The sequence below is a fragment of the Capricornis sumatraensis genome, chromosome 14 (genome assembly GCF_032405125.1).
Source record: "Capricornis sumatraensis isolate serow.1 chromosome 14, serow.2, whole genome shotgun sequence".
Lineage (NCBI taxonomy): Eukaryota > Metazoa > Chordata > Mammalia > Artiodactyla > Bovidae > Capricornis > Capricornis sumatraensis.
Window position 1 is genome coordinate 68655213 of NC_091082.1, and position 60948 is coordinate 68716160.

Sequence of the window (60948 nt, forward strand, 5' to 3'; positions counted from 1 at the left end):
GACCTTCCCGGCCCACCACAGCCTCTTCCTGTCCCTGTACTTTCCTTGGACTCCCAGATCTCAGACTGCAGTGCCCTGAAACCTGTCTCTAGTCACTGGAAGTATTGGAAGACGTGGGCATCTGGGCTCTGAGTTGTCCTGCTAATTTCACAGTGCATGAGGCAAGCATCTTTATAACAGAAGCTGCTGGCTACCTCTTTCTCTAAGAGCCCCTCAGGCTAGGACAGGGGCTCAGGGAGGTTGGTGCAGGTTCCTACCTGGCCTGTGCCCAGGGTCTTGGGCCTCTTTCCCATCCTTCCCCTATTCCCATCTACCCCTCCTAGCAGAATTGGGTGAAGCCCACAAAGAGAACCTTTGGGGAGGAAAGCTGAGGAAAGGGGCAGGACCCCGAAGATTAGCTGATGTGGCTTCAGGTGAGGCAGGAAAACTGGGGGGCACAGATGGATCCCTGGATTCAGGCAATCCTGTGACCCTCCTTTTTATCTGGCACGCCCTGGGGAGGGAACACTAGAATTCCTTTTTCTTTGCCATCAAAGCCTTGAAAAGAGCAAAGGGTGGGGCCGAGGATGAGGGAGAATGGATGGGTGGCAGGTCAGGGTCAGCTGCAAGGGGGAGATGGCCATTCTTCAGGCACAGCCACCTGCTCAGCCTGCCAGCTCCCTTGTGCAGCTGGGGTCACCTCACCAGAGTGCAGGGCCAGCTCCCATGGGGCTCCACTTGTGGGCATCCTCGGTGCTCATTCACCAGCAAATGCTTATAAGACCCTTATTCAGTGCCAGAAACTGTGCTGAGTGGGGAAAAAAGGGACTGCTCTAGTGTGTGTGTGTGTGTGTGTGTGTGTAGCATAGGCAAGTCAAAATGCTCAGAAACAGAACTGTCCACCAGCAATATAAAAGCCAGCCACGTGAGTAATTTTAAGTTTTCTGATAGCAATGCTAATAGAAGAAAGAAGTGAAATGAATACTTGATTTTATTTAACCCCACATATCCAAAAGACTGGGTTTCCCTGATGGCTTAGTGGGTAAAGATTCTGCCTGCAATGCAGGAGATGCAGGTTTGATCCCTGGTTTGGGAAGATCCCGTGGAGAAAGAAATGGCAACCCACTCCAGTATTCTTGCCTGAAAACTCCCATGGACAGAGGAACCTGGTGAGCTGCACGCCAAGGAGTTGCACAGAGTCAGACACGACTGAGCAACTAAACACAACACACGTCCCAAGGACCCATCATTTCTACATGTGATAAAAGTTTCTAAAATCTTGAGATACTTTACACTGTTTTTGGTATGAAGTCTTAGGAATGCAACATGTAATTGACATTTACAGCGTGTTTTGTTTCCGGCTGGCCACATCTTTCAGCAGCCACATGTGCTAATGGCTTCTGTATTGGGCAGCACTGCCCTAAAGCACTCATACACACCATGGGGTCCAGGGGCCAGCAGCACTGGCATCTCTTGGCAACTTGTTAGAAATGCAGAATCTCTTATCCCAGACTTGCTGAATCAGAATCTGTTCTCAAACAAAATGCCCAGGTGATGGATGCTCACTGTAAATCCAAGGACCCTGGGTGTGCAGGGGAAAGCAGGGTAGAATGAATTTCATAGAGCATTTGCTTTAGGGGCTTTCATATTGGATCTCAACCCCTTCTCAGGGGGAATGATCTGAGTATTATCACTCCTGCGAACACAGGAAAACAGAGGCTGGGAAAGTTCAACTTCTCACAGCCACAGAGCTCAGATGTAGAGTAGACCCAGGGTTTATGTCTTCTATGGAATGCTTCCTTGGTGAGGTCTGGGGGAAATCCTCTACCCCTCACAGTTCTTAGTATTTCTTCCTTGATCATCAAAAATGGCTTCAGTGGGCCTTCCCTGGTGGTCCAGTGGCTGAGACTCCGTGCTCCCTAAGCAGGGGGCCTGGTTCGATCCCTGTGCAGGGAACCAGATCTCATATTCCACAACTAAGACCCTGAGCAAACAAATAAATAAGAACTATTTTTTCAAAAAGTGGCCATAGTCACAGTATGTCTTGCTCCCTCCACTGAGGCACATGAAAAAAACAGGCCCCTTCCCAGTGACCTTGGGCGTGAAAAGAGACGATCAAGCAGTGGGAGAAGTAAACAGTGCCGTGCTCTTTGTCCACATACGCTCACACTGGCGTTTGTGGGGGACTTTCTGTGCGCCAGCCCCTGCGCTAACCATGGAGCCCTTCTGCGACAATGCCGCACTGTCCACATACCAGCCAGTGAGTGGAGGCTCAGAGGAGGTCCCCCTGTAGCAGGCAGCAACACTGAGGTTCATGTGGTTCCAGGGTGGGCAGTGTCTGACCCCCCTGCCTCATGACTTCTCATACGAACCCCACCCCCACCCCAACCTTCCTCCTGTCGCCTCTGCCCCCATCTAGCACATTCACATTTTTTTTTGGTTGTAAGTCAGTTCCTGAGAGGAAACTGCTGAGTTAAGCTCCTCCAGTAAAAACCTTTCGCCAAGATGATGACGGGGTTGTTTTATAGATTAGCCTTGACACCTGCAGCTATTTCCAAATGGAGCCAGGCAGGACTTCCACCCCTCCCCCTCTTGCTCCCCGTTTACAACCTCCTCCCTAGAAGCTGAGACAACAGAGCATCAGGTTAGAGGCTCTGGGACTGGGCCCTGGTACGTAGGGCAGGCAGCCCCATCTTTCTGCGCTGTTTCCTCATTGGTAAAGTGGTCGGATTACGATGGGCTCTACCTACCTTGTGATGCTTAAGTGAGAAGAGGTGTGTAAAGGCTGCTGCTGCTGCTAAGTTGCTTCAGTCATGTCCGACTCTGTGCGACCCCAGAGACAGCAGCCCACCAGGGTCCTCCGTCCCTGGAAGTCTCCAGGCAAGAACACTGGAGTGGGTTGCCATTTCCTTCTTCAAGGCATGAAAGTGAAGTCACTCAGTCATGTCCAACTCTTTGCGACCCCATGGACTACAGCCTACCAGGCTCCTCCTCCCGTGGGATTTTCCAGGCAAGAGTACTGGAGTGGGTTGCCATTGCCTTCTCCGGGAAAGGCTCCTAACCAACCACAAAAGCACTGTGAGATGGGGGTCACTGGCTCATTCTCGGATTCAGGATGCCTCTGGGTGCTGGAGACTGAAGAGGGACAGGGGGAAGGGAGAGAGGGTGTCGGCTTGTGCAACCTCTGGAGTTCAAGTTCTTTTTGTATAAATGAACTTGGTTATTAGGTCAACATTAAAAACAAAGGTCAAGAGAGCAGGATTACAGGTTGTGTGGGCAGATCAGCTTCCGAAGAGAAGATACAGAATCGGGTATCTCAGTGTGCCGTGGAGAGGCTGTTTGGGAAAGCAGGCAGAAGGCACACAACCCACTTATTGGTGACAACCAATTGGTAACAACCACCACAGACATTTGAGTGCCTTCTGTGCATTGAGCGCTGGATTCTGGAGTTTATATGCATTATCTCTAGTCCAACAAGCACCCTAAAATGTAGAGGGGCCATCTCCCCATTTTACAGATGAGAAGGGAAGCTAGGAAGGTTAAGTAACTTGCCCTAGGTGTCAGGTGAGCCCTGATGGTCTAACCCATTGCACCAGAGGCTCTTTTCAGGGATCCCTTCTCCCAGCCACCACCTAGCTGTACCTTCCTGCCCCCTTTGGTTGGTACAAAAGCTGCCTGTTTCCTTAATGGAGTGACAACTTATCATAATATAGTTAAAATTTCACCCAAGGAGTAATTCAGGTACCTTTACCTCAGCTTGTGACCTACTGTTGTGTAAGAGTAGGTTTCCACCTCCAAAGAGGAAAGGAAGCAAACAGTAAGGGGAAAGAAAGCAAAGACCCATGATCATGGGTCTCTCCCTCCCAACTAACATTTTCAAGAAAGAAGAGCTCCCAAGTTCTAGTCTTTACTTGAAAGCATTCCAAAGAGTTTCTTGTCTCTTAGTTTCTCCCATAAATACCGAACAAGAAAAAGGAAAACAGGCAAAATACTATAGAGGGGATACAATGATGATACAGCTTCCTAGTTGCTTCAGGTGACCATCTATGGTCACCATTAATTATTTAGCCACTGAGAAGGCAAAGTAAGGGACCTGCCAAAGGTTACCCCAGTTAGGATGTACACAGTTGGGATTTGAATTCAGGTACTCTGAGCCCAGAACCCAAATGTTTTCTGAACCAGGCTCTGACTCCCTCCCAACACAAGGAAGGCAGATGCAGCCGGGGAACTTAGCTGACACTATTCCACAGGTGCGCTGGGAATCATGGAGCAAGGTAATCTGTCTGCACTTGGCACTCTGGGTCATTGTCTTCCAGGGCCCAGTAAGAAGGTGGCATTCAATGGCTATTTAGTGAATGCATAAATTAAGAAATAATCTAAAATATCCTAGATTTTAAAATAGGAAACAAAAAGAAAAAACTGTGAGATTAGAATGAAACCAGATTCCTCAATTCACTCCCCTGCTCCCCATACACCTAGGCCATGGGGTGTTATGGCTGCACAGGTGGATCTCAGAAGACTGGGCCTTGCTCGGTGATGTATCCTCTTCTACCACCAAGCTATGCCCAGGGGCCTTCAAATGAAAGTTACTTCATGGTGCTGGTAGAAATAGAGCCAGACTACCTACTACCATAACCTGGCCCCACTGCTTACTATCTGTGCAACTTTGGGCAATCACTTGACCACTCTGTGCTGACTCCGTTTTCTCATCTGTAAAATGGGCATAATAATAGTTCCTGCCTCAGTGGATTTGTGAGGGTTAAATGAGTTAATATATACAGAACACTTAAAGTAGTGCTGGTGATATGAGTGTTAGCTATTGTCAATTTCCTTCTTCCTCTACAGATCCCCGTGCCCTTTACTTATTCTGTTTCTCAGCTACTTACTGACTTATAATCTCATTTTGAGAGTTAGATGTCCAAGTACAGGACCATCTCTTTTCCATGTCCCTTAAATTCCTGTGTCAAGGACACAGGGCAGGTTTAAGATGAGCAACAACTGATCAGCATCCCTGGGGGGAGAGATCCCTGGAAGATTCTGGGAAGAGAAAGAGACAAATGACAAAGTGGTGGGCTCATAAAAGAGGCCCGTGACAAATGACTGGGAGGACTGGGTGGACAGATGGAGAAGAGCAAAGGCCCCTGTCCTTTTATTGGAGAACTCCTTGTGGCTCCCTGAACAAGACAGTGGCTCCCTAGGGGCTGGGCTAAGGGTTGGTCTTGCTGGTTTTCTCTGCTGGGATGAGTAATATGGACCAGGGCAGAGGGTCTATATCAATCTAGCCCAGCAGAAAAATGAATGAAAATTGAATTCCCCAAGGAGAATTGGGGAGCTGTTATCCAGACAGAGATAAATCAAAGGATGCCACAGAGACAGGGAGAGCAGGTTTCCAACAGCAGGAGAATAATTAAGGAAACAGTTTCGAAATGCAAATGATAAAAGAGGGTTTGAGAGGAATAAGGACAAGGAGGAGATGATTGGAGATGGGGTGACACGGAGCAGAGGCAGTGAATTGTCCCTCAGCGGGAAAAGAGACGGGGCTTCAGGACTTCTGGCGTCTGAGGGTGAACTCGCCCACCCTGTGAAGTTCCTAAATGCAAGGGTTAAAAGACACACAAGTCTGCTGTGCCCAGTGGAAAGGGCACCAGATTGGGAGTCAAAGGCTGGATTTAATTTCCAGTTGACTCTGTAACTTATTAGCAGTGTGACCTTAGGCAAACCACTTAACTTCTCCGTTTCCTGATAGTCGTACCCAAGCCCTGGCATGATGATGAAGATCAAATGAGATAAAATATGTGGAGAAACTTTGTAAAATGTAAAGTGCTGGACAAATGCAAGCTTTAATCATTTTCTTAAATTGAGTTTCTGGAGAGTCTTCCCTCAGAATTGGATCCACTGACATGATGGGTTTGGTTCCCAGAAATGTAATATGTAAATGTCCAGGAAGTACTGGATACTCTTCCTGACTGTTGACCAACTGCCTCGACAGAACTTTAAGCCTGGGAAAGCCACATGGCCACCAGCCATGAGTGGTGGCTGGTACCCACCCTCCTGCTGGGTATAGCTGAAAGGCACAGGTCTGAGGAGGCTCTGAGAACCATTGCTCCTGGGACGTCACCTGCCAGCTGTGGACAGCCTTCAGTGGGAAAAGCCCTGAGTTAGCACAGGGGTTTAAGTCCAAACACCTCAATGGTTTTCCTGGGCTATTCCAGTAGAGACTGTCTGCTCTCTGTGGGAACTAGTCCTTCTTCCATTCTGTGGGGAGTTGGGGCGGGGAGACTAGCTTAGCCCATTATCCTCAGTGTTTTCACCCTCCAATGCCACTTATGAAATTGTTGTGAATAATAGATGGAATTACACAGGTAGAAGCTCTTATCTTGGTGACGGGCACAGTTTTACACTTTCAGTAAATATTGGTTATTATTATTACCACCACAGGTTATTTATGTTGATGTTATTATTATTGCTGTCTGTAGTGGCAGGCACTAAAAGGTACATTTAAGGGAAGCTTTTTCTTTTTTAAACTGGAGATTCATTATTAGATGGTAAAAGTAAGGGCCCAGGAGGAAACTGAAATACCTTGGCAGATGTAGGTGTTAGTGGAAGACCTTGGGAATGGGATTCAGCTCATACCAGAAGACAAATACCTCTAGAGAAGTATAAGAATGCAAAAAGGGTATTTATTGGTGGAGCTGCTTTGTGGGTACCTATGGGGACACAGAGGGATGTTGGGGGAACTGCTGCTCACAAGTCAAGAATTGACAGCAGAATGGGTCTCCCAGGGCTCTTCTGCCATTGGGTAGAGTTGAAAGTGGCACCCCCTGAACCAGCCCTGGGCACAGGAGAGTCCTCGCCACAGTAATGCTGCCCCAAACCCAGTGACAGGCTAATGACATGTAGTGAGAAGAGGGCAGGACCCAGGCAGGTTCATTCAAGGGGAGCAGGAGCTGCAGAGAGCATTTTTAAAATATAATATTAAATCATAGAAGTAATTACACATATGCTTCACATTTCACTGCAGATAAATATTTTATCTTTCACTAATATTACTGAAAACATATATCAACTTTACAGGAAATCTGGAAAAGAAAAAATTCCGTAAAACACATCTCCCTAATATACTTTTTTTTCTGTAATACACATCTGAATAGCATCCTGATATATTTTCTTCCAGTTTTTCCCCAAAGTTTTTGAAAAACAACTTCTATTAGTCTTTTTCTGCTTTATAAAATAATGTGTTCATTGAGGAAACCAAAAAGAGCAAAAAGAAGAAAATAAAAATTGCAATGTACAGATAACCACTTTCATATTTTAGCATATATTTCTATGCTTGTTTAAAAAATATCCTAAAGTCCATACTGCTTCATATTCTCATTTTTCCCTCACCTCCTAATAAATCTGGAACACTTTTCTACATTATTGTTGTATTTTCAAATGACTATGATATTCCATTTATATACTCTAATAATCCCCTATTGTTGGATATGCAGGTTATCCTCTTTAACTGTTATAAACATATATCATTATAGACATTATTCTTGATTATTTTGTGTGGACAAATTTTCATATGGGTGAGGTCAAATCCATCACACTGTTAGGCTATCAAAGATATTGCCAAAATGCCCTCAGAAGACTGTTCCTCTTTTCATACCCACCAGGAAACTGTTTTCTAATTTTCCTGCACACCCTAGCCAACAATGGGATTACCACTGCTTTTATCTTTGACTAACATTTTTACATACTTATAATCTACAATATTGCATCCTGCTTTTAAAATTGTTAGTATTTCACAAGCATTTCCATGTTGCTAGGTTTCATAGTTTCAATAATTATATAACATTATTTGTCTTTTATTGAATATTTAGGTTGCTTAAGCATCTTCTTGTCTGAAACTTTTTCAGATTTTATTATTTCCGTAGAATAGACACTCAAAAGTGGAATGACATGAGCTAAAGAGTATGAATAGTTTATGGACTTGATACATATTGCCCAATTGCTTTTCGAACGAATTTAAGAGCTTATAAACACATTAGCAATGTTTGTGAGAGAAACAGTCTCCAAGTACCTTCAACAGCAGTGAATTCTACGATTCCTCCTCCCCTTTTTTCACTGAACAGACAGAAAGAGATATATGTACAAGATGTTTTGTTTTGCTTTTCTTTGATTCTTAATGAGGCTAGCATTTCCTCGTGATTGTTTGCTAGCAAAAGTTTTCGTAGAAAACATTTTGGTAAACGCGGAGAATGTCACCTGGTTCTTGGCTTCACTGGAATTGCCTCGCAGGTAGGCAGGGCAAGAGACGATGCCAACCCAGCACCAGGACACACAGAAGTCACTGTGACTTCATTGAAAACAAATTCTAAGCGCTGACAGCCATGCCAGGCTCCCCCACTGTCATGCTTGTCCCTCACCAGTCCTGGTATCCCCTCTTAGTGAGCAACGCCAGGAGAAAAGGCTGGATGGTTGGAGAGAGAGCACCCAGTTCCCCTTCCCACCCGAGCCAGACCCCACTAAGCTGGGATCACACATCTGTCTATGTCTCCGGAACGAAATTCAGGGTGGCGGTGTTGCGAGGGCTGGGATCCGGAGAGTCGCCTATTAGGATAGGATCCTAGGATCCGGAGAGGGTCCTATTGCAGGGGGATGGACTTCTCACGCCTGCAGTCAGGCGGCGTCGAGAATCTGATGAAGCACTCGGCGGAGACCCGTCCCATCGATGGGCCTTCTGTTTTATTTCCTCCAGGACCTCGCGCGGAGAATTGGTGTTTGTGTGCGTCTTGTAAATACCATAAGCAACCCGCGCGCCTTCGCTCGTTAGCCCCGGCGGTGGGTGTGCGCGCTGCCGCCCAGCACGCATGAGGTGGGGAATTGTTCAAAACACCCGCGGTAGCAGCGGGTGAGGCAGGGCGGTCTCGAAGGACTGAGGGCAGGACGAGCGGGTCGGACGCAGGCAGAGCGGCCGGGACGGGGCGGAGGAGGGCCGAAGAGTCCGCCGGGAGCCGCAGGCCGCGGTGTGCGGGGGCGCGCACCCGAGGGCCCGCGCCCCGCTACCTCCGCGCGCGGTCCCTGGCGGCCCTCCACCACCGGCCGCCGCCCGCTGCTGGACTCGCGCGCTGCGGGCTGAGTACGGGCTGTCCCTGGCCCGGCCTCAGCCAGACGCGGGGGAGAGAGAGCAAGGGCTGGGAAGCGCCGGCGGGAAGGGAGTTGGCCGGAGGAGAAGAGGAGGAGGCCGAGGACGAGGAGGATGGAGTCATCTAGTTACGGAGCGCGCTCGATCATCAGGCCGGGAGAAGCCCGGGACCGAGAGCGCGCGGGGGGGTGGGAAGACCCCCGCCGAGCGGCCCGGCCTCCGGAGCGCCTGCCCCGCCCTTTGGTTCCAACGGAAGAGCGGAGAGGACACGAGCCGCCCGCTGGGGCCGGGACCCCCTCGCCCCCGGGGAAACCCACGGAACCCTCGAAGGCCCGGACACCGCCGTCCGGAACACCTGCTGCCGCGGCCGAGCTAGCCGCAGTATTTATACCCAGGGCGCGAGCGCGCACCGCGGGCAGCGGGTGGGGAAGGCCCGTGAGGCCCCGCCCCGCTCCATGCGGTCCCGCCCTCCTGCCTGGCCGGCCTCCCTCGGGGCGCTGGGACCCCCACTCCGGCCTGGGTCCGCCGCTTGCTGCCCGGTGGGGGGCTTGGCTGAAGGGCGGGCCTGCCTGCGGAAAGCGACGTCACGGCCGTTCCTGCAGTGTGAATGAATCAAAATGCCTGGGTGACCGCGGCCTCCCAGGCGGCCGGCACGCCAAGGGTGGAGGGGGAGGGGGAGGGAAGCGGGCGGGGGAGGGAGGAGGGGGAAAAAAAGCCAGAGCTGCAGCAACAGCGTCTCCTCAACCCGGGATGTGCACCAACCCGGGAGAGGGAGATCAAAGGGATTTGAAACAGACCGGGGACTGGCAGGGGGAGGGGGCCGGGCAGCCTGTGGAATCCTGCTGGAGAAACGGAGGGTCCGCTTCCACTGTGACTTCGGCGGTCTGGTTGGGTGTTTTATTATTATTATTATTTTCCAATTTCTGAATCCAGCTTGAGCGAGAGATCTCCGTAGACTGCGACTCGCTGGCTCTCGCTCGGAGATGATGCAGAGCGCAGCTGTCCCCGCGGAGGGGGCTGTCAAGGGGCTCCCGGAGATGCTCGGTGTGCCGATGCAACGTAAGACACCCCCTTTCTCGCTGATTTAATTTGGTGGCCAGACAGCCAGCAGCTTGGGCCGGTTTGGGGCGGGCCGGACGCTGCGCGTAGCCTGTACCGGAGGGGACGGGCGGGGCGAGGGGCAGACGGCCGGGGCGCAGAGGCGGTCACAGGGCAGGGGCACCGGGCAGAGTGTGTGTGAAGGGCCTGGCCCTCGGCTTTGGGGGCCGAAAGTGAACGCCTCCGGGATGGTGCTCGAGGCAACCGAGGGATACCGAACCCTGCATCCCCAGCCCGTGGCTTTTCTAGGAGCGTTGGGGAGAGTGCTGTTTGGGGACGCCAAGGGAACAGGCTGCAAGCCAGGCCAGAGCCCTGAGGTGGTCCCCCCAAATCACTCCCCCGGGGGGGCGGGGAGGGCTACAGTCAAAGCTCGCAGTACCGCTCGTGCAACTTCACCCCAGCTGGCGGAAAGTTGGAGAGCGCGTCCCCCGCCCCCGGGGCTGGCGGCACAGAAGCCCAGGCCCACTCTCTGTCCCCGCGCGCAGGGTGTGCGCGCCTGGTGCGTCCCCAGCCACTGCTGCCCGCAGCGCCCGCCGCCTGCGCCGCCGGGGACTGCCAGCTCCTAGTGAGGAAATCCACTCGCCATATTCTAGCAAGCCGAGGAATGAAGGGAGGGGGAGCACCAGGACGAAGTTCTGAACTCGTACATCCTTGGCGCACGAGAGGCCAGGTTTCGGGATGGCTTGGACTCGGAAGGGAAGAGATTAGAGCGTAAAGGCGCTTTGCTCGCTCTCTCACTTGTCTTTCCTGCGCCCGAAATTAGGAAGGTGGCCGGAGCTCAGAGCCTGTTTATCTTCAGGTGTGTGTGTGTGAGAGAGTACGTGTGTGCGCGCGCGCAGGGATTTTCCAGGTGGGAATCTGTTTCTGACCCTCACTCGCGAAGGGTGAGTCTTCCGTGGAAAATCTGTGCAGAGGCCAGAGCAGGTCCCGTGGCGCCGCGCGAGCCCTGCCCCGCGGGCTCTCAGGTTCCACGGAACGCCCCTGGGCATGGGAGAGAGAAGAACGGCTTCCACCCTCTAGTCGCCGAGCGGTTTCCGCCTGCGACTTCTTCCGTGGAGCGGTAGCTACATCCTTGAGGTTTAAGTAGGGGCCGGCTCATCCACGGATGGTACCGACCTACGAACTAGGGTGCACGAGCGCGCCCTCCTGCGCCCCGGCTCTCCGTGACAAGGTTTCTGCCCCAGCAATACCTCAAAGGTAGGCTGGCGAGTGTGCCCCGACTCCGCGACTTCCTAAGAAGTTTGTGAGAAGGGACCAGAAGAGGATAGCTTCACTCAAATTATTTAGGTTGTTCCTTGACTATCCTACAGTTATTTTTTGTGTCTTTTTCGGTCAATTATTGACAATTCTAAGTCTGCGCTGTGCCTTCGAGAGTTTACTGCTAAGATGTGTCTGTAGAAGGTGTTGGGGGCTCATTGAGTCCTTACTCCCCTCATCCACCAAGGGCGGGGAGGGACGGGGTTGTCAGCCCCCTCACACACACTCACAAACCTTGTCAAATGTGCTCCGGCTTAAGCTGATTGTCACTCTGTGCAAGTGAGGGGAGTGTGAGAGAGGACGAAGGTGTGTGTTTCTCGGGTCCTTTAACTGGGCACAGCTGTGATTTAATAGTTGTGGTCCATAGGTGGCCTGTGTTAGGACTGCAACATAACAGAGTGGGTTTTGCTCTGACAGCCTTTCTCTAGAGGCCTCGCACGCACTCTCAGATGGTCTCACTTTTTGTTTTTCTTACTCAGAGACAACTTTGATTCCATCATCAGGAACTCAATTTCCTAAAATGCCTGGAACTCACCCTCAGAGCGACAGTTCGTCAGGGCTCAGCATCTGGGTTCGAAGTGTGGGAAACTTAAGGAAGGAGAGAAGGGGACTCTCATTCCAGGGTGGTCCAGCGAGGCAAGGCTGAACCCGGAGGGGCTGATCTGTCCTTCCTTTTGTCTTGCCCTGGTTCTGTGGCCTGGGTTGAGGCGGCACTGGCCAAACTTCAGAGCACCAATCCCCTAGGGGATTGGGATCAGTTTTTTTTTTTTTTTCTTTTGGGGATGTGTGTGGATTGTTCCCTCACCCACTGCAGCAGATCTGGCTTCTGGCTATTAAGCTGCTGGTGCTGGGACCTGGGGGTGGAGGGGGGCTGGCCCCCTCTGGCATATATACCCAACCATTCTCTTTCTTGGAATGTAGGACCCAGTAGCCTAAGAATTCCATGTAGAAGTGGACAGGCCCTTAGGCCTCAGGGAGGGAGAGGGGTAATCCTGGGATGTGGGTGTTTAAATCTGGTGTGGGGGTGGGGAGCAGAGAATAGAAAAGCTCTCCAACCGCCCGGGTCCCTCCAGCCCACCAACTGGAAGGCTTACCCATCCTCCCACCACAGCCACCTTCTGCTTCTTCATCCTGAGCCACCACAGATAGAGCACAGGTCTAGAGAGTCCCCCCACCTCAGTGCCTCTGGTGCCCTGGCCTCTAGGGGCATTGTAGGGGCTGGAATCCAGTTTGGTCTTCTGCTTTGAGGGGATGGTTTAGGCGCATTCCCTTCAGGAAAACATTACCAAGTTGTGTATTTCTCTCTCTTGGCGGTCCTCTTCCTTACACCCTATATGCTCCCATACCCCCCAACCCTCCCCCCCGCCACACACACTTCTTGCTCCTGGGTGGCCTGATCGATGGTGCTCCCTGTCCCCCTGCTTCACCGCTTGGAGGTTGCAGAGCAGGTCCCAGCCTCACTCCCACAGCCCCTGGGTCACCCGATAAGGATGCGCCGGGCTCAGGCTTTCTTGGCTTTCTTCATCCCTTTGAGGGGCATAGGCCTGAGCAAGAAGCTTGGAAGAATCTGGAAGGAGGAGGCTGGGAGCAATCCAAGAGCAACTTAGAGTTGCTCTTAGAAATAAAACACCCCGCCCCCCAAAGCTTGGACTGGTTGCCTGGGCAGCGCCCCCTCCCGCCTCAGGTCAGTGTTTTCTAAGGAACTCAAACCCTGGCTCCTTGCTCTGGGTGTCGGGAATGCTCTCCTGTGCAGGAGGCAACACCCTCAGGGTCACATCCAGCACCGGTCGAGTTCTTTGTTTTGTGGGTGCAGGAGGACGGGTTCAGAAAAGGACCTTGTCCTAAGTTGTTGGGTCCTGGCTACTTGGCCCACGATTTAGGGCAGCTCGTTTCTCTTGTTCCTGGCACAGCCTGTCTTTGTCGGGTGGTCCTCGCTGCGTCCCTCAGGGCTGCAAAGGTCAGAGTCCCCACAGCGCCTGACCCTGCGCACCTCTCAGCCTCCTCCGAACCTCTCTTCTCCCCGAATCCAGCGGTTCCCTTCCTGCTGGGCCCTCTTGCTGGCCAAGACATTTAGGAACAACGAGGGACATGGCGGGGTGGGCGGGCGCGTTTTATCATCCCCTTGCCTTCGGTTTTGGCCCATCTCACAAGTAGTCTCCCGGGGCACCGAGGAAAGGAAAACGGACATCCGAGAATGTTGCCTGGAGAGCGGCCCGATCCCGCGGGAGGAAAGACTGATTAGCCCGGTCCAGACTGGCGGTGGTGAATGGGAAGCAGGCCCCGGGCGGAGGTCACCCATCTCTTACTTGTGTCCTAAGAAAATCTATCTTGCAGCTCTCGTGAACCCCGAAGCTGTGGGCAAGGGTGTTTGGTTTTGTATTTGGTAGGATCTGGGCAAAGGACGGCTCAGGACGCCTCCCTAACCCTCTTCCCTTCCGGGTGCTCCTGCGTGGGGTGAATTCTCCCTGCCCTGGTTGGGTCCGACTCCTAGCCCCCAACCTTAAACTCTTGCAGGCTATATCTTAAGGGTGGAGTAAACGCATTTCCCGGCAGGGAGTTCTCTCCAACTCTGGAACAGCGATTTGCTCTTCTTTCCATTCCTGCCTTTTTCGTGGTTCCAAGGGAGGTAAAAAGGAAAAAGAAAAAAAAAAATATATATATATATATACAAAATACAGAGACGTTGATATTTCATCAGATTCCGATACGGATATTCCAACAGCAGCCCCCAACACCTCAAACCTCTTTCCCTGCGTCATAAAAATATAGTCCGGCGCGGGCCAACTTTCACAGGTCAGACTGGTTGGTCCCGCTGGCAGATTTGGTCCTCGCCGGTTGGGGATGCGGACCCTTCCTCCGCTAGGATCCTGTCCCACCGTCCGGCCGGAGCTGCGCACCAGCCAGAGGGAATTTGGAGAAACCCGGGTGAGCGCGGCCGTGCCTCGTTAGGGGTGGCGGGGTGCCGCGGCGCCCGAGGGGCTAGCTTCTCGGGCCGCCTCTGTTCCCATGCCTACATCGGAGAGGCCGGACGGGAGCATGCCTGGGAAGCCGCAGTCTCGGGGCGCTCAGGGAGATGAATTAACGATTTAACCCAGACAGAGAGCAGGCAGGTGGGGCGAGTGAGGGGCGAAGGTCTGCACTGAGCGGCCCCATGCCTGCGTCCAGGGGAGAAGAGAAATCTCGGCTGAGAAGAGGCAGGACCTAACTCGAGTGGTTTCCTCGCTTGGCCGCGATCCATCCTCGCGGAAAAGCAGAGCCAGGAGGGGCCAGGCGGGAGCGGCGTCCTCGGGTCTGGGAGCGCGACCTGGGTGACCTCGCCGCCACCGGGGCAGAGCTCCTCTGCCCCCAGGGCAGGCGCCGGCCTGGGTGGCCCGGGGGAACCCAAGATGAATTGCTTCCAAAAGCGTTTGCCTCGCACCTGGGGGCGGCGCACCGTCCGGAGCGAGCCCGCCGCGTGCCCTGGGTTTTTGAGGGCTCGCCTGTGGGGCAGGTGCGGATAGGGCGGCCCTTCCCGGGGAACCAGCTTCGCCTGCACCGCGTCCACCCGCTCCAAGTGGGAGGTCGCAGCTGCGAAGGGGGCAAAAGAGGGGCGCATTCGGCACCGCGCGGCGCGTTCGGCATTTCTGCGCCTTGGCCCTTTCGCTCCGTCCACCTTCCTCTTCCTAGTTTATTATCCCGATTAGTCTGGGATTGGCCAAGCCTGGAACTAGTTTCCTACTTGTTTGGAGCCGGGCAGACTTTACTCGCCAAGAGCGCGGACGGAGCGCGGGAACTATAAACCCTCTTCTTCCGCATACCCATTTTGCACCAAGAATTTGGGAAAACCGTGTTAATCCCACCCCCACCCCACCCCCCAACGCGGGCAGCACAAGTATTTCTGTGAATTTTTAACCCTTAGAAAGCGATTCTCACATTTAGGGAGCAGCTCCTCCCGCACAGAACCTGGAGGCAGCCAGCGGGTGCCTGTGCCGCGCGCTCCCTTCCCGCATTCCCCTCTGAGCTCCTGGCCCTGCTCCACCGCTTAGCGGACCTGGAAGAGCGCTTGAAACGTGGCAGGCTCAAGAGAGACGAGGTCTGTATCTGGACAGCTGTTGTAAATTCGACCTGGGGAGGGACTTAGTAACACTGTGCGGCCAGGAAAGAAATGGAGCCAGCCTCGGGTTGCACCCAGACGCGGCTGGGACTCAGCGCAAGCTTCATTCACCCTTTGGGGCTCAGAGGTTGGCTTCATCAAGGATGGGATGGGATTTTTTTTTTTTTTTTTTTGAAGGCAGGGTGAATGTCTTTTAAAGGAATCTGAAGGATGAAACTAGTCAGGAAGAATTACTAGCAAAGCCCGGGCGAGATGAAGCCAGGAGCTGCACGAAGTTAAATGAAGGAATACCAAAACGAGGTGTACCTCCCTCCCGACACGCCAAAAACAAAGCGGGGTTAAGGCAAGAATGTAGGCTGAACGCCCTGGGGATTAGAGCAGCGTGAGTCTTCAACACCTCTAGGAGGCAACCTACGCGACCAAATACCAGGGTCGATTTTTCAAAATCGAGTCCTCCTGGGGGTGGGGTGGGGTGGGGTGGGGTGGGGTGGGGTGGGGGGTCGAAGCAGGAGGGAAACCGGCGTAGCAAATGGCTTTCCATTGAGTAGACAGAACACAGCCCACGGGGGCGTCTTGGATTTTGAAGAGAGACCTGATGACCCCGCTGACCAGGTGTAGACAGCCTCAAGTCCTAAATATTTCCATTGTCCTAACACTTCCCTTTTGCCTCGGATTTTAGAGTCCTTTCACCCTGTGCTCCAGTCAATTAGTGATTGCTTTAGCACCACATTAGCAGACAGAACCCGAGAGACGCAGGTGCTGGGAGGGCTGCAGCAGAGGAAGGGGAGGGAGACAGCCACACCTGCAGTCATCCAGGGATGGGAAATTAGTTAACAGGCACTCACCTTTCTATCACATTGTTAAGAGGTCTCCTTTGAGCCTCTTGATTTAGTCCGTACCAGTGGGTATCTTGTGGGTTTCTCAGGGAAACTAGTCTTCTCCTAATTAAGGAGCTGTGGAGGGGGGAGGTGGGTGGAATTGGATGGAGGGACCTTGTGCCATTTCTTTCAATCAGGGAAATAGATCAGGATTGGGGCTGAGACGCTTTGGAATGCAGAGAGACTTGGAAACAATTTAGCCGCTGAGCAGCCGGCGGATAGAAGTAATCTTACCCACTTGGGGAAACCCAAGGCTGGAGACAGACAAACAGCCATTGGCTATGGCGCACGAGATACCTTACTGTATAGATGGCTGAGTTTGGAGATGCATGGTGTGTGCAGGGGGTTCATTTTGTAATGGTTTTCTGCCTTTCCTCCCCTTCTGGAACGAGCGTTAACAATGCCCATAACACAGATGTGAGCCAACAGGGTCTACTGCTTTTAGGAAAATGTCATCGTGGTTTGAATGTCTGTCTTCCGTGTCTGTCTCTCTTTCCTTTCTCCCTTCCTTCCTCAGTCCCTTCTTTCCTCCTTTCGTGAGATCCTTGCAGGAGGAGCATGGGTTTGCACAGGATTTCTGACCAGTGGGGTCTCATCATGGGTTGAGTACCCAGCAGCCTGTGGGGAGGGAGATCCATCCATCTCTCACTCAGTTTCCAGGAGGCTTGGGAGGGAAGAGCAATTTCTGGGTCTGGAACAGAATCGGCCCCAGAGCGGGGTTACTGTTATTTGTGGTAGGAAGAAAAACTCACATGCCCCCTGTGAGGTCTTTACCTTTTTAAGGTCTCAATTTTATAGGAATCTCCATCAAAATGGAGCACAAATGAGCCATTTTGAGGCGCTGCAGCTGGGGGTAGGAGGACAGGTATAACTGGCAAAATTGAAATGGATTCTTCCTTGGAAAATGTACTTTGGGTTAGTGGCGGGTTGGAAAAATCGTCTCGGAAGGCAACTAGTAACCCCTGTTGTTTTTTGGCGGATTTCTTTTCTCTGATCCCCACTCCCCTTCCCTCTGCCGTTGTAGGTCTAGTCACAGATGTTTTACTGCGGTATCTCACCCCCAAATGCCTTTAAAGTATAATTGGCTTTAATTATAATGTTAGGGGGTTAAGGGGTTGGTTCTGGGAACAGCTTAATAGAGACAAAACTTGCAGCCAAATTAATTGAAAGTTTCTTCTTATGAGGGAGAAGTTGCCAAACATAGGGAATATTGCCATAGAATGAGACATCAGAAAAACGCACTGTGGAGATTCAGCAATGATTAAATGTGAAGAATGAAATAGAAATAGAGAGATGTCTGTGGCAGTTCCACAGACTGTCATGGTGTTCAATGTGATTTTCGGTTTTATTTGCAATTGTTGAGAATAATCAATACTCAACTGAAGATTACTAAATCTGTGTCAGTGTATAGCCTAGGAGATAATTCTACACCTGCAAATATATGTCTACATTTCTTATTTACTATGGGATGCCTTCTATTAAATGGTTGCCCAGATTCAGCCTTAAATGGTAACATCAAAATTGTCTCAAGACTACTTTTGAATTTGATCTTTCATCGAAGAGGTTACTATTTTTGAGCTAAGCAGAAGAACAAAAGAGATTTTCAAAGGGACCTCAAACCACCAAATGAAACAAATAGGACCCGTGGTGGGAAGGATTCTAGGGAAGAACAGAGGGAGAAGATGACGTTAGGTGTGATCATTTCTGATTCTCTGACTCTTTACTAGTTGTTAGTCATTTATCAAGACAAACTAGAAATTAGATAAGATGTGTAGATTTCTGTATTTTTAAAGTACATAAGCGAATAGGATTATATTAGAGAATATAATTTACCTTAAATGTGATGCCAGGTTTTGTTTTGTTTTTTACTTACCTCAATACTTTTGTGGCTGGCCCAGATCATTATAGACAATGCTGTCATCCTATAATAACACGGTGCTCAATAAACTTTTTATTCTTAAATTTTGAAGAACTAATATTGAAATTTTGTGCTTCTACTGTGCTGTGTAAGATTATTCTTACTAGGCTATTGAGAGTTTATAAAAACATTTTTGAAAATTATGTTTGGTTTCTTCAAGATGCTTTGCTTTAGAATAAGGAAACATATAAATAAGGATGCTCTAAGTTCAGTTCAGTTGCTCAGTCATGTCTGGCAAACCATTTCAGTATTCTTACTGAGAATCATGAACTCCTTATTGCCGTAGAATAAGGGAACATATAAATAAGTATGCTCTAAACTGTTCGATAAAAGTGAATTGTCTTTAATAGGGAAATAAGAAAGAGCCAGGAGGGGGGAGAAAACAGACACATCCAGTTATGATTCGCCATGTAAACTGCTTCCTGTCTCTCAGTCCTCTGTTCCTTTGATCCCAGCTTTCAGGTGATTTGAAAGGGGAGTTATGACCAGAAAACAAGGTTCTATTGTCAGTAGGGATGGCAGCGACTTTGAAAAGTTTTATTTAAGAAATATGTATTGAATAACAGAACTGTTGATTAGTTTAACTGTACCTCTGTTACCATTCTTAGACTTGGATATTCTATAACTTAGGTTTGCATTTAGGTAGGCCTGGTACCATACTTGCTATGTCCTGTGACCTTCTGTTAGCAACACTTCAGAATTAATCATTCCCAGATGAAACGAATAAGCCCCCACTGAGAATATTTCCCCAACCTGCCTTTTCAAAACCTCCTTCTTTCTTTCTTAAAGAACTTTAGGTAACAGAGCAACATTGTCTGCCATTAAGTGTTGTTTTCTCCCTCTTCTATGTTGGGAAGGAATGAAGAATTCCAAGAAAAACATTTGCATAATATTTCAATTATATATGTGTTTCCTTAAAGTCCCATTTGGCTTTTCTCCTTTCAGTTTGTAGTCAGTAAAAAAAAAAAAAAAAGCAAATAAAATTAAGTATTTTGGGAAACAGACAGTAGCCAAATGTTATTTAAGACAGAATTCAAAACGAAAACTACTTACCAGCAAAAGGATTTGAGGTGAAACCCACCAGACAGAGGTGGCTTTGGTGAGCATCGTTGGAAGCCTTGGTCTTCAATCAGTCTCAGAATCTATCACAGAGAAAAAGAAGATTCTAGCCCTGGTTTGCTTCCCAATGTGTACCCTTAGGGAAGCCCTTTTAAATGTAGAGGTTCACTTTTCTCAAGATCTCGAGGGAGAGTAAATGAGTTTGCAGATTTGCAAGTTCTTGACAAAATTCATAGTGTGGGCAAACTTAAAGACCAGGATCCTGATCACGGTTCCTGTTTTGGGGATGGAGTTGCCCTAAGCGGGCTGAAGGGCTTCTGGGTTTCCCGAGAGAGAGGATGGCCAAGACAGTAGGGAGCACTAAAGGGGTCTCCAAACAGGAAAGAAACCCTAGAAGCAGGTCCCAGGGACCGGCTCCCTATCCAGAAAGAAGCAAGGAAAACCTTTTCCTGGGCATAAGGCAGTGAAGTCAAATGGTTTGTGAAACAAAAAGAATTTTATTGTCCAATAGGCAGTGATAAAGCAATGTCTTTCAGGATTCCAAAGTTGCCCATGAAAGTCCAAATTTAACAAAATACTAATCTGTTCTGAGACTGTGGTTAAACGAACATTATTCCAACCAGTTCAAAATACCTGTCTTTAAAATATTAAAGTATTCACCAGCATTACGGGTCCAATGGAAATATCTGAAATTCTAAATCATTTTCCCAGAAAGATAAACTTTCTCAAATACACTTTAGAAATCCTTGTCAAGTGTGTTGGGTCTAGTTTTAGTCTCCTTAGTGGGAAAAAAATTGCTTTTCCTCAGCTTGTTGATCTTCTGTGACCAAAGAGATAGAAAGCACAATTTTTCAAAGAATTAAAATCGATTAAACAAACACAAACGATCTCTGAAATGTTTCATGGTGGCTCCAGGTTCCTTGAGAGCAGTTTCTTGGAAATGAAGAAACGTGAGTGGGGAATAAAAATACACAGTACTTATTATACATCACCAGAGGGGTGTGGGCAATTTGATCTGCTGCAGACTGTATTAGACCTTTGATCTCTTCCACTTCCCACCTTTCTGAAACTTCTCAAATGGAGGAATTTGGGGATTTAAAACAGAATCCATTGTCTGTGGGTCACTCTGAAAAATAAGCCCCATATGCCCCCACTATGGCACTTCAAGTGATCTGAGGGCTGAGCATCACGTTGTGGCTTTTATGAAAGCTTATAAGCTTCCTTGATGAAGAAGTAGGTTCCCGCTATAGGCAAAGGGTTTTTAGTTATTTCTTACCAAACAAGAAATAGTCACTTCACCACTGGGCATTTAGATGTCTCCAAGAAAAATAGGAGAAACCTCAAATGTCAATTTGAACTCAATCCACTCTTACCTGGATACATTAGAGCAAAAGGTCAGGCAGTTTGTGGTCCCAACCCACCCCGCTCTGAGCTTTCACATAGGAGGAGGGGGACCAAGGTCTGGCAAATTTGCCCTCATTCTGTAGAGGAAAGAATCTGACAGATTTCTTTCTTTATTCCGAAAAGGCTGAATCTTGTAATGTTGCATTATCTGCTATTCATACTCTGGAATTATGTTGATTAGAAAGGGTTGTACATTTTCCAGATGCTTTAGAACAAGGGGTCTGAAGGAGAGTTTTGAGTGTTTTGGTGGTGAGGGAAGGGAAAATTATATTGGGAAATAATGAAGCATGCAATAATTTTGATACACTTTAAATGTATAAATCCATCTTGTTGGTGACTGGCTATGAGAAGGGAGAAGGAAGCTGACCACTGAGCTTGGACAAAGGTATTATGGAAGTAAGTGTTTTATACTCATTAACTGATGCAGTCACGTAGCAACCCTGAGAAAATGGTTATTATCTCCATTTTACAGATAAGAAAATTGAGACTTAAAGAGATTAAACAACTTGTCCAAAATCACACACATGGTAGAATCAGCATCTCAGACCCTGTTCTGGGTTTTATCATAAACTATTTGGCAGACCTAAAGATTTGAAGATCTGAACTCTAACCAGAACTGAAAAATTTTCAAATTCCCTAAGTAGTTTTCCAAAAAGGTCTTTGAGCAAAATTTTCTGCTTCCCCCTAGCTTTCCATTTCACTCACTATCCACTCTCCCCACCTCTCCAGGGTTGGACAGCTCCCTCATCCAGAGATGGTTTCCTTTCTGTAGATATAGCTTGACTTCAGAAGAATTGGCTTCCCCCCCCCCCGAGTCACCATGCCTTAGCTGTTGTATCCAAATATGTGTGTGCATGTGTTTGTGTGCCTTTAGGTGTGTGTGTTAGTATCTGTGGCATGTGTGTGCATACCTATGAATACATGTATGTGTGTGCGCTAAATATTTGAGTATATGTGAATGTGTGTATGTGTGTCAGAGTGAATGTGGTATGTGTGGGTGCCTTTGTCTATGTATGAGTGTGCATGCTCAATGAACATCAGTGATTGTCTGTTTCTCTGTGTGTCTAGGTATATATGTGAATGTGTCTGTGTTAAGTATGTTTTGTATATACTGCAAGTAGGACCGTGTGAGTATATCTGACTATGTGTATGTGTCTGTGTGAATGTGTGTAAGGGTGTCTGCTTGGGTAGTTGTATACATGCAGCTATTCTCCCTGCAGACTTAGGTCTGTGCCTTGGGTCGTGTCTCTCTGCTGGACTCTGGTGGGTGGCCCCATATGATGGGAGGGTATTGTCCCATGTGGTCCAGCATCTCCACAGATTCCTTGGCTGCTTCAGGAGTGTTGCTGTCTTTTCATGCCTGGGTTTACCTTCTACAGAGCCCCAGCAGAGAGCATCATCACAGAACACTTTTCTGCAGATAAGATAAAAATTTTCATTTTAAATGAAATGACTCCTCAGATCAGGAACTGAGTTTATAGATCAAATTCTGTCTTGACTGCAGAAGTCTGCTTAAACTCCAGTTTTCAAGGTAAAATCTTGCCATTTCAAATATTGCATGGATAAGTCAATTTTACTAGGGACTTGGAAATCCTCTCACACCTTGGAAATTTTGGTTATGACTTTATTTCTTGTAGGAGGCCTATATAACCTCTGTCCTGTTCAGACTCTTCAAATTATGGGGAAAAAATAGTTTATTGTAGGTGAAAAAAAGATTTGTGTTGTTGCTCTTTGAAATTTTCTGATAAACATTTCACAGGCATCTGAATAATTGCCTGGAGCACTGTCTCCTGAAGTGTGGGGTCTGAGGTCACAGGTCGTCACCCGATCACAGGTGGGGATGAATCTGAACTTGACAGATGCCGTTAACAAGCTGGCACCTTGCAGCTGTGGGGAGGAGATCAGCCGGACAGGGGTTCCCACTCCCAGCCCTGCTTGGGCATTAGGTGTCTGTCCCCTAAAACACACGTGCTCTGTCCGAAGGAGGGAAATCTGTCCCTCGGACATTTCTGCCTGCACAATTGTTAGGGAGTGCCAGAGGCTGGTGGCTCATCAACTCCTCGTCACTGACACAGAGCAGCTTAGAGACAATTCCTCCACCTCCATCTCCCCTCCGTAATGTGACACGGTAGAGGTAGTTGGGTGAGGTGATGTCTGACCCTCTAGCTCTGGGGTTGGGTGAGCCCACCCCATGACAGGCCTAGTTCAAATCCTGGTTCCCCCATTGGGGGACCTCTGACACTTTGCTTGACCTCTCCCAGACTCAGTTTCCTCATCTGTAAACTGGGGATAATAATACTCCCTCACCAAGTTGTGTGGATTGGGGAAACCTACGCACAGGGCCTGGCATAGTTTATAACACGTTCTTGTTGCCTGGTTTTACCTTTATTATTGATAATACAGTGGATCTCTTAAAACCATTTCTGCATTATCTTTGTTTTTTTTTTTTTTAAATGCTCTGTCTCTCAAAATCTGCAGTGGAATACAGTGGGAAAGGTTTTGTTTTCTTTTAACTTAAAAAGCACCCTTAGTACGTCCTTTACCTTTTTTGCCAAGCTTGAGGACACCAGTTGGGTTCCAAGGCCTCAACCCCAAGTTTGGGAAGCCCAGCCTTATCCCTCCGGAAGCACTCCTTGTAGGCTGGAGGTCGAGAGAAATGGCTCGTCTGCCTGCTTTTAGTGTTGTTCCTAAACGTGATGTTGTCGCGGCTTCCAACCCTGTAAACCCCCCTACCCTTGCCCGCCTTTCCCGCATACATTAGCCTTAATGTATTCTCCCTTGAATACTCATCATATTAAGGCTCCCGGTAGATACCTTGCTCGAAATAAATTTTATGGGCACGCATCCTCGCCCTCATCTCCATGCATTTGTGGCCTGGAGGAGAAATATAGCTGTATCTTTCCTTGGAGGCCAAACAACAATTAGGTGGCAATGGGCGGCCCTCTGGCCCGGGCACAAGGCAGGGTGTGGGGAGGGAGCGGGCTTGTTCTCCGTTCCTCCATCGGTCTTTCCCGGGGTTAATTTGCCTCCGCTGGCCTGCAACGTGGCTCCTGGGACAGAGATGTCCCTAGTTGGTTTTTACCTGGGCTGGTGATCCACGAAGACCCACAGGTCGGACCTGGCACCCGCGGCTCAGTGGGGCAGGGGTTCCTTTGGCTCTGCACTGCACATCCAGGCACACCTCTTCACCTCTTCTCTGAGCTGAGGGGTTCTCCCCTAGGGCTTCCTTCCTATCGTGCATAAAGATGCCTGATCAGACTTCCTTCACAGCTCCTTCCGTAAGACTCAGCAGCTGCCACCAGAGTGCCTGCAAGGGAGAGCCACACCCTTTTCCTCTTAATGGCTTCGTTTACCTGCCTGTCCCCATCCCTTTCCCAGGCTGGATTTGTCACACCAAGGGAGCTCCAGGTTACCCGCCCCTTACTTACTATAGCTTCACCTCATCTTTCCCAACGTCCCAACTGGTAAGGCTCCCCAAGCTCAGAACCCTCCCTGGCAGCTCCAGGGATGTGGCCCCCAGTCAAGCGTGTGGTTGAACAGGAACCTGCCCGGAGGTGCCCGATGAGTCCCCAAGCCATGGCACAGCTGCTGTGTGCTCTGGGTCCTCTCTAAATCACCACTTGAGGGTCTTGACATCTATGTGGGACTTCTTGGTGGGAGTTCAGTGAGATCAAGCTCAGGAACTTGGGCCCCTAACTTTCCTTACTCAGCCCAGTGGCACCACTGCAAATACCTGGTTACTGCAGTTATCTTACCTCCTAATAATAGAAACCTACTGTATACCAAGTCCTTGTCCTGTATACTGAGTCCTGTTGTTTGGCCTCCAGCCAAAATGTTGTGAAGATGAATTGATTAATATATCTTCACAACACTTCTACCAGATACAATTGTCAGCATCACTCCATTTTACAGGTGAGGCAACTGAGGCAGAGGCAGAGTATTGGGTTGGCGATAAAAGTTCGTTTGGGTTTTTCTCTAAGATGGTTTGGAAAAATCCAAATGAACTTTCTGACCAACCCAGTGATTTGTTAAAGCTTAGAATCAAAATTAGGCAGACTGGCTCCAGAATCCATGGTCTTAACCTGTGTCCTATCTTGCCGCTCTTATTCAATGGAAATTCCTGTAGCTGTCATGTGCTTAGCCCTTTGCTGGGACTCCTTGGTAAATACTTACTAGTTGAACAGTTTCTTTGTCAAGGAGGAAAGCTTTTGAGATAAAAAGAAAATCCCATCTGAACCGGGACCGGTAGTGAGTGTCCAAGCATACATGTATCAGAGAGTTTTCATTTTGGTCTGGGAATCAGGTCAAAGGGCAAGGCATCTAGTGAGTCTGACCTTCAGGCAATGGTGGTGCCTGCTGAGGCCATGAAGGGAACAGACTGTGTTGGTGTTCAGTTGGGTTCAAGATCAACACTGTGTGTACAGGGCTAACAGTGATGGTTAGTGAATGTCTCCATAGCCTGTCTATGTTTTAGATATAAATGACTTAATACTTGAGAAAGCTTTCTTTTTACATAGGTTTGCTGCTGCTGCTGCTGCTAAGTCACTTCAGTTGTGTCCGACTCTGTGCAGCCCCATAGACGGCAGCCCACCAGGCTCCGCCGTCCCTGGGACTCACCAGGCAAGAACACTGGAGTGGGTTGCCATTTCCTTCTCCAATGCATGAAAGTGAACTGTGAAAGTGAAGTCTGTCAGTCGTGTCCTACTGTTAGCGACCCCATCGACTGCAGCTTACCAGGCTCCTCCATCCATGGGATTTTCCAGGCAAGAGTACTGGAGTGGGGTTGCCATTGCCTTCTCTGTTACATAGGTTTGGATGTGTTCAGTTTTTCCCCTTAATGCTTTGAGGCTAATGCTCTTATGTGAACACTTTAAAATCACAAGTCTCGATAGCCTGTCTATGTTTTAGATATAAATGACTTAATACTTGCAAAAGCTTTCTCTTCATGTAGGTTTAGCTGTGTTCAGTTTTTCCCCTTAATGCTTTGAGGCTAATGCTCTTATGTGAACACTTTAAAATCACAAGAGATTTAGCTGACATTTTGTTGACATTTTGGGATGTGCAGGAGAAACTAGTGAAGAACTGTCTTCAGGTGAGCCTCTTAGGAATTTTTTCCTTTTGTAAATTTAAGCATATATATTAACATTTTTTACATTATTGTGTTGGTTTCTGCCATACAACCACGCAAACCAGCCATGAATACATACCCTCCCTAACCTCCCTCCCTGTGATACATATATACCATGGAATATTACTCAGCCATAAAAAAGAATGAGTTTGAGTCTGTTAAGGACTAGTGAGGTGGGTGAACCCAGAGCCTGTTACACAGAGTGAAGTAAGTCAGAGAAAAACAAATATCATGTATTAATGCATATATATGGAATCTAGAAAAATGGTTCTGATGAACCTATGAGAGAAGCAGATATAGAGAAAAGACTTGTGGACACAGTGGGGGAAGGAGAGGGTGGGACGAATGGAGAAAGTTACATCAACATATATACACTATCAGGTGTAAATGGGCAACTGGTGAGAAGTTGCTGTATAGCACAGGAGCCCAGCCTGGCGTTCTGTGATGACTTAGAGAGGATTTGATCAGTAATTTATTTGGTGATAAATATCTTTAGAGGTACTCTTGTGTGCCAGGCACTGTGCTAGGCATGGAGGAGACACAACCGAGAAAGAAATACTGCTCCTGCTCTTAAGGATTCCGCCTTTTAATGGGAAAGAGTGTGTAAAAAGACAAGTAGCAAAAAATGCTATAATAGAGGTGAGAAACCCCAGGGTTTGCCAGCCTTGTGACCTGCTGTATTTTGAGATTACCATGGGAAGCCAAATGCTTGCCCTTTTATGTTTTTGTTCTTAATATTTGTTGCAGTCCATTTTTTGAGGAAAAGGACAAGGGAAAATAGCTAGAGATGTTTACACTATTTGTTCATCCAACTGTGAAAGCCTGACCATTTTATACATTTTGAAACTAATTCAGTGACTCAAAATACTATCAATCCCCTGAGCAATCCCTTGGTAGAGGTGGGATGGCAGAGAAACAGACCTTGGCTAGGAAGTCACCCAACTCAGGAACAGGATGGGGCAGTGGTTAGGATTCAATTGCGGACAACAGAGTCCATTTTCACTATTTAAATGGAAAGTGGTCAATTACCAGGTATGTATTAGATGACTTTCAGCTTAGTGGAGCCAGCCCTGGACCAAGCTTCTGGGAATAACTCCCAGTCCCCAGAATGTTGTTGCTTCTGCCATGATTGATTAGGACATTAAAACCAGAGAATCCTGTGGCCTCAGCCATGCTCCACACGAGCATAATGGGGGCCTGCCTCTTGTCTGTGCCTCCATTCTACTCAGTTATGAATTCAGGTCTCTCCTAAGTGCATCTGATTGGCAGACTCTAAATCACATTTGGAACCTGAGCTGCAAGGGAGTCTGGAAAAGCAGTGGCTAGTTTTCCTGTCTGCAGTACTACATGAAGTCATATTAGTTGGGGATATTAATTGATGGTATCTTTTGTAGTTCATTAAAATACTGAGATTCTTTCTCCTCTTGGACCTTTAGGCATGGACCTTGGTCACTACCCCTCTCCCCTATATATCATTTTCTTTTTAGGCCAGATGGCCTCTCAGTCCATGCCTAGGCAGGGCTGACTTTAGAGGCTTTTAGCACAGATTCTACCCAGTAGTGAAAGTGTCATGGGCTTCCCTGGTGGCTCAGATGGTAGAGAATCTGCCTGCAGTGCAGGAGACCTGGGTTCAATTCCTGGGTTGGGAAGATCCCCTGGAAGAGGGCATGCAACTCACTCCAATAGTCTTGCCTGGAGAATTCCATGGACAGAGGAACCTGGTGGGCTGCGGTCTATGGGGTCTCAAAGAGTCAGACATGACTGAGTGACTAAGCACAGCTCAGTGAAAATGTCACAGAAATAAAGGTGAATGCAATTGGGTCTTCCTGGCCACTGGCTGCTGAATTGCAGCTGGCATAAGTGGAGTTAGCTGATGCTGCTAGCCTTGTGGTACTCTCAGAAACAGGCCCTTCGGGCCAAAGCCACCCAAAGCCAGGCCAGCAAAACATGGATTGGATTTCAGTCCCAACCTACTCCTTTGACCAGGCACCTTTGCACAGTGTACAACCCGCACAACTGTATGTGGCAGCTCTGGGAGTTTGGCTTGTGTTCTTTCCCAGATCAGGCAGAATGAGAAGGCATCCACACAGCACCTGGTCCGGTTAGCAGTGCTCTGCAGAAGGCTCACACGGCTCTCTCATCTCTCTCCACAGAGATCCCCCAGTGTGCTGGCTGCAACCAGCATATCCTGGACAAGTTTATCCTCAAGGTCCTGGACAGACACTGGCACAGCTCCTGTCTCAAGTGTGCTGACTGCCAGATGCAGCTGGCTGACCGGTGCTTCTCCAGGGCTGGCAGCGTCTACTGCAAGGAAGACTTCTTCAAGTAAGTCAGAACTGGGTGGTGGGGTGCAACTTGCTCTCCCTGCCCTAATCTAACTGCCTCCTCCATGCAGTGAGGGGGAAGCTTGCGGTAAGACAAGGGGCAGGGGTCTATCCTGTGTGGGACGGGTGAACCCTGATGCTAAGAGGCTGTTCCTCATTGAGGTCCCCCTTCTGATCACCAGCCCTATCATTCCTTGATGCCCAGAATCTCAGCCTCACATGAGCTCTGCAAGGGGCAGGGGTGAGGAGCCGGCAGGAGGCAGGAGCCAGACTTCTCCAGGGTGACTGACAAAGGATCCCTGCAAATCCTAAAAGGAGTTCCTCTTTCTATCTTTGTGAGTTGGTGCCTCAGGGCCCTTGGTTGTATCATTCCTGTGACTTTCAGAGTGGTCCTTTGAAATTTAGATCTAGAGGCATCTCCATGGCTGCTTCAAGGGTCTCAGAGAAGAGCTGCTCCTGGTAGGAGTTGAGCCAGGCTCATACCGTGTCATCGACTTCAGTGGAAATATGAGGAAGAGACAGTTTTGTGTGATGGTTTAGAGCTCAGACCCTGCCTGGGTTTAAACTTCCTTATTAGCTATGTGCTCTTGTGCAAGTTATTTAACTTCTCTGTGCTCAGTTTGCTTATCTGTAAAATGGGGCTGATGATAATAGGGTTGTTGTTAGTTTTGAATGAGTCAACATGTGTAAGTTCCTTAGGACAGTGCCTGATACATGAGAACTAGCTCTTAAGACTGTCCTTGGTTTTTCATTCTGGGATTGGGTTCATCAGAAAGAAAAATCCTGTTGGAACTTTAGGTCAGAGTGAGGGGATCTCCTAAAATTTATTTTCCATGGCATTTGGTCTGGCACTTCTCTTTCAGAATTTATTACCTAGGCACTTAGGCTGGTGCCTCGAATGAAATGGACCAACTGGTAGGACGGGTGAGGGGTGTCTGTCAGTGACAGGTGGCCCTTGGGGTGTGTGGAGTGTGGTGGGGCTGCGAGGTGGCTCACCAACACCAGGAAACACTGGGCAAAAATGAGCAAGCCCGGGAGAGAGGATGTATTCTGGAGACAGAAGAAATGGGGAGAAGCACCATTCCTGGATATGGAACTCGATTTCTCCCAAATCCTTTCCAAGGTTTAACTGCAGGGAGTAAGTGATTTGAATTTCTGAGGATTCTCCAATTTTTTCAGTCCAATAGGAGTTGAAAAGCACTTTAAAGATGATGTTGATAACCACGGGGGCTGCCTCCACGGCTTGTGCTCAGAAGGCAGGACTCGTCACTATCACACTTCGGTCAAATAAGCTCTGCTCTCTTCGTGTGTGTGTGTGTGTGTCTGTGTCTGTGTGTGTGTGTGTGTCTGTGTCTGTGTGTGTGTGTGTGTCTGTGTCTGTGTGTGTGTGTGTGTGTCTGTGTGTGTGTGTCTGTGTGTATATGTCTGTGTGTATGTCTGTGTATGTGTGTCTGTGTGTGTGTGTCTCTGTGTGTGTGTGTCTTTGTGTGTGTGTGTCTGTGTGTGTGTCTCTGTGTGTGTGTGTGTGTCTGTGTGTGTGTACACACATCTATGCTCTGGCTCCCTGAGGGTGGGGCAGTGGCTAGCACAGGCACACCCAGCAAGTCCTTATGGCTCCCAGTTGAGGGGTGGGGCTCTGGTTCTTTTCTGTGGACTGCACCCCCACTTTCTCCCCATCTTCCTCTTACTTTGCCCACCCCTGATGCTCACCTTGTTGCCTGTATTCTGGCATGTAAGCAGTTCCATCCCCTCCACTCACATCCTTTCTCCACAACAAGAATTTGCCTCAACCCTCTTTGCTCACAGATGCCCTGGTCAAGTACCATGGCAGCTCTTTGGGCCCCGGATAGGGCAGTTGTCATCCTCTGTGTTGGGGGGTGGGGAAAAGGGCAGGAGGAAGTAGGTGGGTGGGCCTGGCCTTGGGGCTTTGGTGCGCTCTCCATGCTTCCAGGGCCAGTGCCTCATCCTACCGTTTGTCCCTGGACCTTCGGAAATCCTCAGTGAACTCCAGGGTGAGCGAGAGGCCACGTTGCCTTCTTGCCCATCTGGGGACAGGGGAGGTGCTGAGGGCTCCCTTGGTCAGAACTCTGGCTGGGTGCAGGCCTGTCAGGACCAAAGACCTAGAGCTCCGTAATCAGAGAAGCCCTTTTGAGCCCTGGCACTGCCCTGGGGCCCTATCTGATGTTTGGACCTTGATTGGCCAGCTCCAGGCTTGGGAACGGAAGTGGCAGCAGCTGGCATGTAGCTTTGGCTTTGGGAGAAGTAGTGATAGAGCAAGAGGATGGATTTAGAGCCAGGAGGGGCCAGGCAGCGGGGTACGGAGGGATTAGCACCAGCCTACGAGCCACAAGCCCGAGACCAGAAGTGACAATGACAGTTACTCACCCAGGCTGTTGCCCCAGTCCCTGCCTGCATGACCTTGGAGACTCATCAGTAGGGTCTCTAGTCATCTCCCCCTGGCTGCTGCCCACAACACCTCCCTACCAGACCAGTGTCCTCCGCCATAGCTCAGGTCCTGACCCACCATCCCCATTTGGCAGGCCCCCCTCTGCCTACAGAATACTGCAGAAATACTGTGCCACCAGAGCCTTCTGCCCGGTGCCCAGGCTCCTGTCCAGTCCTAGCTCATGGCTTTCCTTGGGTACCTGATGCCCCCTAGCAGGATGCCTCCTTTCCCAGGCATGCTCAGCGTTTCCTTGTCTCCACACCCTGGTCCGGGGATGAGGTTCATCCTCTCAAGGTCTCCCCATCCTTCCATGGTGGGGAGTCCAGCTCCTCGGTGGAGGGAGCCTGGTGGAGGCCTGGCCATCTTACGCCTTGTCTCTGCTGATGACTCAGCACAGGCTGCCTTGCTTGGCTGGTTCCTCATGCACCTGTTGGCCTGAGGAAAGGCTTATTAGCCATTCATTTTTCTGTCTCCCTGTACACATAGGCTGTTTCTGGGCTTGATGCAACAAAGAGTAGATTACATGGCAAATTTACAGTGTGCTGTGGGGACCAGTTTCTTCTGTACCTAGCTTTGGCATCCTGCAAGTCACAGAGGCCCAGGCGGCCTCCCTTATTTAGCCGTAGTTACTCTCCTCTCCTGAGATCATTCTGCTTTGTAAGGTAGCCCACTGTCAGGGCTGGAGCCCCTTGTTAAGGGGAGCTGGCCACACATTCAGTGCTGAATCCACAGGTTGTTAATTCTGTGCTGGGGATGCTGTGTGGAGAAAAACGGAGAGCGGAAGTGATTCCCCCCACTGCCCACAGATGGACGATCAGACACAAAGCCCCAGGGAGGACCCTTGGATTTACAGGCAGTCAGGACTCACCCAGCATTTGGGATCATGGCTGTTTGGTACAGGAAGGCCCAGGTGCAGCACAGTTTGGTCTAGCAAGACACAGTCCTTGGTGAGGACAGGGAGGGAGCATTGTCTGCAGTCAGAGCGGCTACCTGCTGCCCACTTGGGGCTCAGACAGTGATCTGGCTGCAGAACTGGGGGTCTGCTCCTCATTGCAGCTCATTAAAGGTCACCAGGCACCTGCTTTCAGCTGACATACATGCAGAGGGACACTGGGAGCAGAGGGAACAGGAGATGGGGCAGGAGGGGAGGGCGGTCCTGGGCACCCCAGTTCCCTCCTTCCACGTCTCACACCAGGCTGCAGGAGTCACCTCTGACGGCCTCAAGAGAGCCCGGCAGGTGCCATGCACTTGAATCTGCCCAGCAGACCTCAGAATGCTTGTGGCTGTGGCACTTGAAAGATGCCTGGTCAGAGGCATCTTCTCTATGCACCTTGAAGTAAAGGAGAAAAAGGAAAAATAAAAAGTACTACTCTCTTACGATATCTGCCCCAAAGCCTGACTCAGAGACAGAGGGCAGGATTCATTTACCTTACTGATCAGCACTGTGTTTCTAAGTTCCGAGATCAATACTTTAAATCTCTTTGTTTTATAACAAGGGGCAGGGCCACTGCTTTGCACAACTCCAGGGGCATTTTTTATTCTGTGTGAAGTTTTGTGAATCAAGACAGTATTGTGAGGAGCTGGAGGGGTGATTACCCCAGAAGTGGGGGGAGGATGGAGGTGAAAGATGGAGAGTGGCTTCCCCTAGCCTCGAGCCTGTGAAACAAGGCAGTACTGGTGCCTGGCAGCAGAGGGCGATGTTGGCGTGTGCACAGACAGAGAAAGAAGTACTGTTGGAAGGTTGTACTCTGTGGTTGTTGTGCTTTGGGCGGGGCGGGAGGGGTGGGGGCGGGCGCTGTTAAACACTGTCTTGCTCAGTAACATTGGCTGATTTTTGCTGCTGTTTTTTGTTTTGCCTCTTGAGTCCTTGGCTTCCCTTCTCCAAAGGAAATAAAATTCCAAGGCCAGAGAGGAGAGGCGGTGAGTCGACTAATGCAGTGTGCTTCTGAGACTATTACAAAATTGCAAGCTAGGAAGCCAACAACTCCTTGGGTTGTGTTTGCTGAGCAGGTCCTGTCTGGACTTTGCATCCAGGTGTGGAGGGTCCCTGGCTCCTTGCAAAAGGGCTGGAGCCTGGGGATAGCAGGGGTCTAGGACCTGGGCTTCTGGGGCCCCTGCTCTTCACTGTCTGGGTCCTGGCAGCTCCCTTACTTCGAAGCATGATGAAAACAGGTTTTCTGCTCCAGGAACTGGTTCAAGTGCTGGAGGTTCTTAAGCAAGTTCCTTTATGTCTCTCAGCTCCAGTGCCCCAAGATTGGGTACACAGGAGCGTTTCGCAAAAGGGAGTCATTTTATGAGCAGACTGGTTTGGTGAACCCAAGTGGAGCTTGATTGAATTACTGTTCTGTGTTTAACCAGCTGTTCATCAGCAAACAAGTGACCAGGCCTTCCTGGAAGCCTCATCCCCTTATCTGTTAAGAGGTGATGTTCTAACCCACCGAGTTGCTGTGAAATGGGAAGAAGGTGGTGTGTAAACTGTGTCCAGCACTGCTGGGTTCTTCTTGCTAGGTGCTAGAATCTCTGGGTGTTGGGTTTCTGGCCCCGGAGGACTAGCTGTCAGAGTTCTCCCACAGGGCTGTGCTGTGCTGGCTTCTCCTGCCCCCCTGCTCCCACTGAGATGATTTTAAAAGCCTAGAACTCCTCACGTGGAGGTCAGGGTAGTCTGGGTCGCGGCAGTGTGCTGGGCATAAACCATGGCATAGAGATGCTGATTTACACAAAAACTTGAGAAGCAAACCAGTGATTATTATAACATGAAAACAGAGAGCTAGAGAATTGAAGGGCAAGATCCACATACATTTTTAAGGTAAGCCACAGCCCTTGAGAACATTCCAGTCTTGTGGGGGAGCTTCAAGCTGTATCCTGGCTGCCAGGTCTCTGTGCTCACACCTGCCTACCAGAGGGGGCCGTGGGGAAGACTTGGAGACGTTTTGGGGTGACTGCCACCCCAGGGGGCTCCTGTCTAACACTTCATGCTACTTTGGGGGTATCTTCCTGTGCCTGAGGCCCTCCCCTGCCTGGCACTGCGGGGACCCAACGAGATGGAGGGCTGCTGGACTGCTGTCAGTGGGGCGCTGCGCCCCTCCCCCAGCCAGTCAATCTCTAGGCAGTAACGGGCTGTCAGCCAAGGGCAGGTAAGAGGCGTCCTTGGGAGCCCGGGAGCTGCTGATTTATTCCCGCCGTTCAGAACAGCCTGTCTCAGCTCCGGCAAGCTCTGCGTTTGGCCCGGCCGCAGGGTGGTTTCGCTGGCTCCTGTGAGGTCTTCATTAGTGACCTTGGGCCAATCACTCTTGTAACCAGGGCCTCCATTCCTCAGCTGGGAAGATGCCCATGGGACATCGGGCAACCTGGGGGACATGGAGTAAGGCCCACGCTCTGAGTTGGACATTTGGAGAGGGAGCAAGCATTGGGTTTGAATCCAGGCTCAGTGTGAATTTGGGGCATTAGACCTCTTGGAGCCTCACTCTCATCTTGAAAAAAGAGATGAAAATAAGTTACTCTGGGGACGGAGTTAAATGAGGTACTTAGTATCCATCATTATTGGTAACTACCCTTTTATTTATTTTTATTTTTTGATGTGGGTCATTTTTAAAGTCTTTATTGGATTTATTACAATATTGACTCTGTGGTTTATGTTCTGGTTTTTTGGCCATGAAGCATTTTGGATCTTAGCTCCCCGACCAGGGATTCAACCCATACCTTCTGCGTTGGAAGGCGGGGTCTTAACCACTGGGTCAGCAGGGAAGTCCCTGGCTATTCTTATTAAGACGATGACAGCATATCTATGTAGGGAGGAGAGAAAAAGAGAAAAGGAGGGTCCTGGGGGCAGAGGCTACAAAAAGCCTTGAGCCAGACAGGGGTCCCAGGGAGGGAGGTGGGGCCTGTCCAGTGCAATGGTGAGTCAGATGGCTGGAACAGCTGTCCGCCTCTTGGCATGGGGGTGGTGTGTGGAGACGCCATGGGTTTTCTCCACAGGATGCCATCCCTCCCTGTGTGATCCAGAGCTCTGTGGTGGTGACCGCAGCCCTCAGCCTTCACTTCCCAAAGTGGAGTTCCCAGCTCTGGCAGGAGGGGCCAGCCCATGCTTGCAGGAGTGCCTCTAGCTGGCTGGTACCTTGCTGCCACAGAAAGAGGACACTTCAGTTCTGCGGTTGGTTGTGGGTCCAGTCTGGGGCCAGGTTCTTGCCGAGCCACCTGTTATTTTTGAAAACTATTACACCTACTATGACACACACACACACCATTCTCGAAAAATGTTCTTAAAGAACTCACAAGGGGAGGGTCTCTTTGACCTGTGACTTTCCATAATTTCTGAATAGTTTATAGTCTAATCCCCTCACTAAGCAAATTAAACCTTTTAAGGTAACGATCAGATGGTTCAGATAGTAGCTGTGCGTGTGGACATTTGTAAGATTCAAACACACTTGTGGGACCAGGCCCACTGTCATTTGCAAAGGCCTGTAATCAAGGCAGAAGCAATTACTTAGCTGAGCAGCTCCCCCTGGGACCTGAGGCCGTATATCAGGCAGTGATGAGTCCACAGATTATCTGTCTGCCCGCCCTGGAGCCCTCCTGTTCGGCTGCGCCCGCCCACCCTCCAGAAGCCCAGGCTTGCCGCAGTGAAGGCCTCCTGATAACTGTGGTACCTGCATACCAGAGACGTTTGTGTCCTGGGGAATCTATTTGGAACCAAATAGTTGCAGATCAGCCTGAGAGTCAGACAGCATCTGGGCTATGGAAACATTGTCCCCAGACAAAGAGGGATTGGAGTGACATGGGAGTGGGAGATGGGGGCACCTTACCACACACCAGCCGGCGTCAGCAAGCCCCATTCTCCTAATCACTGGGACTCCAGCCTCCCTCCTTTACCGCTCGCCCCCCTTCATTCAGGTACCGAGACACAGGGTCCCACCTCCAAGAGGCCCTCTCTTTCCCTCCCCACTGCCTCTGTCTTCTCTCGGGCCCTGCCACGTGCCTCTGTACCACTGGAAGCTTTCCAATCAGCTATCCTACTCATCTTGTTCCCCTCATGCCTTCCTGCTGCAGGCCCATCTTTGGTCACCTTACTACCCTGGCTCCTGAATCTCCTGAACCCAGCACTCAGGGGTTCATCGCCTGGCTCCATCACATTGCTTGCTGATTCTCTGGCCAAGATCACGTGAGCATCCAGTGAGAGCCAGTCTCTGGCTTGTGGCTGTGGCTCCTGGGGTCTGTCAGTGCCCCTGGAAGCCCCACCTGAGAAGGAGCCGCGGACCAGCCTTAGACCCCGTGACGGGCATCGTGGGTCCTTGCTGCTGGCTGCAAGATGGGGTGAGAGTGGCTTGGGAGGGGGCCCTATGCCTCTCCCGTCCCAGTGCCTGCTGCACCTCCGTGAGAATGAGTTCTCAGGCCTTGAAGGGCTCAAGAATCAACAGGCAGTCTGCGCCTGCTGCAAGAGGGCCTCGAGCACCCATTACATAGGGTTTCTCAAAGCACAGTCCATGCCACAGCTGCACCAGGGTCATTCATGAGGGGCTTATTAAAAGTGTGCAATCTGGGGCCAGAGTCAGGAATCAGGGATGGCTTTTCTGCTTTTAAGCGAACATCCCAGTTGGCACTTCTACACAGGGTAATTTGGTAACAGCTCAGCTAACACCTTGGCAGAGAAGAATTAGCCTGGGATCAGGAGGGCTGGTTAAGTGCCCGGAGGAAGTGGGTGGAAAGGAGGGACAATGTTGTTGGGCTAGTTGGCAGCCTGTCCCACCTGTGGAAAGGGACTAATAATGCCTATGATAAGGGCTCTTGTGAGTTCAGGTGAAATAGCTCACTAGAAACTCCCCTGGTGAATACTAATGCTTCATGCATGTTCACAAAAATTTAAGCGAGATGGACTGGACTCTGGGAGAAGAGGGTCAGTTCCTACATGTCCCATTGCCTCTTGGGAAGCAAATCTCCCCCCAGCAGGGAAAGCAGGGACATGTGATTGGGGGAAGGGAGAGTTGGGCTGTAGATTTTTTTTCCTGCCACTCACTGGGCTATGTGATCTTGAGCAAATCTCTGACCCTCTCTGGGCCATTTTCTTCTGTGTTAAACGAGGAGGTTGGACTAGGTGACTGATTCTAAAGCTCTTCCAGTTGCATTCATCTCAAAGTAATATTGAAAGCTCGTTGAAAAGAAAAATGTTATATTAGAAACTGCAAATAAAAAGTGGAGCCTGAGCGGAGTTCTGCTGGGCCTGGGAGGTTTATGTGTGAATATGCGTATGGCATAGCTGTGTCCCCATTCTCTAAGGCTCTAATGTCCTCTGGTGTCAGGACTTCTCCAAATATGGCACCTTCTCCATCTGGAGAAGGCTGACTGTTCTAGGGCAGGACTCCGCGTGCCATGACATGGCTGTGGTGGTGATATATGTTGGAAATATTGGTACATACAGAAACAGTAAATATCAGCGACTTACCTGTCAAGCGTGGTGATAGATAAAAGAAATACATGGAGGAAAGTGTCAACTGGGGAAAAAATATACGGCCGGCAGTAAATCACCACCACGCAATTAAAGCATAAAATTAAGTTGTGTGATATTTTGTTTTCTTGGGATGGTGCACTGCTCTGTGGCGGCTCCCACACATGGGGGCTGCCGTGGGCCTGGGTTGGACTGCTCCCAACTCTGCTTCCCAGAGAAAGGAAGAGGATTGGGTTCAAATTCCAGCTCCGCCGTCTATTGCTGTGATGTCTCTGGCATGTTTCTTACCCTCCCTGAACTTATTTCTTCCCCTACAAATGGGGGAGTGGTGCCCGATGTAATTTGGGGTGGAGCCAATGAGATTTGCTGACAGATCACACGAGGATGTCCAAGGCTGTGGGCCTGAACAACTGGAAGAGGGAAATCACCCTTCTCTGAGCTGGGGAAGGAGCAGATACTGAGGAAAGATTAGGAATTGAGATGCTGAGGGGGCGGCCGTGGGATGTACCATCTGGAGTTGGGAGGAGGTCCCAGCTGGAGGTGAAGTTGAATCCCCAGAGATGTGGGATAGATAAGAAGAGGTGGAGGGAGGTGGAACAGGGGCTGCCACAGAAAGGAGCAGAGCCCGGAAAGCCAGGTCCCGAGGCCCAGTGAGTGACGTGTTCTAAGGAGGAGGGAGAGCCGATGTGGTGCAAGGTGAGGGACAATGAGGCCTGACCAACGGATTCAGCAGTGTGGGGCCCCCCGGTTAAGTGAAGTTGGGGTTGTTTCATCAGCGACCGCCTGACTGGAGCACGGTATTAGTCAGGGTTTTCCACAGAAATGCAACCAACAGGCTGTGTGTGTGTGTGTGTAAAGGGATTTAATTTAAGGATGGGCTCACAGGATTTCAGAGTTTAAGAAGCCCCAAGACCTGCAGTCAGTGGGCTGGAGGACCCAGGAGAGCTGATGGCATGTACAGGTCGGTAGGCTTGAGACCCAGGAAGAGCCAGCACTTCAGTTCAAGTCTAAAGGCAGGAAAAGACCGACGTCCCGGCTCCCGCAGTCAAGCGGGGGGAGCTCACTCCTGGGAGGACAGGCCTTTGTGGTCCCTTGGGCCTTCACCTGACGGGAAGAGGCCCATCACAGCGAGGAAGGCAATCTGCTTTACTCGGTCGACTGTTTGAAATGTTAATCTGTCCAAAACGACTTCCAGACACACACAGGAAGACGTCTGACCAAATATCTGGGAGCTTTGTGGCCCAGTCGAGTCAGCACATGGCAGCTGAAGTGGACTCAAGGCAGAATGAGAACAGGGGCATTAGAGCCTGTGCATAAACCCCTTTTCTGAGGGATTTTGCTCCGAGGGGAGTAGAGATGCAGGGAGGCGTAGGGTCAAGAGGTTTTTGTCTTGAAGTAGCAGAAGTAACAGCGTGCTGTATGCTGCTGGGTACCTGTGATAGAGAGGGGACATTGATGATGTGGGTGGCAAGGGGCCTAGTTGCTTGCTGAATGATCTTCCTAGGAAGGGGTGGACTTTGTTCCCAGATGGGCCGACAGCCTTGACCGGGAGCACAGATGGGTCAGCTGTAGGGAGCGAGAGGCTGGGCGTGCTGGGGGTGGACAGAAGAGGGGGAGTGCCTAGCAGGCCTTTGCTGAGAGCTCCTCTTTTGTCCCGGAAACAGGGAGCTGGGCCACCAGCTAAGACCAAGGATGAGGGGATTGGGAGAGAGAAGGGATGGGAGGGTGGGAAGGTTAACAGACCAGAGGGGACACTGTGCTTTCCCAGGCCCTCCTGAGGTCTGGACCCTGAATTTAAAGGTCGTCCAGTCAGTGAGGAGGTATGTTTCCCTCAGCCCTGTTCTGACATCTGTGCTGTGTGGCGGAGGTTAGGGTTGAGAGCAGGGTGGGAAGTTGAGGGTATGGGCAGGAGAGGGGTTCCTAGGATGGACCACGGAGTCCTTGCTGGGTTGGGGGGAAGTGAGGCCGTGAGGAGGGTGAGGGGCAGTGAGAATGGGCCGGGTGGCAGGGTTGTGGGAGTCAGGCTGCTGTGGGCACCGACTGGAAGGGCAAGACACTGTGACGCTTGGAAGTCATTCCTGGAGGCGCTGTAGCTCCTGATGGCATTGTCTGGGGTGCACCATGAGAGGGAGTGTCTGAGGATGTGACCTTCAGGGGTGCCTGCTCTGTCACTCAGCCATGTCTGACTCTTTGCGGCCCCATGGACTGCAGCCCGCCAGGCTCCTCTGTCCATGGGATTTCCCAGGCAAGAACACTGGAGTGAGTTGCCATTTCCTCCTCCAGGGGATCTTCCTGACCTGGGTATATAACCCGAATCTTCTGCGTCTCCTGCATTGGCAGGTGGATTCTTTACCACTGAGCCACCTGGGAAGCCCATGACCTTCAGGAGAAGAGGTCAAAGAATTCAGTGGACTGGGTCAGGAGGGACTTGCTGTGGGGACATCGATGTCACTGAGAATTCTGGCAACAGGGACGGTGAGCGTGAGGGTGAGGCAGGAGCAAAATCCACCCAGGAGGGAGGGGGTGGGCTGAGGGTGGCGATGACACCCCAGGGAGGTAGTGGGGTCCCCTGAGAGCGGTGGTGGGTTTAAGAGAGGTTTTGGACACAGGGGCACACAGCAGGTGCTTGGTAACTGGGAGCTGCTTTTTAATCGTATTGGTGACCTGAATATGGTACCTGGTCTGATCGTAGGTGAGAACATAAAATGAGGAATGTGCTGGAACACCTGTGGTATAGGGTTTACATGTACCTGTTTCTAGAAGATGTGGTGCCTGCCAGGTCTGCCTGTCATCCCTTTTGCAGTATCTGGAGACCCTGCGCTGGAGAATGGGCCAGCAAGGCCTGTTGAGAAGGGTGGGAGTGGACAGATAAATGGGCCGAGGGAACTCGGGCTTGAGCATGGAGGGAAGGGTGAGACCAAGGACACAGGTTTCGTCCCCTCGCTGGGGTCAGGGGCAGCCCTTGAATGTCAGCTGTAACACCTAGTACATTTCCACAGACAGCAACCCAGGCCCTTCACGCCTGAGCTGTAGGGGCAGGGGAGTGTCGACAGGATCAGTCAGTGTGTTGGGGTGACACTGACTGTTGGGGGAGGGCTCCTGGGGTGGTCCCCACATTGCAGGGTCGGGGACCCCAGTGGCTCAGAGGGGACAGGGCCCTGAGCCCCAGTTCCAGTTCAGAGTGGGTGCACCACGACTGGCTTCTCTGTGGCATTTGTGTCTCTGATGCCCACTGTGTGCCAGCCGTGCCATCAGAAACACCAAGTTCAAATCCTGGTCTTTCTACTCTGTGCCTGTGTGAGCTGGGGCCAGCACCTCACCAGTCTGAGCCGCAGTTTCTCATTTGTCAGAAGGTATCAGAGTCCCTACCTTTCGGGCTGGGAGACATTTGTGGACTGAGCGTGATGATGAGAGCAACGTGGGGTGGAAAGTTGATGTTTTAATAAACTTTAGGCCTCATTTTACAGGGAGTTAAAGTCCCTTCTTTGAAAAGCTTTTGCCAGGAGCTGCAGCTATTATGGGCTTCCTTGGTAGCTCAGACGATGAAGAATCTTCCTGCAATGCAAGAGACACAGGTTTGATTCCTGAGTCAGGAAGATCCCCTGGAGAAGGGAATGGGCACCCACTCTAGTATTCTTGCCTGGAGAATTCCATGGGCAGAGGAGCCTGTGGACTACAGTCCATGGGGTCACAAAGAGTCGGTTATGTCACGTGCTAATTCTCCCCTGCTTGCACCGACCCGTGCTTGAAGACACAGTTGGCACACTCATTCCTCCCAGCATGCGTTCGTCCACTCCTTCAGAGGTTCTCTCTGGGCAGGGATATGAGAATCGCCGGTGATGTTGCTCTGTGGAGGAAAAGCCATGTGAGCTGTTAGAATTCTTCCTTGCATTTTCTTTGTCATTTGGATCAGCTCCAACTGCTTTCCCTGGGGAGACCGGCTGTCCACGGAGGTCTGGCAGGGCAGCACTCACCAGAGGGGTTGTCCTTCTGATGAGCGAGGCCAGTGCTGTCTGCACACAGTAGGGGCTCAGTGATAGGATGAGGCGGGTGCTGACTGGCAAGTTCCTCGGAGGCTTCTTCCTCGGCCAGTGTGCTGCTCTGCCCCCATCGCTGTCATCCTTCAGGGCAAATTCACAGTTGTGCCTTATTTCCATCCAGGGAGTTTTAGCCACGGCCCTCTCATTACTGCCTGCCGCAGAACAAGCCGCACAGCCTTTCAAGGCCGTGGCTGTTGCACCTGCAGCCCTGGCTAGTCTAGGATCTGGAAACTCACGACAGTGTCGTCATCGCATCCGCAACCCACAGGATGACGGCACCGTGTTCTGGGCTTGCTGGCTCTGACCAGGAGTGGGGGTTGGGCGCCCCTCGGGCCTCAGCCACACTGGAGGAACCCTGTGGGCCCTGGGGGTGCACACAGTCCCCTCAACAAAGGGTCCCATTGGCTGTGCTCCAGGGGAGAAAGGTAACGAGAAGCAACTTCCACTTACCATCGGTATAAATCCCACAATCAGGAAAATTGCTTCAATTGCTAAAAAACGCTGGTGGGAAAGTCCATTTATTTTTCATTTTTCTTGTGCACTTGCCACCCTCATGCATGAATCACTGTCGGTATGTAGATTAAATTTATACCCCTGTTATCTTTCATGTCTCTGGGGCTCTGGTGTCAATTGGGCTTCTGGTTACAGAAAACCACTGCCTGCTTTTTAGTGGGGAGAGGATATGGCCCTCCCTGTGGGCAGGGGCGTGGCAGGGTCTCCACTGTGTTTTGGAGTCTCTGCTTTGTTTTGAGGCCTCTGCTCTGCCTTCTTCCTCCTCAGGTCTCTCCGCCCTCAATTCGGCCACAAGACTTGCTTTTTGGAAAACTCTATTTCTTCTCTGGAGCTGCTTCTGCTCCATCCTTTGCAGCAAAGGATTTGAACACTCAGGTTTTGGTGGTTTATTTGAGAGGGTTTGCAGTGAGCAGGATGAAGGCATTGTTTCATTTCAAACACCTGCTTTGTGCATTGCCTTGGACTGGATAGAAAAACTATAGGCAATTTGAGAACACACTCTAGTAACATATATGCAGGCCTTTCTTTCCTTTGTCCCTGAAACACACACATACACACACACACACACGAGCTGGGTGCCTGCCTGCCTTCCTCTCTAATACAATGACGTGATTAAACAGCATTTGCGGAAGAAGCCTGTTCTCACCTGTGCTCTGGTAGGTACTGAGCCACAGAACCACCTAGAACTGACAGTAGACATTGTTCTCCATTCTCAGATTTAGCCATTTCCATGTACAACCTCTGAAAGCATGGTTCTTTATTCACTGACTTATTCAACAAATGTGATCTCTACTTCTCTGGGTCCTGGACTTGAAATCTGATGAAAGCTTTGAAATCTTTTGAAAAATCGGATGAAAGTCCAGACCCTAACTCCTGATGCACAATTTTGAACAACTCAGAGGTGGCTGACGGAGCCTGTCCTGAGCTCCAGTCTGAGAACCTCTGCTCGCAAGAGGCCTGCTCCATGCACACCACCCTCCTCACAAAACCCAGAGGCATTCCAGGAGTTCAGAAGTCTGGGGTTCTTTCAACCCAAACGCCTCAGCCCCTCACACCCTGCCGCCCTCCTTATATCTTGCCTCAGTGGAGCAGTCTTTGGGGCCACACTCTTTGGAGGAGTGCTGGCTCTTTGGAGGTTATCCATTCAGGCCCCCACTTCTCTGTGACCATGTCCCTGGGAGGGGGCTGAAGCCGCAGCTGGCCATGCCTGCTCTGGGCTCCTGCAGCCCCCCAGCAGGTATCATTACTGCACAAGAGACCCATCATTCTGCATTAATCTGGGATTCATCATGATAGCCATGACCATAATTAATTTATTTGGTATTAATGTGGATGAAATATGTACTGTCCTTTCAGGGGAAATCAGGCTGCCTATAAGCATTAGTTAAAAGGACCATTAAAATCAAACCTTCCCCAGATCCATTAGGCGAAGTCTTTCATCCTGAAGAAGATAAAGTTCTGCTGTGTGAAATGTCATGAATAATTAGGTTGATTGCTGTTTTAAACTCTGCCCCTTCCTCCCCAGCCCCTCCTGCTTCCCTCCTGAAGCAGGGAAGGCTCACCTGCAGTGGCTCACCACCGCCCCCGCCCCTTCATCGCCACCTCTACACTGGCCCCAAATTTCCCTCTGACCTCTGGGACCACTGACATGGCTCTATGTGTGTGGCCAGAATGGGGAACGGGGCTTAAATGACCCAACTGGACTATATTTTCAATGGGTCTACTTCTTTTTCCTTCCCAGCCTTGGGCCAGGCTGGTGGTGGGCACCTTCCTCTTATCTCAGTGCTACTCCAGAAAGGTGCAGATGGAGAGAGGTCTGAGGCAGCATCCTTTAAACTCGGGTCTGCAGACTCCCTGCCCGGAATGGTGTCAGGGGTAGAAATGCAGATTCCTGGGCTCATATCTCTGGAGCTGTGCGTGGGAAGGGGGAGGAGGCTGGTAAGGATGGTTTGACGTGTGCAGGGTGGAGGGGAGAGGAAGAAGAGAGGAACCATCTCAAGAGCTCTGCTCTGCTGCTCAAGTGCAGTTTCTCTGGAGCCCCTGTGTGGATCCTGACATGTGGGGTGTCCTGGCCATGCGGCTCCACCTGTGGGAAGCACGTGAAGAGGTGTTCTGCCTGATGCTTTATGCACAGGGGCACTTGCAATTGCCCTGTGGGACTGGTCCTCTAGGCTTCACCATAAGGCTGAAGAGACCAGGAAACAGAGGGTGAAAGTGTGTGCTCAGTGGGACTTGGAAAATCCTATGGCCCTGGGTGAATTGATGACCTGTTAACTGGACAACTGGATGGCCCAGAGGTGGAGGCCCATGGACACCCCAGAACACTGGGGTGGGCGAGGGGCTGATGAAAAGTGGGGGGAAGCCAGACCCCTCTCCCCACCCCCGTGCTCTAATCCACTCTCGTTCCCTGACAGGCGCTTCGGCACAAAATGCACAGCCTGCCAGCAGGGCATCCCCCCGACCCAGGTGGTCCGCAAGGCACAGGACTTCGTCTACCACCTGCACTGCTTCGCATGCATCATCTGTAACCGGCAGCTGGCCACGGGGGACGAGTTCTACCTCATGGAGGACGGGCGGCTGGTGTGCAAGGAGGACTATGAGACAGCCAAGCAGAACGGTAATTAGCTGGGCCCTGCATGGCCAACCTCTGTCCTGCGAGTCCAGGCTGCCCACCCCTCGGAGCCCCGCAGGCATCCTGCCTCTTCTAGAACCTTCCCAGATGCCTGAAGGGAGAGAGATCTCTCACCCACCCCCCACCCCCAGTCCTTGCCTTTGGCTTCCCCACTGAAGCATCAGTCAGGTTATGGTTGCTGAGCAGCTGCTTGTCTTGGGACAAGGCAGTACTTTGGCTCAGGAGTAGCTGGAACCTTGTGCTCATCATCACTCAGACTCCCTGTATTGGGACTTAGCCACTGGACCCTCAGGAAAGTTCCATGCTCCTTAGTTTTTGTTTGTTTGTTTTTTGCTGTAAAATACTTTATTGTTTCCATTTGGTCCAAGGCTTGAGAGAGGGCTCCAAGGTGTTAACAAGCTGCCCCGTGGTTGCAGAGAGGGACTTTAGGCAGAAACCCTGGCATTAGAGGGGCTCCAGAGACTCCTAGCTGTGCTTGAGGGTGAGCCTTTTGAAGAGATATTCTCCCACCCCCACCCAGGGACCAGCCAGCCTGCGGAGGTGGGTCAGGTGGCCATCCATCTTCTAGATGAGTTTCACCTTCTGCCCTAGGAAGTGGTTCTCCAATAAGTCACAGATGCAGGGGTCTGCAAGGGGAGAACCCAGGCCATGCAGATCTTCTCCATGAGAAGAGCGGCTTCCACAGCATCCTGGGTCTTACCTCACTCATCTCGAGGTGGCTCCTGCATGTCCAGGAAGAGGGCGCGGCCGCTGCGCTGGTTTTGTATGTTCAAGACTCACTCCACACCCTTGCGCTCCTCCTCGTCCAACTTGCAAGAAAAGTGGCCCACACCCTCCCGAGCCATATTGTTGTGGTTGAGATAGAAGCCCAGAGAGAGGTAGGTCTAGGAGGCCTGCAGATGCTTGTTGACCAGCCGGTTGGTGGCGGCCTCCCCTTGATGGAGTAATTCTGATGCATCTGGGAGCTCATGGTTGATGGGTAATAGAGCTAAGCTCAAAAAAACGGTGCTGGCTGGTCCTGGTAATAGCGGACAGTTGAGCAGAGGATTCCAAAGGTTGTGACTGGTAAAAAGGTTGGAGGGTGGTCGGAGGCTGGAGCGAGGGGCGTCCCTGGGTCTGTTCCTTCCAAGCACTGTTGAAGCAAGAGACAGATCCCTGGACTGCCCTGCCCTTAGCTTTGTATATCGGGGTGCACGTTTACCTCAGCACCCCCACACCTCAAAGGCTTCGGTCAGCAGGAGCCCTCGCATTCGCCTAAGTCCCTCTTGGAACAGGTCAGCTTGTGTTTCCATTAAACGTGCTGTCTCTCCTCTCAGACTGCAGGCTCCTTGAGGGCAGGGACTTGGTGATGAGTCTTGTGTCTCCCAAAGGCCCCCATGTGGGAGCAGATGCTCAGCAGATGCTCTCCTCACTCATGGAGACTCATTCATCTCGACCATCTGCTCCCGCGCACCCAGCCACCCTCCCCGGCCGCCTCTGGGCCACGTCCGTGGTCTGCACACAAGCTAACGGCATGGACTGCGGCTGATGTCGGACCCCAGCATTGAGCAGCCACCTGAGAAAACCTGCCTTCACAGGGGCGGCTTGGGCAGCAGCTGCTCCTGCCGCCTAAGGTCGTGTTCTTGGGCAGCCCTGGGACTTTTCAGGGCTTGGGGAGCTCTTGAACCCCCATTCCCTGGCTCCCCTCCGAAAGACCATGTCTGATTTCCCACCTCCTACCACCTCACCTCAGGCTCCTCACTCACAGCTGTACCCTCCAGCCGGGCTCAGATTTTGGCATTTGGCCAAACTCACCTTGGGCATTTCAGATGCACAAACTCATGAGACATCAAGGTCATTTGCCCTTGACTAGAATTTTTATGAACTCAGGGTGTTCTGCAGAATGCTCTTGTTGACAGCTCTGGGCTTGGAAAAAAAAAAAAAAGCAACAACAATTTCGTGTATATCTTTCCAGGTCTTTCCTGAGTTCCCACCTATATATTATATAGTTATGATCAAAACATGGAGAAATTAGTTTTTTGCTTAATAAATATAGTTCAAGGGTGGTGATGGGGAGGCCCTTTCGGTGAGGCCGCTGGAGCTCAGCTTGGCTCTGGCAGAGGTGGGAGGGACGGCACCTCTCTCTTCCATCACCCGCCCCCCACTCTGCCCGCCTCCCCCAGCTCTGCCCTTCTGCATGGACAGCCCTTCCATCTCTTCTCCTCTCTCCTGGGCCTCTGCAAGCCTGCTCCCAGACTCCTTGCTTTAATGTATTAATCTGCTCTGGCTCCTTTAAACTCACTTGGTGCTGTTGCTTTGGAGTCAATTACGGTGTCACAGAAGATTAGGGCATCTTGTCAGGGATAAACCATCAACGCAGAGGGACTCAGAGAGCCCAAGCTGTCTTCGGAACTCTGATGCCCTTCACCAGAGACATTAAGGGTGCAGGCCTCCCCTCAGGCCCGGTAGCTGCTTCTTGCCATCAGAGGCCTCATTTAGACCCTGAGAAGTCGCAGCCTGGCCTCCACTGCTGCTGTGGATGGGTCAAGAGAAAGGAGAGACCAGCTGGGGAGGCAAGAATGACCCAGTGGAGCTCACACTTGTATCCAGGATTGTTTGCGCCATGCAGAATCTCTGAAGGACAGTGGAAAGACACTGGACCTGGCCTCAGAGGCCGGGGGGCATCTCTGCTGGGTCACCTACTAACTTGGGGGTCCCCTGGCGATTGTGTACCTGGTTGAGCCTTGGCATCTCAGCACCGCAAGGGGAGTCAGAGCATCTGCCACACAGGGCTGTGTCCTGGGGTTCAAAGAGGCTGCAGCTTGTGGAATGGGATGTTACATGAGGGAGAGACCAGTGTGGAAGAGAAACACAAATGTGCTGTAGGTTTGCCAGCAACCGGGCGTTATACAGTGTTTCTGGTGTGTTATTCTGGCCTCTGGCTGTCTGCGAGGCTGATAACACTCCATCCCACGGAATCTGGGTGATTCTGAGTGCAGCAGGGGACTTGGTCTGCTGTGGGACATTGGGCTTTCTCTTTTTATGTTTTGATCCCTTCTTGCTAATCTAAACCTTCTTTCCGACTTAGGTACCCTCCATTGTGCTACACAAAGGATTGAGTATCAGCTATTTGTACCTTGGTGTGAATAATTTTGTTCATTTGTTACATTTCCTTGAATATTTGCATTTTCAATATAATGAGGTTGCCTTTTATGCCAAGGACAAGTGCTAGGAGACCCTGCATAATTCAAAACTAACATATTTTAAGGCTAATTTTCCCATAGGAGTTAATGTGAAAAATTGGGGTGGGATGTATTCTGGGAGCACATAAATCCATAATCAGTGAAATGTATCTTTGCCTTAATGCTACTTTTTATTTTCTCAGCACTATCTCAGTCCCTCCCAGACGCTCTCTCCTAAATTAACAGCCTAGGGTATCATGGTCTTGCTTGGCCTTCCTCATAGCGTTTTATCACATTTAACTTCCGCACCAAAGTTATTGATTTTTGGGTACATTTTTCAGCATGAGCACTGCCACTGCTACTTAATGAATACTTGGATGACATTGTTATAGGATATAAAAAAGATTTTAAATTATAATAACAGTGAATGTTAAAATAACAGCATAATAGTCCCTGTAATCGCAAGAAGAAAGTTCTGTGCATGCGGCCAGCAGTACAGAACCAAGGAGCGACCAACCCAGGACAACGGGGGTTTGTCCCAATGGCACTGCCCAGTGGCCATGCTGAGAACAATTTCTAATTCACTAAGGCAACCTATTTTGAAATTAAGTGATTCTTGATGAATTAAAAATTTGGAGTGTTTCCATTATTTCAAATTTTGTGTGTAAAGAGTACATGGATTTTTTTTTTTAAGGTTAAAAAAATATATTTTTGGCTGCACTGGGTCTTTGTTGCTTTACACGGGCTTTCTCTAGCTGCGTTGAGCAGAGGCTGCTCTTCATTGCAGTGCACGGGTTTCTCACTGTGGTGACTTCTCTTGCTATGGGGCGCAGGCTCTTGGCACACAGGCTTCAGGAGTTTCGGCTTGCGGGCTCTAGAGTGCAGGCTCAGTAGTTGTGGCCCATGGACTTAGTAACTCCTCGTCACGCAGAGTCTTCCCGGGCCCGGGCTTGAACCCGTGTCCCCTGCATTGGCGGGCAGATTCCTATCCACTGCACCACTTCCTCCCCATTGGCAGGAACTCTGAAGAGTATATGAATATTTTTGAAAGGCACTATTTTGTATTTACATCGTGCTGTCATGTTATTATCTCTTTAAATATGGGAAGAAGGAAGTGATTCCTAACAACGAGTTTTGAAGGTTTTCTCAGTGTCTGCCTTGGTGGTTCTGGAATCCTTCCTCATTGGGTTCAGGAACCCAGGGAGGGACTTGGGTGGCGGGGCTCTGAGGATGACGGTGGCTCTGCTGGGGAAGAAAACAGCCCGAGGAGAAGGGAGGACTGGGGGCCTGTCCCCCATCCACTGTGTGCACCATGGCTTGTCGTGTGAGCCGGGCTGCCCACACCCAGGCTTCTGAAGGTGAGAGGACTTGCCCACATCACTGACTCAATGAGAATGGAGAACCCAGGTCTTCTGACCCCGAGAAAAGCCGTTTAGAATGGTCATGAGGATCATAGGCACATCAAGCTCTTGATAAACATCAGCGATTATTGTTGTTTTAAGAGAGGACTTCCCTGGATGGAAGGGAAGAAAGGGAAGAAGATAGACATGGAGCAGACCCTCTTCAAAGGACACCAGTGTGAAGGGGCACAGAGGACTCAGGGGGCTGGAGGCAGCTGCCATTCCGCCTCCTGACTCTGGGCAGGCGTGCTGGGCAGAGGATGGATGAGCCTGAGTGCTGGGAGAGGAGCAAACCATTTACACTCAGTGCTGCTTCTGTGCTGGACTCTGGCTGAGAAGAGCCTTTGACTTACAGGCACGTGAGGCTCAAAATCCGTTGAAGACAGTTGATTAGTCAGCTTGTTGTCCTGAACACTCTTTATACAAGTGTTTTTCAAAAAAATGTGTTTGAATATAAGCCACAGTAAGAAACTTGTTTTAACTCAGCACACACATTCATACACCTGACACTGATCAAGTTTCATGAAGCAACACTTGCCCTCATCTGCCTCATCCATCCCACCCCAACCACCCCACCCCACCCCACCCCATCCCATCCATCCCACCCCACCCCACCCCATCCCATCCATCCCACCCCACCCCACCCCATCCCATCCATCCCACCCCAGCCCTCCCCATCCCATCCACCACACCCCACCCCATCCCATCCACCCCACCCCATCCCATCCCATCCACCCCACCCCACCCCATCCCATCCACCCCACCCCACCCCATCCCATCCATCCCACCCCAGCCCTCCCCATCCCATCCACCCCACCCCACCCCATCCACCCCACCCCACCCCATCCCATCCACCCCACCCCATCCCATCCCATCCATCCCACCCCAGCCCTCCCCATCCCATCCACCCCACCCCACCCCATCCACCCCACCCCACCCCATCCCATCCACCCCACCCCACCCCATCCCATCCATCCCACCCCAGCCCTCCCCATCCCATCCATCCCACCCCATCCACCCCACCCTAGCCCACCCCATCCCATCCATCCCACCCCATCCCATCCACCCCACCCCATCCCACCCGATCCCATCCCATCCCACCCGATCCCATCCCATCCATCCAACCCCATCCCACCCACCCCACCACATCCCATCCACCCCATCCCATCCACCCCACCCCAGCCCACCCCCTCCCATCCATCTCACCCCATCCCACCCACCCCATCCCATCCCACCCACCCCATCCCATCCCATCCATCCCACCCCAGCCCATCCATCCCACCCCAGGCCACCCCACCCCACCCCATCCCATCCACCCCACCCCAGCCCACCCCCTCCCATCCATCCCACCCCATCCCACCCACCCCATCCCACCCCACCCCACCCCATCCATCCCCCCCCAGCCCTCCCCATCCCATCCACCCCATCCCATCCCACCCGATCCCATCCCATCCCACCCGATCCCATCCCATCCATCCAACCCCATCCCACCCACCCCACCACATCCCATCCACCCCACCCCACCCCATCCCATCCACCCCACCCCAGCCCACCCCCTCCCATCCATCCCACCCCATCCCACCCACCCCATCCCATCCCACCCACCCCATCCCATCCCATCCATCCCACCCCAGCCCATCCATCCCACCCCAGGCCACCCCACCCCACCCCATCCCATCCACCCCACCCCAGCCCACCCCCTCCCATCCATCCCACCCCATCCCACCCACCCCATCCCACCCCACCCCACCCCATCCCATCCATCCCCCCCCAGCCCTCCCCATCCCATCCACCCCATCCCATCCCACCCGATCCCATCCCATCCATCCAACCCCATCCCACCCACCCCACCACATCCCATCCACCCCACCCCACCCCATCCCATCCACCCCACCCCAGCCCACCCCCTCCCATCCATCCCACCCCATCCCACCCACCCCATCCCATCCCATCCATCCCACCCCAGCCCATCCATCCCACCCCAGCCCACCCCCTCCCATCCATCCCACCCCAGGCCACCCCACCCCACCCCATCCCATCCACCCCACCCCATCCCATCCAACCCCATCCCACCCACCCCATCCCATCCCATCCCATCCCATCCAATCCCATCCCATCCCATCCCCCTCACCCTATCCCATCCATCCCACCCCATCCCACCCCACCCCACCCCACCCCACCCCACCCCATCCCATCCATCCCACCCCAGGCCACCCCATCCCACCCCATCCCATCCCACTCATCCCACCCCATCCTACCCCACCCTACCCCACCCTACCCTATCCTATCCCATCCTATCTCACCCAACCCCTTCCCACCCACCCCACACATCCCATCCCATCCCATCCATCTCATTCCATCCCATCCCCCCCACCCCACCCCATCCCATCCTACCCCACCCCACCCCACCCCATCCCACCCCCCCACCCCATCCCACCCCCCCACCCACCCCACCCCATCCCACCCCCCACCCACCCCACCCCACCCCATCCCACCCACCCACCCCACCCCACCCACCCACCCACCCCACCCCACCCCACCCCACCCCACCCCACCCCACCACACCCCATCACACCACCCCATCCCACCCCACCCTACCCCCCCATCCTATCCCACCCCACCCTACCCCCCTATCCCATCCCATCCATCCATCCCACCTCACCCCATCCTATCCCACCCAATCCCATCCCATCCCATCCCATCCCATCCCATCCCATCCCATCCCATCCCATCCCATCCCATCCCATCCCATCCCATCTCATCTCATTTCATGTTATCCATCTTGTTTGCTCTTTTAGTTTTTGATCAACTAAATTGACTTTACAACCCACTTTTGGGTTCTGACCCATAATTTATGAACATTGCTTAGGTGAATAGTAAATGGACACGTCACCTTTGCTGTGAGCCCAGGGCTGTGGAAAGGCAATGAGGTCATGGGTGGGACCTGGGGGAATGGAGGCTTCTGATGGGAGGAGGGACAGGTATCTGGGGCAGCCCAGGGCAAAGACTTCCTTCTGTCTCCTTCCCCTCTGCAGCCTTGGCAGTAACTCACGAGGTTGGCCAGTGGAGTGTGCCATGATGGGGAAACGTGTAGAATGGTACACCTTCAGTCTAATGAGAGCCCCGTGTGGCTGGGCTGGGAAGGAATGGGAAGAGGCAGGGAGCTGAGGGAACAGCATATTGTCCTACCTTTTCAGTGACTCGGGAAGGCCTGTAGTGCAGGAGTGGGCTCCATGTGGATCAAGAATACTCTCCCCTGACATTCCCCATTCTTCCTCCCTCTTGCCCGTAGCAGGCAAGATTACATGAGGAAAGGAGGAAGGGGGAGTGAGACCCAGCTGCTTCAGATGGGCTGGACGCAGTAAGAAGTGGTTTTCGTTGCAGATGACTCAGAGGCTGGAGCTAAGCGGCCCCGGACCACCATCACAGCGAAGCAGCTGGAGACGCTGAAGAATGCCTATAAGAACTCCCCTAAGCCCGCCCGGCATGTGAGGGAGCAGCTGTCCTCGGAGACAGGCCTGGACATGAGGGTTGTACAGGTGAGGCTCCAGCCACCCCGACCCGTGGGGGCGTCTTTGCTGACCGGGGATCCCAGGCTGGGCACCACCCAGTGCCGGGTCTGGCGTGGGGGTGGAGGGTGTCCTGTGGGTCCCCACATCCGCGCGTCCACAGGAGGACGGCTCCAGGTAACCATGGCGCCTCACAGTGCGGTCCCTGATCCCCTCGGGGCACTGGGCTCAGGGCCACGGCCCAGGAAATCTGCTGAACCAGAGATGTCTGAGGCCCAGGCCAGGGGAAGCGATGGGCACAACCCGCTCCTCACCCATCTGCTGGGCTTCAGCCTCTGTCTCTGGGCTCGGGGACCCCCGGGGCTTTGGACTCGTGGCGGACACCCCCAAAGTGTGTCCCTTTGCTTGTTGTGGCAGGTTTGGTTTCAGAACAGGAGGGCCAAGGAGAAGCGACTGAAGAAGGACGCGGGGCGGCACCGCTGGGGGCAGTTCTACAAGAGTGTCAAGAGGAGCCGCGGAGGCAGCAAGCAGGAGAAGGAGAGCTCTGCGGAGGACTGTGGGGTTAGTGACAGTGAGCTGAGCTTCCGAGGTGAGCAGGGCTGGAGGGGCGAGGCTGAGGCCCTAGGAGAGGCCCCTAGGAAACAGTGACCCCCAACAGGCAGGAGGGGTCTTTCTGGAGGCTTTGCCAGCTCGCTCATGAACACAGGCCCCACCCTGTGACTTGGAGTAAAGGGTGGGGGGAAATGGCCGTGGCCTTCCAGAGGGGACAGGGCAGAGGAACCAGAGCTCTGCTGCTGACCCATGGAAGCTGGGCTCCCAGGCCTGCAGGCCTGAAGGCCTCCCCTCCTTGCCCGCTGCCCGGGGCTCCCTCATCAGCCCACACAGCTGCAAAGGACCCCTGTGTCTCAGTCTGTGCCCCAAGCCTCTCTCCAGCATTTCTCCCCTCAATGGGGTTAGTGGCCTTCTTCCCGTGACCCTCTAGAGTAAGCCCTCTCTTCTGCTGGTGGTGGGAGGACGTGCGTCACAGCCCTTGGCCCTGGGGAGTCAGTACTGCGAGTGCATGTGAGGTGGGGGCTGGCCTCATTCTGAAATCCCTTCCCCCAGCGCTCACTCCGTCTTGTCCCCAGCACATATGCTTTGCTGCATGTGCTACATTCAAATTTTGTGCATCAGCAGAATTGCAAATGGATGCATGTTTTGGATCCTTTAGTTGTTTGCAAATAGCCATTCTCTTGTATTGAGTCCTCAAATGTGGAAGGTCTTCTGTTGTGGCAGGAGAAGGGAAGAGGCCTGAGCTGGGGGAATCAGAAATCTGGTTTCCAGTTGTGGCTCTGTCCAATTGATTTACTTTTCTTGAGCCTTACCCATCTCTACATGGGTATAACCGTATCCTTGCCCATATCCCAGTGGTCTTGTGGGAATCCGTGAATACAACTGACTGTGGATGCGTTTGGAGAGAGCTCAGCACATTTTTACGCTTGGAAGACACAACCATTCTTAGGAAGCTTGTGGTTCCCACAGAGGGCCCTGGTCACTGGGGATGACAGGTGTAGGCAAAACGCCAGTTAATGGCCATTTTACAGTGTAGCTGAGCCTTTATCTCCTGCCCCCTTTAAAGGGCATGACTCTCCTCCACCTTTTCATTTTCATGGATGGGATGTGGGACAGCCTAGGGCAGGTTGTCAGAAGGGATAAGTGTTGAACTCCACTCTGGGGTGGCCTTAGTAGGAATGGACACACAGGCCCAGTGGGAATAGAAAGGAAGTCTGTGGGGCAGCAGATGGCAAGAGCTGCCTGCGAGGACCATGATTTCCTGAGAGGACCGTAGGTCAGCCCAAAGGTCTGCCCATGAGGCCCGGGGCATGTTCCAGACTCACCTTCCAGGCCTTTTTGGTGGGGACATGGGGGTGGAAAGCCATTCAATCTCCTCTAAGATGCTGAAATCAACATCTGGAACACACAGGATTATCAAGTCTTATTTTGTAGCTCCTTTCTGTTGGGTGCAGCTGGGCCCCCAGGTTGACATATCACTGGTCTCTCCACATAACTATATAATCTTATTTTTCTTAAGACTAAAATTGTTCACCTCTGTTGGAGAGATGAATTCTTCCAGGTGGCAAAGATACCACGAGATCCTGTTAATGAAATTCCTCAAGAAACAAGAAGGTCCATCTGCCTTAATCAATCCAATGCTTTGTCCCCAGTGAAGAACTTAGAGAAACCAAGTCCTTTGATACTGAACCTCTTTCCCAGGTAGAGCAGAAAGCTTTCGTATATACATGTCATGAGTCCTCCGCTCCCTCGACCCTACGGCCCTGCTTGTTTCCCTACAACTGAATCAAGCACTTTTCTCGGCTTGAAAGCTTTCAGATGAAATCCTGTTAGCACGGAGTTTCTTCCATTTGTGCTGCGGATGACATGTGATACAGCAAACCTCAGGCGTTCGTACTCCATAGCCGTTAGTGTAGGCCTCTTCATACATGACCCACCTGAGACCAACAAGCGCACGGAACATTGGTCCAGCCTCCTGGGACCTGGGCGTGTGGTCTCTGGAGGTGTTTGTTCTGTTTCTCCCCTTGACGTGGGTCAGGGTCTGGATGCCAGGCTGACAGGTTGGTGTCTGGTTCATGCTCGGGCTTCTTTCCTGGTCATGTGTATCCCTAGGTTGTGAAGATCAGGGGAGCACTGGAGTCCTGGCGGCTGACAATAAATCTCCGTTCTTTTGTCCACAGAGGATCAGATTCTCTCAGAACTTGGCCACACCAATAGGATTTATGGCAACGTGGGGGACGTTTCAGGCGGACAGTTAATGAATGGGAGCTTCTCCATGGACGGGACAGGACAATCCTATCAGGACTTGAGGGATGGGAGCCCCTATGGAATCCCCCAGTCTCCATCCTCCATCTCGTCCCTGCCATCCCACGCTCCTTTGCTCAATGGGCTGGATTACACGGTGGACAGTAACTTGGGCATCATTGCGCACGCAGGGCAGGGAGTAAGCCAGACGCTGAGAGCCATGGCTGGGGGACCCACCTCTGACATCTCCACAGGAAGCAGTGTAGGCTACCCCGACTTTCCAACTAGCCCGGCCTCTTGGCTCGATGAAATGGATCATCCTCCTTTTTAAACACTTCTCCCCACCCTACCTGTCCTCTGGCTTGAGAGAATATCTTCAAGGATTGAAAGACACTTGCCTTTTAAGGATTGAAAGTGCGCCAATGTGAATTTCCATTATTTTCAATGGAAGTCCTCTGCTGATCCCGGGGAGGTCGCGGCAGGACCCCACTGGGGCTGGCTTTCCTGGGAAGCGGTGGGAGAGCAGCCGCCTCTCAGAACACAGCACAGGGGCGCAGAGCCCAGAGCGCTAGGGTGCCGGCTGGTCGGCTCCTCCCTGCCCCCGTCCTGCTTACAAGCTTTGGCTGCTCAGTGCTTGGTTGATGGGTGACTGTCAGGCCACCTAAGCCTTCGGGAACTCTGCTCCAACTGGAGAGTCTCGTGAGATGTCTCCCGAACCACTGCTCTCACCAGAACTGAGATTCCCAAGGTGGAGGCCTCATGGCCCTTGAGTATCGATAAAAGTGATTTCTGGACCACCCTTACTTAACCCCAATTTTCAAAATTAAAAAAAAAAAAGTCATTTATTAAAGATCAGTGGAAAACTTTGATGACCACAGTTTGATGTTGAAAACATGCTCCCTCCTCTTTTTTTTTTTTTTTTTACTGTGAAAAATATGACTTTTTCCCTACCCAGAACTACACGCCAGAGACAATTTTGTCAGTTTTGGTGTTTATGAAATTCCATCCCAATCACTGAATCGCTGATGGCAAGAAGTGGTTTTTATTGCAGGTGACTCTGAGGCTGGAGCCGAGTGGCCCTGGACCATCCCAGCGACTGCCTGACAAGTCCCCCTGGTGCACAATGTGCCTTTTTAATTTGCTTGTATTATTTATTCCACAAGACAGGCTATGGGTTCCAAAATGATCAAAGCTAAAATATGGAGAGAACAGAACGACAATCAGTGAAAATATTTGCAGACGTTTGGATTCCAGACATGCAGTCGGTTTAGCCAAATCAGCAGATGCTAGTCTCCCAGAGTTCTCATCCGGTAGGGTGAAATGATATTGGACCTGTTTGGAGGGAGTTGGTTTAGATGAGATTGTAAGCCCACTGCCCACCTGCAGCCAACCATCCTCAGCCCTTTAAAAATGAGCACTCTCTCTGCCACACTAGCTGACTCAGTAGGAGGACAGTCTTGGCCTCTTCCGAGTACTGGCCGTGCTTCTTGGTCCGTCTCGGTTGGGAGGAATCATTTAGGGAGCGGCCCTTAACTTGTCCACAGGGTTCCAAATGGTCCTTGGGCTGCATCCCTCTGGGCTGTTGGCTGGGCTCATGCCATGCCCTGTGGTGCCCCAGTTCTGTGCTCTCTGGCCACTGGCAGCGCAGAGACTCTCAGCTTGGAGGTTTGCAATAGCAGATCACCAAGACTGGGACAAGGGCAGGGCCTACCCTCGCTTCGTGAGCTGCTGTCTCTGCAACAGACTGCGCTTCCACAGGAAATGCCGTTGTGATGGCGCTGCAAGTCCCACCTGACGTCACGCATCTGTCCATCCAGAAGCTCTCCATGTGCATGTGGAACTTAGCCAGGTAGAATCGATTCCAGTCCCCTTGGAAGACGGTGGTTTGCTTTTGCTGGCCTCCCATTCTCTTGAACAAGATCAGCAGAGTGGGAAAGGGTAAGAAGGCATTGCCTTTCTTTCACAGCAAGTGGTGGGGTCAGAGCACCTGAGGAACCTTCCTTCAAGGAATGGTTTTGAGGACCACGAAAGTTTAGGTATACGGTAGGCAGACTAAAGGAAGAAATCAGCACTTCCTTTATGGATGCTGGATCTTTCGTAAACTCCTTTCCAGGACTAAACTAAGGTCAATGAAGCTTCTTTAAAATAGATAGTAGATACCTGGATCAGCCTTCAGGCCACCTTTTCTCTGATCAATTTTGTAGTGTACCCTTATTCTTTGATGTGCTCGACTGTCATGATTTTTTGCTTGGGGGGTCTGCAAATGTAGACTCTCTGCCCGTGATTCCAGGTGTCAGGATGACGGTGTGTTAAGCCTGGCCAATTCTATGTGCTATTGGGAGGGAATTCCCCAGTAATATGAATAGTCAGGGTGGGGATGGAAACATAAATGCAAGATTGAAAAGCCATGTGAAGGAAAGGAAAATGCAACTGTCTTTTTGGCGGACAGATTCTTAGGCACACTGTTCTTAGCAGGCTGCTTACAAAACACAGGAGAAAGACTGCTGAATTAAAACCAGTTAGAAACTGCCCCTCTCAGACCACTGTCTCAGCCTGATTACTTGGAGTAGTATCTCATGGGATCTCAGAGACCCTTTGTATTTTTGCTGAGTGCAGTACTGGGAGAGCAGGCTCTTTAAGATGGTGGGGGAGGGGGGTGCACCCCCCTCTGCGTAGCCCTGCTTTTGGAGACTAGATGAAACTGACCAGTCTTTGTTTCTGTAGGTGGGTTCATCAGGCTTACTCTCTATTCATTCATAGGAGAATGGAAGGCCTCCCTCATTCATGCACTCCAGTGAGGAGTTCAGGTGAGACTGTGTTGGGAGGAGCTCCTTTGGTTTGGTGGGGTTGACTAGCCGGGAGGGCTCTTGAGCAAGCCCTGATCAGAAAGCCAGGGAAGCTGAGTGTAAGTTCCCAGGGCCACCTCGCCAGAAAGCAGCAGTCACTGGTGCCGCCATCTAGAAACACAGTCACAATCGGTCTCAGATTTTTAGTGGATCTCTGTGCAAGCGGGGTTAGCATTGTGGAGCTAGTGCCACCCATAAGCCCATAGGCCAAGGCAGTTCCTTGGCTCTTCTGAGGCTCAGGGATGGAGAAGAATGAAACTGTCCTGAGATTATGGTCCAGGCTCTCCTCTATTGCTCATAGTCTATTATGGAGGTATGCTACATGGGAGCTTTTCTCCCCCTTGCGAAATGACACAGATGAATTTTAAAAATGAGATGACACCTTCTAGAGGCATTTACACTACTTGGACCTGTCTTTGGCTCTAGGAGAGCAATTAACTAACAGCTGTTATCTGTGGTGCCTGGCTGATAGACCTGAGGGTAGGAGGTTTCTGAATCCAGGAGCAAATTAATAAAATGAAAAAAAAAAAAAAAACCCCACCCAAATTTCCAGTGGTAACTGATAAAAGCAAAAATGGAATCTGCACGGCTATGGAAGAATCTGTATTTGCTGAAAAGTAGTAAGACCAGGGAGGAAGTCCCCAATGCAAGGGCTAAACTGGCCACTGGGTAAACCACACTGTGGGGAAGCCTGGACCCCAGTCCTTCAGGAACTGGCAGTGTCCCCTGAAGCCAACTCCTTTCTGTCCTTGTGCTTTCTCTTTCTTGACTCATCTGATAGTTTCAAAATGAAAACCAACTACCAGATTGATAACATTGTTCATGTAAACTAATACCATGAAACACCAGGGAAAGAGGACAAAATTAAGACAGAAGAAAAGCACTTGGCAGTGTCGTTCAATAAGGTGTCTTTTTTTTTGGCCAATGTAAAATATAAAATCTGATAAAGATCCCTGGGGGCCGTTAGATCTTTGCAGTGAAGTTCACTTTGCAAGAAGTATAAGAAATCTGACAAACAAAAGATGTTAGCGTCTCTGAAGCTCGAGCTGGTTATTCTGATACAACTGCCTCCTGGCCAGAGGGGTTGAAGGCTTCAGCTTAGCAACAGCTGTGTGCTGTGTGACAGGCCGCCGTCCACCACCCGCGCCCCCGCTCGCCCCCTCCCTGTAACCACTTGGTTATAACCATGGAAATAATGACCGTACCTCCTCAGCCAGCAGGGTCTGGAAGGACTGAGGAGGCTCATTTTTAAACATTGCACTTTAAAAATTGGAAACCGTGAGATGAAGAAAAATTCAATTAAGCGGAAATGAGTTTTGTTTTATTGCCTGCTGCTGAAGGGCGCTGGGCATGCTGAAAGCTAAATAAAAAGCACATCACTGCCTCTCTCTTTCTTGGATTGGTCGATGGGCCCTTTTTGCAGTCGTTGCTCCAACTGCTCTAACACGGTGACTGGAGCCAAAAAGAGAGAGTGCAGCAAAGTCACCCCATCCCCACTGCTTGGTAGGACCACACGGAAAGCACAGTTTCAGCTGCGAGCTCTGGTGAGGAGTCAGCTGCAGGTCTGGGAGGTGCGCCAAGCATCCCTTTGCTTCGGGAGGCAGAGCACAGGTGGACAGAGCCGGACCCCCCACGCTCACCCGCTGCCCACCTAGAGACAAGAACCATTTGTACGTTCCCCACTTGAGGACTGTGTTTAGCCAAACACGCAGGTTCAGGGCCGCAGCATCTCAGAAGCTGCTCTGAACTTGCATTCAGACCTCAAAGCCCCAGATCCCCTAAGCTCTGGATTGTCGCCCTCACCCTTTGCAGTGTAAATTTTGTACAGTTAAAAAGAAATGGAGTCTCATTTCCTGGGAAAAAAAGAAAAAAGGAAAAAAAAAAAAGGACCCATCCATCCTTATTTATGGCCATGTGACTTTGGAACACAGAAGCTGGTGCGTTTGTTTGTATGCGCCTCCTGTGTGTTGGCATGATGAGATGTGTATGGTAAAACTATGTCAAATAAATATGGAAATTCTTTAGAAGCCAGTGTGTCTTGCTTTTCATTTGGCTTTCTGGAATGTTTTTCTCTTGACGTAATAGAATACAAAGCTGTGCTGACATAGATCCCTTTCATCGCCAGAAGGAAACCCTCTGAATGTGGAGCTACTTACAACTGCAAATACCTGTGCTGTGCAATTAAGGGTTGGGTAGAGGAAGTTCTCTGATTTTTCTAATAATTTTTTCTTTTTTTGGTTTTCTGGGGCCCAGTCCTCTGTTTCAAGGCTTAAGGAATGGGCAGAGAAAACTAGCTGATTGCATATTTAGTTACCATTTGTCCTGTTGCATTTTTAAAAAAGCTTTCACGTGTTTAATACTGAGCCACACAGGGCACTAGTGAGGAAACAGGAAACATTAGGAGTCAAGCTCTGTCTCTTGCATGAGCTGCTCAGACAGCAGTGTTCTCACTACTGTGATTTGGTTGGTTGAGGATACAGGTGACCTTGACATAGCATGAATGCGTGCCACTTCATATGTGAGGCTCTTATAGACGCAGCAGCTTGGTTCTCCAGTGTCTTCTTTTGGAGTTGTACCCGATTTTATTACCAGTTTTCATTCAAATCTGTTGGGGAAATGGGATGATTCTGCTATTGTTTCTTGGCCAGGAATCACATGATCCTGAAAGTCTTGTGAGAAGACGAGAGGAGCAAATTCAGCCGCACGTAGTGATGGCGGAGAAGAGAAAAGAGCTGTCCTGTTGTGTTTTTAAAGTCCTTCGCTTGTATATGTTTTCTCCCTAAGGATGTGCAAACGTCTGTATTTGGGTGAGAGGTGAACAGAGCGATAGAAACACCTCATCAGGGCGCCTGCGCAAAGGTTTTCCAGGAAAATCTCCATTTGGGTTTGTTGGGTTTT

At 51.1% G+C, this 60948-nt stretch overlaps 1 protein-coding gene across 1 annotated transcript; it reads left to right on the top strand.

Annotated features, from left to right (window-relative positions):
- The first annotated feature begins 10092 nt into the window (after positions 1-10092).
- LHX4 (LIM homeobox 4) lies at positions 10093-55535 on the top strand. The gene is made up of 6 exons (XM_068986448.1): positions 10093-10168; positions 28098-28269; positions 44121-44323; positions 52284-52438; positions 52826-52997; positions 55141-55535. Exons 1-6 carry the CDS (start codon positions 10093-10095, stop codon positions 55533-55535), a joined length of 1173 nt encoding a protein of 390 aa, XP_068842549.1.
- The last annotated feature ends 5413 nt before the right edge of the window (positions 55536-60948 follow it).

Excerpts from the sequence above, each read along its gene's own strand:
- LHX4 (XM_068986448.1), top strand. The coding sequence starts at position 10,093 with ATGATGCAGAGCGCAGCTGTCCCCGCGGAGGGGGCTGTCAAGGGGCTC. Across the intron at positions 10,169-28,097 it reads GCTCGGTGTGCCGATGCAAC|AGATCCCCCAGTGTGCTGGC; the intron begins GTAAGACACCCC and ends CTCTCTCCACAG. Across the intron at positions 52,439-52,825 it reads TGGACATGAGGGTTGTACAG|GTTTGGTTTCAGAACAGGAG; the intron begins GTGAGGCTCCAG and ends TTGTTGTGGCAG.